At 34.8% G+C, this 72,089-nt stretch overlaps 4 protein-coding genes across 4 annotated transcripts; 3 read left to right on the top strand and 1 right to left on the bottom strand.

The window, feature by feature from the left end:
- The first annotated feature begins 21,188 nt into the window (after positions 1–21,188).
- Positions 21,189–22,685, top strand: LOC111902094 (STOREKEEPER protein). The gene has a single exon (XM_023897967.3). It carries the CDS (start codon positions 21,266–21,268, stop codon positions 22,469–22,471), a length of 1,206 nt encoding a protein of 401 aa, XP_023753735.1. The 5' UTR covers positions 21,189–21,265; the 3' UTR covers positions 22,472–22,685.
- Positions 22,686–31,382: 8,697 nt separating this feature from the next.
- On the bottom strand, positions 31,383–33,009 carry LOC111902103 (transcription factor bHLH117). Its single transcript, XM_023897978.3, has 2 exons — positions 31,708–33,009; positions 31,383–31,599 (listed from the first exon to the last, which is right to left on the bottom strand). Exon 1 carries the CDS (start codon positions 32,660–32,662, stop codon positions 31,724–31,726), a length of 939 nt encoding a protein of 312 aa, XP_023753746.1. The 5' UTR covers positions 32,663–33,009; the 3' UTR covers positions 31,383–31,599; positions 31,708–31,723.
- Positions 33,010–46,674: 13,665 nt separating this feature from the next.
- On the top strand, positions 46,675–48,588 carry LOC111902095 (uncharacterized). The gene is made up of 5 exons (XM_023897968.3): positions 46,675–46,828; positions 47,372–47,674; positions 47,819–47,931; positions 48,041–48,125; positions 48,358–48,588. The coding sequence occupies exons 2-5, from the start codon at positions 47,399–47,401 to the stop codon at positions 48,445–48,447; spliced, it is 564 nt and encodes a 187-aa protein (XP_023753736.1). The 5' UTR covers positions 46,675–46,828; positions 47,372–47,398; the 3' UTR covers positions 48,448–48,588.
- Positions 48,589–57,436: 8,848 nt separating this feature from the next.
- On the top strand, positions 57,437–58,819 carry LOC128132767 (uncharacterized). The gene is made up of 2 exons (XM_052769710.1): positions 57,437–58,508; positions 58,599–58,819. Exons 1-2 carry the CDS (start codon positions 57,437–57,439, stop codon positions 58,817–58,819), a joined length of 1,293 nt encoding a protein of 430 aa, XP_052625670.1.
- Positions 58,820–72,089: the final 13,270 nt, after the last annotated feature.

Here is a 72,089-nt window from a genome sequence, read left to right as displayed (position 1 = left end):
GTAGATCACCGTTATGTTGGGTTGATGTGGGTGACACCCAACTAGCAAAAGCACATACATCGGACAAGGCGCTAACAGGACCGGAGATCATTCGTGAAACCACGGAAAAGATCGTTCAAATCAGAGCTCGATTACAAGCATCGCGCGACCGACAAAAGAGCTACGTCGATAAACGGCGAAATCCCTTAGAATTTCAGGTCGGGGATCGAGTACTGTTAAAAGTCTCACCCTGGAAAGGAGTCATTCGTTTCGGAAAACGGGGAAAACTAAACCCACGATACATTGGACCTTTCGAGATCGTCGCCCGAATAGGTCCAGTGGCGTATAAACTGCAACTACCCGTGGAGCTAAACAGTGTGCACCCTGTGTTCCATGTCTCTAATCTAAAGAAGTGCCTATCGGACGAAACCCTCGTCATTCCCCTTGACGAGATTGAAATCAACGAGAATCTCTTGTTCGTTGAAGAACCGGTTGAAATCATGGATAAGGAGGTGAAGCGTACTAAGCAAAGTCGCATCCCGATCGTGAAAGTACGGTGGAACGCAAAGCGTGGGCCAGAATTCACGAGGGAACGCGAAGATCAAATGAAGAAAAAGTACCCTCACCTATTCTAGCATTCTCAAATCTAGCTTTCAAACATAATTTTGGGACGAAATTCCCTCTAACGGGGGGATGATGTCACAACTAGAAATTTTGTGCCTTGTAACTACAACACATAAGTAAAATTTTGAATCAAAAGCTTAAGAGCATGTATGATGCTTACTTTATGACATCAAGATTTGCAATCAAATACACCATACAAGCATTACAAATAGTCAACAAGCAATTGGAAAACCCTAGAAGTTCTTGTTTATGTCCATTTTGGACTAGGACTTCCTTATTGGGCCCAATGGACCAATAAGCTTCCAATTTGACTATCTTGGGCTTAGAATCCTTAAATGGGCTCTAATTGGACTCACTTTCATTTATGCCAACATTTTGGGCCATATTGGGCCTAGAATGAAATAAATTAAATATTATGAACCATTATGGACCATAATTAACCTAAACTAGCCTAACAAAGTATAAAAATCACACTCATATTTTATAGGGCCAACAATCATTCAACCTAACTCTAATATGGGCTTAGGGGCAATAAAGCCCAAAAATCTCCTTTTTCCCCACCAAATCTCGGCCCAAGCCCAATCCATGGGGAAGAGTTGACTTAGGCCTTGCCATCTCATTTTTACATGGGGGTTATCCATGCAAATAACCCAAGTATCCATGCACTATCTCATCAATCTTCTCTCTCCCTCTCCCTCTTTTTCCTTCGGCCGAGAGCAAGAGATGAACACACACACCTCACAAAACTCTCTCTAAATTACTCAAGAATCATCCACTCTTCTTCATCCAAAATCCCGAAAATTTGGCTTGAAGTCTAAGGATCTTCATAAAGTGATTCATCATCTAAGGTAAGTTAATGGCTAACTTATGATCTAACTCCCTTAATTTCATCAAAATCTCTTCTAAATTCATTCAATCTTGTGATCTTGCACCTTAGAAGCTCCTTAAACTCGAGATCTTCCAAGGAAAGGTTGCTAGGGCCGAAATAGCAACAAACTCTCCTCTTTTCTTCTTCAAATCGAAACCACAAGAAAATGTGAGATTCATACCCCCCCTATTTTTCAGCTTTTATAAGTTTTGTGGGGGGGTGGGAATACAAGAAAATGTGTAGATCTATGAGTATATGTATGCTTTGTGTGATTTCTATGCTTATATTTATGTTCTTATGTGATTGTGGTGTTGGATCTAGTCAAAAAGTCCTAAAAACCGAGATTTACATTAGGTTATATGAAAAAAGTATAAATTATATTACTACATACAAATCATTTCTATAAAAATAACCAAGTTGGTTAATATGAATTCCTTTGGGCTAAAATCCCATTTTTGGACTTAAAATGTTAAAAATATAAAGTTAAAGGGCCCAAAATGAAAAAATACAAATTCTGATGGTTGAGATGAGTCAAAACAGTTTCAACAATGTATTTTCTGGAAATATACTCTTTTGAAGGATTAAAATGTGAAATTTTAAGCATAATGGGCCAAAACTGAACTTTTCGGCCCAATAGAGCCCAAATTGCGAGATTTTCAAATTAGAGGGGCTGAAACTGTACTTTTCTGTAAAACAGGGGACTACTAGTGTTCCAAGTCCATTTCAAGGGTTAAAAATACCTTTCATATTTAAAAGGGACTAAAGATGCAAAAAAATTCTATTTTGGGCCAAAAGTGTAAAAATTGCGAAAATAGAGGTTTCAGCCGAGAAAACTCCATTTTGAGGGACTAAAACTGTTTTCCAAATAAATTTGAGCTGAAAAATACCTTTTCAACTAGTTTTGATACTAAAGTGTCAAGAAAAATGGTTTAAGGACTAAAATGGAAATTCTTTTATACAAAGGGTCAAAAGTGTAAATTTATCCATAAGAAAGGGGCTGCAAAAAGTAAAATTCTAATGTGTTAAACAACAAATCCGTTATGCTAAAATACTAGTACCTCGACTACCGACGAAACATAATACACCTTCAACACCAAAAATCGTTACGTAACGAATTGATTCGGTCTCGAATCAATAATGAATCTGAAATCTATACACGACGATACTACAATACACACGCGGAAATTTCGGGAAGTCAATACACACGTGGGAATACACCAGACGTCGATACACCATCTTTGGGCCCGAAAGTTTCAAATCGTGCTTGTTGGGCCTAGCTAGCCCAATGACATGATCTTTAGGCCCGAAGGAAACTCGTTTACATGTAGTTGGGTCTTATATGACCTAATTCCGTGTAAAAGGACTTTCAGTGGCTTTTGTGCTGTTCGGCCCCAAGGGTCCTTTGGTACTGCTAGTGAAGTCGAGAATTCACCAATGCGAGTCGGGCCAAGGGCCCTTCGCATTCACGATAGCCTTGAACGACTTATGGAAATAGTGGGGGCTTCGCACCCTCTTTTCTCCTCGGTTGTGGGGTTATGAGAAGTCCGGGTGGTTGGATTAAGTGAATAGTACGAACGACGCCTAAGGGATCGTTTGTATAGTTGTAGACTAGTCGTTTTCATTAATGCGTGTTTATAACAATTCACAATCCATAATTAATCTAATGTCACCTGGAATTATCGAATACACACGTCGCAACGGTATAACAAAATATAAAATGCGTAATTCAAAGTATTTGGAAAACATCGAGTTTTCCTAGGGTTTTCAATTCATACACCTACGAGATGCATACCAAGTTTAACAATTTTTTTTATTTATAGAAACAAACAAGCATACTTACGGATCTTCACACCTTTTATACTATACTATTTTCAGAAAATATCGGATTTTCTGGTGGTTTTCAAAACAATACAAAACATTATATTTCAAACATTACTTATGAACTCACCAATATTTCATATGTTGACGTTTTTCAAAATACTTGTATTCTCAGGTAACAGGTAAAGTGAAGGGAAAAATGTACTCAGTGATGTCTTGTTGTTTGTTTAACTAGTATCGAACAATCTATTTTTGGGAATGTAATGTTATGAAACAATGTACTAAATGTAAACGCTACCAGCTGTACTATTTCAATGCATGGTGATGATTGATGTTATGTTTCATGTATATTCACTGTGATGGTATTCAATTGAGTCCCAACAGCCCTCGGACGTTTCCGCCGTCTGGTTCGGGGGTGTGACAAATTAAATATATGGGTTGATTGTGTAAATCATCCATACTTGTATAGTGGGCTTATGCTCCATGGATTATCAGGTTGGGCTAAAACCCATAGGATGCTCCATGGTGGTTATATAACCCATGGGTCATGGAAATGAAAAGTCATGACAATTAGGGTTTACATGGTGTAACCCTAATTGTAACACATTATATAAGGATCCATATGTTCACCAAAATCGGACTTGTAAGCAAAAGAAGATGGCTAACCGATTTGAGTAGTGTGACATTTGTCTCAAACTCTATTCCAAGTGTATTTGGTGTTGTGTGAAACATTTGAGGCATCACACTTGGGGTGCTAGGCTCTCAAGGTTTTCAAGGAATCCAAACTACAACAAGGTATGTTTTCTAGCTTACTTTTATGTTTAAAAGTTCCCCGTGTATGCTAGATAGGATTATGAACCTTGGAAATCAATTTTGCATGTATCTTAGTCAAACATAGATCCAAGGTTTCTAGGGTTGCATGAACACCTTAGGAGTGTTAGAATGCTCAAAACCCTTAATAATAATAGAGTACAATCCCAGAAATCTCAAATGTGGAATCATGTGTGTGCGATGCGCTGCTACCCTTCCGACTCCTTGCCCTTAGACGAAGAGGTACCTGAAACCAAAACTGAAAACCATAAGCACAAAGCTTAGTGAGTTCCCCCATCATACCACACACCATACAATCACACATACTACTGGGCAATTCTGGGGTGCCCGATCTACCCATGTCAAGCCATTCTGGGGTGCTGACCTACCCATATCAAGCCATTCTCGGGTGCTGACATACCCGTGTCAGGACGATCTGGGGTGCCTGCCTACCCTCCGGTCTATATCAACTAGCCACGGGGACTATTTCACCCTTACCACTATCACATAATAACATATCATAATCATGCTGTCAGACATATCTGGGGTGTCCGACCTACCCTTCGGTCCTAACGATCGAATTGGGGGACTATTCCCCTCCTACTACTACTATCGCATATAAGATATCATACTGGTGTTGGATATAATGTCTAAGTCCATAACTTTATTTGGTATGTACTTGACCCGACCTGCCATGGTCCATTTGGGTTGCATGGCATTGCGATATTTGGATAAACTAAATGAGAGAAAGGACACTTGTGATTATTAATATATTATAAGTTCTAATATATTAATAATAGTATTATTTAATTAGTGTTGATCAATTATTAATTTAGAATTAATTTGGTGATCAAAATGAGACTAATTAAATATATAGGGTTGATTATGACAATCATCTAATCTTTTATGGTGGAATTATGATCCATGGTTTATAGAGTTGGGTTATAACCATTTGGAGCTCCATGGATAGTTCATGGGAGTTACAAACCCATGGATCATTAGAAATGAAGAGTCATGACAATTAAGAGAATTCATGTGTAAACCCTAATTGTGACAACACTATAAAAGGAGCCCTATAGCTAGCAAAATCGGACTACTAGTGAGTTCTAAGAGGGCATAAACGATTTTGAGTGCAAGTGTATTCTTTCAAGTTATTCCAAGTCTTGTAGTGTTGTGTGAAGCATTTGAGGCACAACATTTGGGGTGCTAGGCTCACAAAGTCTTCAAGGAATCCAAGCAACAACAAAGGTATGTACTTCTACTAGTTTTATATTACATGTTCCCCATGTCATGCTAATTAGGAAGTAAACCTTGGAAAAATCAAATTTGCATGTGTATTAGAGAAAACATAGATCCAAGGTTTCTAGGGTTGCATGTACACCATAGGTGTGTTAGAATGCTCAAAACCCATCAACTGGCACATAGAACACAGCAGGTGGTAACAAACCTAGACAATTATCACGAAGAGAATCATCCAAAGACATTCCCTGCTGGTGGGTCGGCATTGTGGCCGTAGACCCACCTCTACTGGAAGGTAACTCACCTCGATGTCATGTAGTGTCTGCACTGTCCTCGGTATGGAAATCAACCCTTCTCGACTCCTAAATCCCTACACAACATCCTTTCTACATTACCATTTCATACCCATAACCCCTACAAGGGTCAACCCAAGTCCAAGGCAAAGTCAAGGTCAAAACCTTGGTCAAAGTCAACATCTGGTTGACTAGACTGGCCGAGTTGGTCCACCAACTCGTCAAGTCCCCACGTCCACAAAATGCTACAACCTCGTCCCTACTTGTCGAGTCTAGCAAGAGCTCGATGAGTTCTCCTTCCACAAAACATCGGGACCTTCTTCAACTGACTCGCCTAGTTCATCCTTGAACTCGTCGAGTTCATCTTCATCCGTATGAAGGTGCTTAGTCTATGACTCGCCGAGTTCTCCTTGAACTCGTCGAGTCCGTCTTCATGTGGTTGGGACATTGACTTGAACTCATCGAGTTCCTCCTTGAACTCGTCGAGTCCTTCAATCTTCAATTCCATAACAAACCCCAATAAGCTGAGTTTTCCTTCAACTCAACCAAAGACAATTTTCAGAAGACGTTTGGAGGAAACTGCGACCCGAATCGCCGAGTCCCTCTTTGTCCAAAACTATACAGTTGATTTTAATCGGTCTTAATGCAACCAAACCATATATTTGACCTCCTAGGGTCCATATTATACGTAATGTTCCAAACTTGACGTCCATGCATGAGATATTTGGCCCAAATAGCTCTAGAATGAAGTCTACAAGATGCATGGGGTGCTTATGGCAATAAAGTTGGCACCTTTATGCCATAAGAACCCCCAATGGTTCCAGATCTGAAGCTATACCTTCAATGAACCACAAAATTCTGAGTTTGGCACCTCTAAGGCTTAGAAAATGTAGAAATGAACCCTAACTAGAGATATAAGAGATAGATGGTCAAGGTTTCAGCTTTATACCTCAAGTAAGCTGGAAATAGGGCACAACCTCTGGATCTACTAGCTTCCACTCGAACTTCCAAGCTCCTTCTTCCTTCTCCAGCTTCATAATCACCACTAACACACAAAAATGGCTCAAGAACACTCAAACAAGGTTAGGGTTTCGATCTAGGGTTTCTCTGAGTTGGGAGGGAAGATGGACGTTGGATTGAGGCAAGATAAGTTCTCAAAATAGGGTACAAACCCTAAATATTAGGGTTTCATCCAGACAACCCTACTCTTCGAGTCGGTATCCCGACTCGTCGAGTAGGTCACTAAACCTCCTGGTAAAATTCGAGTCTACTCGATGAGTTGGGCCTCCAACTTGCCGAGTCCTAGAGCAAAACATGAAATTACTTGAATTTAAATACGTATCAGGAACCGAGTGTTACAGTTTGTTTATGTGCATGTAGATTAATCATTAGTTCTTGAAGATACTCCATCTTTAGGTTATATTGACCAATCGTCCTTTTCCCAGAATATGAGAAAGTTACAAGTAGCATCAGTGGAATCTCAACTACTAATCCAACTCATAAAGTATGGTCGGTTGCTAAAGATATTGGATTAAGAGAATGCAGAGCACTTTAAAGTCACCCCCACCTCATATATTTTTATGAATCTCCATACAATTAGATTAAGAACTTTGAGTTACGTAATACAAGTATACATCAATATGATTTTCTTGAATTTGATGAGGAATTTGGCTTAAATTGATTTATGTTTAATTTGGATTTTGTATGCCATTTTTTGAATATATTTTTATAAAAATTTAGTAACTTTATTCGGATATTTTATCAACTAAAACATTTTATTCAGCACAAAACAAAATAAAAGGGTAAACTAATCATATTTAACATTTAGCACCCTTAGTCATATGCTAAATCAAAAAACATGTTTTCGGTCAGAGCTTCAGACCTAGTAAGGCTTCTAACTCACTCAGCAACTATCAAGAAACCCCGAAGTTTGATGGCCAAATAGAAAAGATGATGAGTAGAGAGGTTTGTCATACTATTTGGTTAAAGTTTGAATTATTAGTGTAACACCCTGTTTCAAGATGTTTATTAGTTTGGGGTCATGATCTGAAGATCGATTATCATAAGATTTTGGGCTTTGAGGGAAGAAAGGTTTAGACCCAATTGGATGTGGATATTGTAGGTTAAGTGATCCAAGCTCTCAGTTCGTGTTATGGAATCAAATGGGTAAAATGGGAAAAGTGATTTTTCAGACTCCTTTCTTGAATTAAGGATCTTAGTTTGGTGTGTTTTAAGTCAAGGTGATTAGATAGGATTGTGGGGCTCTTCAATATCTTTCCAAGCATATAAAGATCATTGAAAACGAAGTAGAAACAAAAAAGTTATGGTCATTGGATGTAACAACCCAAAAACCATGATAAAATTTTTCATTTTAAAACAAGAGTTACAATCATTCAAACTGTTCCAAAACCATCACATAGTAAAATATCAAATAATCAGAGTAATAATATCAAAAAGTGTGGAAACAATGAGGGGAGAATGTTGTGCCATCACGTCTGGCCTTTCTAATGGGTTTTAAGCATATATACATTCTAATGTGATCTTGCAACCCTAATTGCTTTGGATCTACGTTTTTCACTAATTGAACATGCAAATAGAACACCAAAGCAATAACCCTAGATCTAACATACAAGACTCGGAATTCATGTACAAAACTAGGGTTAAAATATTACCTCACTTGTTATATAGTAATAACAAGAACAACCCTAAAAGATCCTTGACTCTTGAAAGCTTAGTGCCCCAAGTGTTGCACCTCTAATGGAGTCACAAACACCAATAGCAAAGGATGAAGAAGGAGAATGGTGGTGAAGCACTACAATTTTCGGCTAGGGTTCTCCAAGAAAGTGCTAGGCTGAAAATCTCATGCTAAGGGGTTCCTTATATAGTAGACGCTGCTAGGGTTTCCAGGTGGAAAACCTAATTTCCTTGCTTATGCCTTAAGCAGTCCATGGACCTCCACAATAGAAGCCTTGGACGAATTCCATAGGGCTTCCTATAGATTTCGTCCAGTCCTCCTAAGGGAGTCCATCAGCCTAACTTTGCAACTATCAGTGATTTTCAAAACCAGTCCGCTCTCATTTAATCAGTTCCTTTAATCCCAAAATTAATTCCTAATTAATTTTTGATTAAATACTAATTAAATAATATGATTTCCAAATAATACATTAATCTTGTAATATATTAATAAAATCATTTTGTGTACCAATTTATTATTTCAAATAATAAATCCAACTCTCTCTCCACTTGTCATCCTGTCAAGTTGCTATGGTGAAGGCAACCCAAAAAGGACCATGCTACAATCAAATCAAGTACATACCGATTATAGTTATGGGCTTAGACACCTAATCCAACAGTCTCCCACATGGATAAGTCTAATAACTATTATTACAAGTATGACTTCAGAATTTGACAAGCAATCTTAGCTTTCAAAAGCCGATGTCGAACTCTAATCTTATCAGCAACGCGTCTTTTAGATAAGTGATCAAATATTCCTCCGTTCTACAAGATATCATAGGAACACAAGACATGGATTAAAATCAATCTCTCCGTCCAAGGTTTATTTCCCGATTTCCGATTTATGACTACTGACTAATTGAACAAATCAAATCAATCCAGGCTTGCCCAAGTGCTTAGGGTGTCATCACTAAATCATCGTGGGGCCCACAAATATCGCTTTTATCCCATTTAGGGTAAAAGGAACGGATAAACTTCGACTCATACGCTTGCACAATTTACTCATCAAATCACACACAACAATAAGTTTTATATCAGCAAGTTACTGATGTGTTTACATATTATCTATAACATCCATAAAAATCATGCCAAATTTAAAATTTTTAAAACATTTCAAAACCAATGATTATTACAAAACTTGTTTTCAAAACAGTATAGTGTCAGAGTATCCCAAAATCAAATCATGAAACATGAGGAGGTGTACGATCACGCCTTCTCCTTCCCGCGGTCATTAGAAGTACCTGAAACAAAATCAACAACTGTAATCCCAAAGCTTAGTGAGATCCCCCAAAATACCAACGCCATACATATATAACCATATCATATAAACAAACACAACATGCATAATGATCCATCAGTCTGACTAGACACCTCGCAGGGCCATCAGTCTATCTGGACCACTCTCTGAGCCATCGGCACGTCTGGACTACATCTCAGGGCCTTCAGTCTATCCAGACCACTTGTCGAGCCTTCGGCATGACTAGTATGCCCTAACCGGGTCTGCAGACTACCCGGTCTGCCCTGGGTATCCTGGCCTATAGCACAAAGCAGGACCTGCCTCAACCCAATCCCCAATCAAACAATCATGTGCACATAAATATCATACGCTAGCTAGCATGTACATATAGTCATACGGATATAACAGATCACTAACGTGGCAACCATAACTAGGATACCGATCTAACCGATCACTAACATAGCAACCATCCTATGACCAGGATACCAATCTAACATGTCACTAGCATAGTAACCATCCTATAACCAGGATATCAATCTAGCAGATCACTAACATAGCAACCATCCTATAACCCGGATCCAAATCATACAGGGTCAGCCTTGGTGTCGTAGACCTTGTTGATATAGTGAGAAGAACTCACCTCACGATGTCGAACTGTAGTAATAAGATCAAACTCTCGAATCACAACCACGAACTCAACCACCTATAACCACTATAGATCAAGTCCATCAGAATCCCAAATTACCAAAATACCCTCAAAAGTCCAACCGGTCAACCCTTGGTCAAAATCAATGTCAACAGTCCATGTTGACCCAACTCGTCGAGTGTAGTTAGCAACTCATCAAGTTCCTTAAGAACTCAGGAAATCATAAAACCCTAATTGACTCGCCGAGTTTCCAAACAACTCGCCGAGTCCATACAGGATTCAAATGTCGGGATACTGACTCACCGAGTTTATGTAGAACCAATAAAGACAATCTTCATCCGACTCGTCGATTTGGCAATGCGGCTCGTCGAGTCCCTTCAGTCCATTTCTCATCCAAACGTTTTTAAGCCATCCCAAAGCTCCATATTACAGATCTAACCTCCTAGGGCATGGTTTCCACGTAAAGTTGCGAACTTTACGTACATGTATGGTCCTAAATGCTAAAACCAAGCTAAGGGAAAGGTTTAATCCAAAGAGAAGGGCCCCTTCTTGCTAAATCTGATAGCTTTATAACTATAGGGACCAAGAGGAGTCCATATATGAAGTTACAACTGATGGGTTTTGAGCATTCTAAAACTCCTATGGTATACATGCAACCTTATGTGCTTTGGATCTATGTTTTCTCTATTATACATGCATACATTCAAAATTCCAAAGCATCATCCTTACTAGCATACAATAGAGTATCTATACTACAAAAGTCTAGTTAGATGACATACCTTTTGATGGAGCTTGAAGTCTTGAACCTTTAAGAGCTTAGTGCCCCGAGTGTTGCACCTCAAATGAAATCACACGATACCACCAACAATTGGAATAACTTGAGAAGAGGTTACTTGGTTCATTCTATGAAATCGACTTTGCCCTCTTTGTGTCTCTACTAGTCACATTTCATGAACCATGGGTTCCTTTATATAGTGTGGCTCATTTAGGGTTACACCATGTAAACCCTAATGTGCATGACTTTCCATTTCCTTCATGATCCATGGGTTTTAACCTCTATGTAGTATCCATGGGTTACCACATGGACAAAGCCCAACATGAAGGAAAACGGATCACAAGCCCACATTTATAAGAATGAATGATTTACATAATCAATGCCCATATATTTAATTAGTCTCTTTTGATCACAAAATTAATTCCAAATTATTTCTTGATCAATACTAATTAAATAATATGATTTCATATGAATATATTAGAACTTATAATATATTAATATAAATCATAAATAACCTTTTCTCATTTGTCTATCCAATTGTTCTGATGCCATGCAACCCGAATGGTCCATGATACTATCGGTTCGAGTACATACCAATAATAATTATGGGCTTAGACATCTAATCCAACAGTCTCCCACTTGGATAAGTCTAAAAATATTATTCAAGTATGACTCCAAGATCCTGACTAGCAATCGTAGCTCTTAAAGCCGTTGTCGAACTCTGACCAAGTCAAATGACATGTCCATTAGATAAGGGATCATATATTCCTCCATTCTAGATATCATATGGACTGAGACGTGGATTATAATCATTCTCTCTGTCCATTTGTTGTTTTCCGATTTCTGATTTATGACGACTGACTAATTGAACAAATCAAATCAGTCCAGGCTTGGCCAAGCACTTATGGGTGTCATCACTAAATCATCGAGGGGCCCATAAATATCGCTTTTATCCCTCTAAGGGTCAAAGCAATGGATAAACTTTGACCCAAATGTTCGCTTGTACTTACTCATCAAATTACACACAATGATATGTTTTATAACAACCAAGTTACTGGTTGTGTTTACATATGTAAATATGCAACTGGTGTGCAACTACAACTCACACTTCTCCATTTGAAGAATATAAGATATTATCGTCTCATGGTCACTCGTGATAAAATCCATGAAGTGATTCAAATGAGCGTGGGTTTAATCCAATACTCGAATCTCATTCCAGGAGCACTCATGAATGTTGCAGCAAATTTTGCTATCTCTAAACACTATAGACATCTACAAGCCCAAATCATAACAGTCTTAATTCATACCTACTTCCAAAGTATGATTAACTGTAGAGGGTTTGAATAACCTAGTTATTCGGGAAGTCAAAACATGATAAGTGAAACACAAGAATAATCGAATCCAATATGGTCTCAGAAATTATGAATATAAATAAAACACCTTTTATTTATCACCATATTGATTACACATTATTCATTGCATAATGTTTAGATTTATCAACTTAACCCTTGAATTAAAACAATAGTTGTCTCATGCTCCAAGCATGCACACTATCTTTTCTAAACAATAATTATGCCATACTCCAAGTATGCACACTATGTTTGTCTACGATTCTTACTTTGTGAAATAGATAAATTAAACATGATTCCAATGATGCTCATTTCACAATCGCAAATTCTCATCGTAAATATAAGAATTCCAAACTCCTGCCATTTCCCGAAATCAGTTAGATTCTAAACTTATATGCATTGATCCTCTTATAATGACTATGCACAAAGTCACAAAGACTTGTCAACAGACATTATAGAGTATTCCAATGGAGATCAATTTCATGGAAACTAAGTCTCAAATTCAAAGTACATTCCTTTGAACATTCTTCTTGCATTAAGTTTTTTAATCTTACACAAATTTAATGAATAACTTCCACTTATGAAACATTTCCATATTCCCATTCTGACCATCACTTCTGAATAAGAGTTGCCTCCTTTCAGAATATGTCAATATGGTCCTTTCCACAAATTTACATCATACATCCAACTTTCCATGAGCAACTAATCTTTGGTAAACCTCAGTTTTTCCTCGACAATTGCTTAATCATTTTAGTCATATCCAATTCTAGACCTTTTCCCCTCTTAATGCCCTAGGCATTTGGAAAATTTAGAAAGGATAATTATCATAGCTCATGTAATCGATCCTATACATGAAGCATATCGGACACGATTCATGATGTCTCACATAAAGACATGATCCTAGACCAATCTTTAGCTACAATATTTTGTATTTTCCATGTTTTCATAATTCGACTATGAAGAGGATGCTGTAATCATAATCGAATTTTGAAAACGCAATATATATAGAATTTCCTTATGTTGAACCATTACAACATAAAACTCATATATATATATATATATATATATATATATATATATATATATATATATATATATATATATATATCCTTGACTAGAGATGATTAAAATCTCAATCTAAGCTTCTAGAATTGAAATGAAGTATAATTTCCTCTCCCTTAATTATAGCAAAACAACTTTTCAAACTCTGCAGAGTCACAAATTGAGACTTTTGTTTTTCTATAATTAAGATTTAACATAATAATCATTCTCCCACTAACATTATAATTATTAGCATAACACTTATGCTCCCACTAGCTTTGACATGTATCCAAAAATCAATTGGACTTCTAGAAATCAATACTTTATTGACTTTCTTACCAAGGTTCAGATTTCTTATACGAGATGCTTTGATAAGACTTTATCAAAATCATACACCTTTCCTTAGACAACTCACATGTGTGTCTAAACAATTTTAGAACTATGAAAAGGGATGTCGTAATCATAGTCTCAATTGTTTAGACCCTTGCCATTTCTCACAAGTCCATGTTAGTGTGTCGGTTAACCACACACGCTTCACTAACGATTTTGAGAATGCAAATATCACAATTGATATCTACTTAAAATCTACTTAGTGAAAGCGTTTCCTCACCATCATTTTCATGAATCAGAGAGAAACCTTATGACATTTATATTTTATGGTGTATGTGCTCCTATCCATGTGAATTTGTCAAAACCATAATCATAAGACAAAGTTAGTGACAAATCTAGACACATATGGACTGAACTTGTGCAATATTAACTTCCTACCACTTGGCAGCACATGTGACAACCCAAATTTTTTTTGCTTTTAAGGCCAGTCAATCAACTCAACTGAGTGTCAGACTCATTGGAAATGATTTCTAGCCCGATTAAAGGTCATTCTAAGGAGTTTTGAGCCTAATACATTTAAGGAATAAGTGTTAGAAAGTACCTGCTAGAACCACGGTGTAGCAAATCGAACCTTAACCTCATCTAAATGAGTTCACGGCCACAAGACCATGAGGTTACGGCCATAAACTCATGTGGCCGTAAACTCAAGAGCATTTATAAGGCATTTAGTCATTTATAGTCATTTCTCTCATTCCTTGGCCGATTTTCTTCATTCTGTCTCAACTATCATCCAAATTTCTTCCTAGATCTTCAAAAGATGTAAGTATTCTTCCTGGATTTGTTGATACATCTCTTAATCTATCTACATACATTGATTTCATCCATGAAAATCATGTTTGTTTTGATCTTCAAGTTTCACCAAGAACACCAAGAACACACACTAGTGTTCTTGGCCAAAACCAACCATTTCAAGCTTCTAGATCGTAAGTACTCTTCCCTATACTTCATATCCAGTTAGGACTTACGCTTAGAGACTTGAAACACACATTTTCCTAAGAACATAATGAGTTTACAGCCCAAGATCTTCCTTGGCCGTAAACTCAATGTTAGAGCATGTTTGAGCCCTAAAACCCTATAAGATGCAAAGCTAGTGACCCAGAACCTTTCCTCGATGATTGTAAGACCTTAAACTACCCTTGAGTTCACAATGACCATGAGTTTACGGCTGTAAATTCCTTTGGGTTGTAAACTCACCAAAAGCCTCAATGAAGGTGGTCTTTCTCATCCTAGTGTAGAACAGAAGTCCCTAAAGTTTCCCTAGCTTTCAAACCAACACATATGCATGTTTGACCATTAGTGTACGGACGTAAAATCCCATGGGCCGTAAACCCATGGTAGTAAACTCATGTTGGTGTCATTCTACTCTCCTTTGATGAATCACATGTGATTCCAACACTTGGTCAAAGTGTTTCCTAGTCCCGGAAGGTGTTTCCTTTCATATAGTTGCTTATAAACACTATATTCATGCCAATATGTGTCATTATATGACATTTAGGACTTTTTGTCTCGAGACTTCATTCGTGGAACTTCTCATCCTTACACGCATACCCATTTGAATCACCCACGTCAGGTGAGTTCATACCCCGTAATGAATCTTTTAACTGTTTTAAATACTTTTTAGGGGGGAATACAAGTTGAACACAATGATAATTGTGTCATTATATGTTATAAACATCTTTCAAAATGTTGCTTATGTCTTCTATAAGTGGTCAAAACATTTCAAAAACTATTTTACAGTTATGTTGCTTTTTAGTTTAACAAAACTCTATTTTTAAAGTACAAGCATAGCTTGGTAGTAAAATGAGTCCTTACAATAACAGTTCAATTAGAATACTAGTAAACTATAATGGGTATAGTTTAGGGGTTCAGTGCATACTAGATACAATACACGATAACAGAGAGAACATACCATACACTAGTACATACTATTCATATATACTACATACTATACAACAGAACATACTAAGATACTATAACAAGAGAAGATACTAAAGTACTATAACAGAATGAACATACTAAGATGCTATAGCATGGAACACTTACAGGATCTAACTATACCAATGAATCACAAACGCATTGTTCTAAACAAAAGGTGATAGTTATATTGGGTATACATGATCATATAATTTTAATGTGGATGTTCACGACTTACAATTGATTGCAGAGGTTGCGTTTGGTTCCCAAAATCTTTTGAGAGGGAGAGTGTTTAGTATGGGATCTAGCCATCACATTATACCTTATTAATCAATTTAAGGCAATCAGTACAACAGTAGTTACTATATACAATACTATAGTACTTACATTTTACAAACGACAAACAGAACACTCGGGTCTAGTACATTCAGTAGAAAGGGACCATAATGATAACCTTATGATTCCTCAATGTATACATCAAAGGATATATATTAATAGGATCCGATAGGTAATAGGATGTGCGCTTTCCGCTTCATTTCGTGTTCCTTGTTTGGTTGTGGGCTTAGAGAAGATTCACCCAGCCTATTATCCATTCGATCTTAGTCATATATTCATATATATATATATATATATATATATATATATATATATATATATATATATATGTTCCGTATACATTAAGTCATCATAAGGGGTACCGGGTATGGGTCAAGTCATAGAACACTAATTTAATGCACAGTTTTCTAGTACAAAACATACCTTTCAAATAGAACTTTTGGTAAACAAAACTACAAACTTACCAGTAAAGGGTTTAATCCATTTTATTAAACCAGTGTAAACTTAAAGGACTTTAGGTGATTGACTCTATAATACCTTAGTTTATATATCATGGTTATATATCATTAACACCCAACAGGAAGTTGGATGCGTGCTTTCCGCCTTATTTCCTGTTCCTTGTTTGGTTGTGGGCTTAGGGCAGATTCATCCAATCAATTATCTATTCGATATTAGATTATATATAGCCAGTATAAACTGAGTGATTATAGAAGTAATAACTGTGGTCACTATTTTATTATAAGAAATAAGGGTTTTCTTAAGGGATCTTTTCATTAAATACAAAGGAACTATTACAATTAACTCCATGAGTAACAAATGAATACACCAAGGCTATATACAACGAGGACCTAACAAACAATAGGATGTGTGCTGTCCGCCTTACCTCCTGTTCCTTGTTTGGTTGTGGACTTAGGGCAGATGCGCACAATCAATTGTTTGTTTACTCTGAGTTTTATATAACTTGTATCCATTTAGTACTCATAGAAAGGATTGTGGAATCATTTTTATGTATCTTTCATCAAATTAGGAAATATAAGATTTTCTAGAGGAACAGGCGCACTTTTCTAAAAACAGAATGTATAACTTACTACATTTCAACTACATTTCTCAACAACTTTCTACAATTTACTTACATCACTAAAATCTTATGAACTCACCATGTAACATCCCAAAAATACAGGCCAAAAATTTCATTTTTAAATACATCATTATAAAACCAACAGTGTAATAAAACATCTGTAATATTATGTCATATCAAAACCAAAGTATAAATAATCAAACATGTTATCATAAAACAATATCAGAGTGTAATCCCAAAGATTTAATGTGCGGAAAACCATAGTGTGATGCGCTGCGATCAAGCCGACTCCTTTCCTTTAAACACGAAGTACCTGAAACAAAAACTGAAAATCGTAAGCACGAAGCTTAGTGAGTTCCCCCGTCATACCACATACCATACAAGCACATAACATATATACTTCCGGGCAATTCTGGGGTGCCCGACCTACCCGGTACAGCTGTTCTGGGGTGCCGACCTACCCGTACGGCCATTCTGGGGTGCCGACCTACCCGTGTCAAGCCATTCAGGGGTGCTGACCTACCCGTCGGTCCTAACAACCGACCCTCGGGGACTATTCTACCCCTACTGCTACTATCACATATATCATAACTTAAACATACTATCAGACATATCTGGGGTGTCTTAACTACCCTTCGGTCCTAACAACCGAACTTGGGGACTATTCCTCTCCTACTACCACTATCACATATAACACACCATGCCAGCATATAAACACATCATCTCATACTGTCAGACATATCTGGGGTGTCTGGCCTACCCTTCGGTCCTAACAACCGAACTCTACTACTATCACATATAACATATCAGGTAGTAGCAAACATAGATGATATCACAAAGACAATCATCTAACATACAACTCCTACTGGTGGGCCAACATTGTGGCCATAGACCCACCGCTACTGGAAGGTAACTCACATCACATTGCTGAAGTCCCGTAGATACAATCCCACACTTGCTGAAGTCCCGCATACTCAACCCCAGCTGTTGGATGACAGATTCCCGAACTGTCAACACCAAAACAACACCCAATTAATAATTGGGTCCCAACACATAACCATAATACATACTTGGATAATTACTTCATTACCCCAGGCTTGGCTTATATAAGCCCAAGGCCCAATCCATAGGCCCAAAGCGAACTAGGAATCAAAGCCCAGCATATGGCCCAATTTTCCAAATTGGGCCCAGGCCTATATGTGGTCTTATTCTAAGGCCCAACATTATACAATCATTAAGACCCAACTATGGTCCATCTATGGCCCAATTTTCCAAATTGGGCCCAACCCCTTACATGGGACTTACCTTAGGCCCATTACATTATTTTAGTCCATATAATTTTTCTTGGATGACCCATTAATAATCCAATCATCAAGGCCCAATAGAAAGGTCCAATAATAAACCCAAGTGAAATTAGGGTTTCACATAAAATGATTATTAGGGTTAAGTTTTCTACTTAACCCATTAAGGATTTAATCCATTAAGGACTTAATCCATTAATTTCATTATTGCTTAGATTAATTTCCGCCAATGATTATCATTTAATATTCCAAGTTATTAATAAGTCCAGTGTCTCGATTAATTCCCCAAAATTAGGGTTTCATGGCATTAAGGTTTTCCAACTCAAATACTAGCCCATTATTAATTTGTTGGCCTTTTATGACAATTAGGGCTTTATTGGGCCTAATAAGCCCACTAAAATCTTATTAAGCCCATATGGGTTTTATTGGTTCCATTAGAGTCCATTAAGCTTCATTGGGCCCATTAGAGTTGTAACATCCCGAGTTCAGGGGTGCAAGTTCAGGGTTCAAAGTGTAAATGTGAAAGGGCAACTCGGCGAGTCCATGGGTAGACTCGGCGAGTAAGGTCGCGATTCTGGTCGCGTGTTAAGTGGCCAACTCGGCGAGTCGGCGGTTGGACTCGGCGAGTTGGTGCTGTGTGGAGAAAACCCTAATTCCGGAGGATGAGCCCTATATAAAGGACATTATACCCTCTCCCCAACCTCTTTACCCTCTCTTGAAGTCCAGAAAACCCTAAGGCGCGCTTGTGAGTGATTTGAGGGCATTTGAACCTTGGAGAAGAGATTTTGGAAGAGATCTTGGAGAGTTAAGAGGCTTGGAGCAAGGGGCTTTGCAAGGATTCGGATTTCTTTTCTGTTGGAGCTTTTTTGAGGTATTATTTCGTTGCTTGGGCTGTTATTCATCTAGATTCATCATTTTGGAGTATTTGGAAAGAATAGCTTGTGATGTTTTGAGTTTGGAGGTTAGATATGAAGTTGCTACCTCAGATCTGGAATGGAGAAGGTCTAGAGTGCATTAAAGCCCCTGTTCTTGAGTGATTGGTGAAGTCATCTTGTCCCAAACCCTAACCCTAGAGTGTTATATGCCTAGATCTCTTTGGATTCACATAAAGTTTGCCACTTTATGTGATGGATGGGTTGTAAAAGGGTAGATCTATGGTTTGGATCATCTACATGGCCTGGAAAGCTTCTGTATGGGTTAAGATCTAGAGGTACTCGGTGAGTCACAAAGGTGTACTCGACGAGTTTCTTGAAGATGGGCAGGAACTCGACGAGTTGGAAGAACAACTCGGCGATTGGTTGAAGATAGCCTTGGACTCGGCGAGTCTGGTCGTGAGGTCCTAACCTTCTTCTGGTTGAGCCGTGAATCGGTGAGTCAAGGGAGGACTCGGTGAGTTGAGTGCGAGGGGACTCAGGGTTGTTGGACTCGGCGAGTCTCGGGGTGACTTGGCAAGTTGAGTTGCGGATTGGGGAAGTTCTGAGCATGGGGACTCGACGAGTCATTGGGTTGACTCGGCGAGTAGAGTTAGTCAGGAGGTTGACTTTGACTTTGACTTTGACCAAGGGTTGACTACTTGACTTCCAGGGGCATTTTGGTAATTGTTGACAATTGTTTTGAGTTCAATGTTGGTGTTGGCTAGTGGTGGAGATCGTGTCACTGGTCGGAGCATCTCGGTCTTATCTTTTCAGTCGATAGTTGCGAGGTGAGTTATCCTCACTATATCGATAGGGTCTACGACACCAAGGCCAACCCTTTATCGGATTGTGATCCGGGTATCGTTGTTATGTTATTGCTTTGCTATGTTTGCATCCTGATAGTTAGGATGGTATATGTTAGAGACCTGGTTAAGGTCGGTATCCTGGTTAGGATGATGTTATGCTATGTGATCCGCTAGATCGGTTTGATTGGATGTGAATTGTTGTATGATTGAATGTTTATGTGCACATGGTTGTTGGACTGGGATTGGGTTGAGGCGGGTCCTGCTTTGTGCTGTAGGCCAACATATCCAGTGCGGATCGGTTATCCCAAAGGCCCAACGAGCGGTCCGGATAGACTGTAGACCCCAAGAGGGCGGACCAGACGTGTCGAGGCTCGGAGAGTGGACCAGGCCGACTGAAGGCCCAGTGCGGGCGAACCAATCATACTGTAGACTTAGAGAGTGGACCAGGTGGATTGAAGGCCTCTTCAAACCTTCGTATCTTCTTCATCCTATACTTTGTTTTCTATGATCTTTTGTAGTGTAAATTAGATTACTTATTTATTTATCATTTTACTTTAAAAAAAATACTTAATGTTTACACTTTGATTTTATTTATTTAAATAAACTCATGTAATAAATGAGTTTTCATATTTAGCTTTTTAATAAAATAAGAGAAATTAAATTGTTTCCTATCTTTTATGCCTACAAATATTCCTAACCACTAGTATTAATACAAGTGTCACAATTCTATATTTTTTTAACAATCTCATTAAGAGTATATTAGGAATATATCAAATCAAATTAAATTGATTGATGATATATATCATAATATTAATAGGTACGAATATTTATAAGCATAAAATATAGCAGACAATTTAATTTCTCATAAAATAATGTTATTAAATATTATATTATGAAATAGCGTGAGAAACCTAAATGATAATTTGGTTATATTTTATAATTAATAGTTACTTTATTGTAACTCCAAATTCAAAAGAAATATTAAATTAATGATATTTGTCCAGGAGCCCATGAGCCCATATTTGAACCCTAACCCCTTCATTTACATGTTCCGACTCACGAAATCAAATCTCTGCTTGAGTTCTGACACCCCCACTTCAGACCCGATTAACAAATGGCTACCAAGCGTTCCATTCCTCTAGATGATCCTCCAGCTGCTTCCTCCGATGACGAAGAAACTGAGGATGAACAAGAACAGCATGTTATCACCCATAAAGCAAACGCAGAATCATTATCATCTGAAGAAGAAGAGGAAGAAGAATCGGACGAAGAAACCATTGGCGCTGTGAAAAATCCCTATGGAAAACCCACAATCCAAAACCCTAACTCAAAAACAGGGGAATCGTCATCTGAAGAAGAATCAGAATCCGATTCGGAGGAAGAAACGCCTACCCCCTTGAAAACTTCGATCGTAAAACGACAAACCCTACCCACTAAATCATCTTCTACCTTAGACTCCAATTCCGAATTGAGAACGCCTACCGCTTCAGATTTCGCAATCATACCTTCCAAAAAGATAAATGCTTTACCAGCCCCTGAGAAGATACCCATTTCAAAACGCCCTTCTTCTGAATCTGATGTGAAGGACAAAAAGAAAGTCAAACTCTCAAATGGGGATGCTGATGATGAAAAGAAGTCAGTAAATAAAAGGGTTTGGAGCGATGACGATGAAATTTTGTTACTGCAAGGATTTATTGATTATCAATCCATAAAAGGTTGTTCTCCCTTATCCGATATGGATGGATTTTATCAATTCACCATGGACTCGCTACCTGGAAATGCTACAAAGAGCCAATTGTATGAGAAAATTCGGAGATTGAAGAAGAAGTTCCGAGTCAACTCTGAAAAAGCGAGCAGTAATGGCGAAGATCCTGTATTTCCTAAGCCCCATGAACGCAAGCTGTTTGAGGTCTCAAAGAAGATATGGGGAATTAATGGATGCGAGAGTGTGAGTGCGAGTGCTGCTGCTGGTGGATCCAACCCAAAACCTAAAACCAAACCTGTGAAAGTTATTCCCAAAATCGAAGTGAAAGAGGAAGATGAAGATGATAAAACAACGATCGCTAAAGTTGAAGATTTTGAGACATTGTATCCATATTGGAACGTTGCATTAAACTCAGAATGTTCATCATCTTTCAGATTTCCTACAGGTGTTGTGGCTTTAATCAAGGAAAATTTGAGTTTGATTGGGGAAGCAAAAGCAAAAGAAATGAATGAGAAATGGGAGGCAGTTTTTGAGAATGAAGCTGTGTTAAGAAGAAGGAGAATCGCATTGCTAAGTAGCGTAAATGATGTGGAAACAACATCTTTAGGTAAATGAGTTACCTTTTTATGAAACTTGTGCTCTATTGGTGTAATTTTGTGGGGTTAAATATGTTTAATTTTTGTTATCATCTGTGGCTTTGTTGAGCACTATGAATTGGCTATTAATATTAAGGCAAATTATAAAGAATACCAATGTCTTTTGCTCTTGCAATCAATATGCAAATTGTACTTTGTTTTTTATTCATAATAGAAATGTAATTTGCTCTTCATTTTTTATCCATAACAACTTGATTATATATTTCACAGATAATAGAAACGAAACTACATTGCTATTGCTACAATGGGTAAAAGATTATAAGTATATTGTCATAATGTATTATGTAACTACATAGCTATTGTGAGTTAAAATATAAGATGAAATTATAACATTTTTACATGTTTTGAATGCAAAATGTTCTCGAAGGTGAGATGAAGAAAATCAAGAAGATAAGGGTAAATTGGTCATTTCTGATCCACCGTGTGATTTTCATGACACCGAAATCAAGTTCGACAAATTTGATTATGCTTCTTTGTAATATTTTTTATTTTGTCCAAGATTTGTAGGGAGGTTGGGTTTAAGAATAATTGATGCAAATGCTAATGATTAGGAGAGGAAAATTGGTTTTAACAATGGTTATTTGAAACATGTTGGACCTAATGTCCTTCTAAGCTAGTTAAGAATCATGGATATGTTGACAATTTGATCTGGAGCCATTTAAATGGAGGCTGTCGTTAAAAAAAAAACCAGATTAGTTTAAAAAAAAGCTACGATGATAAAAATAATCTCCAATGGAAAGGACCCAGATCAGAAAAAAGCTATAAATCTCCAGTAATCATCAATTTCAAAAACATAATTTGATAACATCTTCAAGGTAAGTGCATCCGGCGCCCATAGATTCCCATTTCCCCGACTCTTCAAGGTTTAACCAATCTTCAATAACCCAGAAAAAAGGTAAAAGATTTGCAAAGTGAAATCCAAATGTAAACGAAAAGGCACTAGTGCAAGGGGTATGCAAAAAAACCGAAAAACCGAACCAATCTGAAACCTAAAAAACTGGATATTAGTTATCATGTTTTCTTGTATTTTGATTATATAACTATAAATGTTATTTGAACTTCATTATGTTTTTTTAAACTCTTGGACTTACCAGTTTTCAAAGAGAAATAGCTCGAACGGAGTTTGTAGTTTTGATTGAATTTAGTTTTTTATATTTAGCGGGTACCCATGAACCGAACCGTGGTTGTCCGTCTTCATACGGTTTGGTTCAGTTCGGTTTTTTTGTGAATTCGGTTCGGCTTAGATTGCATTTAGATTAGTGCAGATGAGGTACCTACCTTGTGCTCACGGTTTACAATTTTTTTAGTATCCAAATCGGACTGCCCTATCAACACCTCTAGGAGTGGTGGATCTATAAGGGCGTCAGTTAGTGTATTCGAATGCAGATTGAATCATGCTTCTCCTACTTCCTCCTAAACCTTGCATAAGCAAAAGTTTTGTTCAAATGCTTGAATCAATGGAGTAGATTTATGGTTGATTAAGGTTAAATGGCATGCAAACCGTGTTGAAAGGAAATGGCTTAACATCTACAATGATTAACGACATCTTGGAGATATCTTAAATGGAGGCATTTCTTGATCCGACGTCACTGGTGACATCCAAAGAGACAAATGTCTCTGCAAGAAAAGAGGTGGAAGGGTGTGCATCATCATTTTCGGAGAGGGTGTTAGTGAAAGGAAGAAGGAATGAGGAGTGTGTTGGTGAAAGGAAGAAGGAATGATGAGGGTTGTTGGTGAGGTCGAGAGAAAGAGGTGTGAATATTCTTAAGAGTTTTATAAAAAACAATAAAACTTGATAAGTTTGACAATATAAATAAAGAAGGGTAAGTTACTATTTTTTTTAATAGAGTTAGTCAAAAGAACTAACAATGCAAGATTCTCAAACTACAAGGACACGTTTTTCTATAGTCATCCTTAAAAGGATACTATTTTTTAACCACAAAGACCATACTTTTTGTAAACCATTGTAAACCATAGGGACAAATCTTGAAATTTTCTCTTAAATAAAATAAAAACATTATATGCATAAATTTTAAAAATATCAAGCAACTAAAATTAAAAAATACTGAACATTAAAAAAATAATCATAAAATTACATAAAAAAGTTTCATAAAAAAACATTATTTAAAGATATAACTAGTTTTCTTTTTATGTTCTTTTGGTATCAATGCTCAGCTAAGTCTTCTCGAAGATATTGACATGTTTCGGTATTTTGAATTTCAGCTACCCTTGTTAAAATTTCAACTGCACCGGAATGAATTGTTGATCCGGGTTAATTATGTCGTTTTCATCGTACGTGCAAATCGTTTTACCTTCATATTTAATAATCATATTATACATTATAATACATACATACATTATTGTTTGTAATCTTTCGTTATTCCAGAGCCGTACAATGTGTTTCACTATATGTCATTTCTACTTGAGGACTTGAAATGTCCACTCTATTTACTTTTTATTTTATATTATTTTATTTGTGAACATCTTTGCTTTTTCAGTTTGAGGTACCGCATATGACTTCATAAAGATGGAGTAATATAGTTATATCTCATCACAAATGTAGTAACCATGTTTGTAGTCATGTCCATTCACAATGAAGGACATATCAGGTGCTTTCATAGTCCATATATTGTTGAAAATAGGGAACTGACTAAAAATATTACAGTCATTGTTAGACCATGTAACCCCCAAAGAAAGCACGTCACATTCATAACTATTGTGATGCATCAACTTCCAATATCATAGTTGGCTCACCTATATCATCTCGAATATATTTAGTGTGCCATGCATTTAGACATTTTTTTTTCATGCCAATTGCATACAATCAAGACTATCGATCATTCTTAGTAATCAATGTCTCTCTTCATATGCCAAATACAATTGATGAATATCATGTGCGGTAGGTTTACGAAAATATTGTTTGTGAAAAAACTCATAAACACATGCACAACCACACATTTATGTATAACACTAAAGCTTATTATGCCTCTAGCATCTGGTTTTTGCATAAAATATTCATATCGTGCCTCTAAATCATTAATAATACGTAAAAATAATGCCCTATTAAGACAAAAACGACTTCCAAATGTTGCCTCATTATTAAGACAATTATCGATAAAATAATCACGTACCAAAAGTTCATATGCGGCTTGTCGATCTCTATCGACAACTACTCTTATATTAGTAACAACTGTATGATCTTTATCGGCTATATTTCGCACAACATTAAAGAATGTTACAATAAAATAGTCATAATCATCTGAATCACAATTTGTAAAAAATTCCATCTTTATGGTGTTAAAGAGTCACACCACAACTAACCACAACCATAATGGTTTACGGACCATCGGGATGGTGTTCACCATTGTGGTCGTTGTCACATGGAGAACCACAGAGGCTCTATGAAAAGTATTTCACAAAGCCTTAAAAGTTTATTTCACTTAAAAATATATAAAAAGGCCCACTTTCTTTAACTTTACATATTTTTCACCTTAGTTTATCGTAAATCCATAACAAAAAAAAAAGTTTTGCTATTTAAAAAAATTAGATAGATAATTTATTTTGTTAAAACGTCAAACGATATATTGTTAAATATTATTAATATATGTAGTATTTTTGTTTTAATAAAAGAAAATAAGAATGTTATGTTATTATGATTTAATATATACGACATAACTATTTAAGTTATTTAGAAGACAAAACGTTCATTATATTATCTTTCTAATTAATTTTGTTTTTATTTTCATAATTATATCTTTTTATACTATTATGATTTAATATATATGACATAACTATTTAAGTTATTTAGAAGACAAAACGTTCATTATATTATCTTTCTAATTAATTTTGTTTTTATTTTCATAATTATATCTTTTTATACATAATAATATGTAAGTTAACTATTAAATAAATTAGATTTTTTTTGGAAACGGCAAACGATTTATCGGAAGCCTCACCACAATATTTTAATGGCGACCCCGAACTACTTTACATGACAAACTCAATCTCAAGGGATTTTCAAAGAAAACTTTTCACACATAAGACATAATTGCAAGAGGTAATTTAACATGTTCAATGATTTGAACTCATCACTTCAAACCCAAGTGTGTATCAAACACATGGCATCAATCAAGCTAGGTTAGAAGCCAATTGCATTAAATAAATTAGATAATGGTAAGTATAGTAGTATATATGATATATCTTGTAAAAAGTTTATGGAAATTAAAGTAATGATTAAAGGATTTTTTTTTGGGATATTCATATTTGCTAATCTTCCATAATAAATGAAAGTTTTTTTTTTTGCTACATGTCAATTTCTCATGAGTTTTGACACTTGTCATTTTGTGGTATTTTGAAATAAATATTATCCACTTGTCAATTTTTAGTTTGTTTCAATTTTTAAAATTAAAGTCATATAATTATATACGTAAAGTATTAAATATCATATGTATGATATTAAATTGCAATAAATACGTTTTTTCTTTTCTTATTTTAAAGTTCTACTTTAAAAAATATTTTTTGTTTACACTTTAATGTTTAATCTTTTTTCAAATCAACCGTGTAATAAATGGGTTTCACACCTAATAGCATATCATATAATGAGATATTTTGATTTTTTTAAACCTTCTATAGATGCATATTAAATCTCTGGTGTTTTTACATAACCATTTTACTCTTTATTTCTAAAAGTTTATGAATATAAGTTTGATAATTAAAGGATAATTTTTTCATTATCATCATCTCCGTGCCAAAAATATATATAAAAAATATTATATATACGTTCATCATGAAACATTTTAAAAATAAAAAGATCATTTGATTTGTAGCCATGATACACCGATATTCAACCGGATTATGAATGAGAAAATTAATGCCCAATAGCACATACAAATATGTGGGAAATACGTAAGTGAAAATTGTATAACGATTTTCATTCAGGTTTAGTGGAACTTATTTATATTAGCTATTGATGATGATGATTGATGATGATGAATACTAGATATTTTTATTTTTATTTTTATTTTATTGTTTATGTTGTTTTCGTCCAGGGTGCTTATATTTTTTATGAAGGAGTTTTTTTATTTATAACGAGAATTTTTAATTATTAATCTTGTATTTGTATTTGTTTCTATTTAGTAAGTTAAATTTTTAAAATTTAATGATTATTATTTGTATTATAATTAAAAATTGGTAACAATTAATGGTTCAAGCATATTTGAGGCCAAGTTTAAGGGGAAAAAAAGGTGTGGGACTTGGGTTATTGGTTAGGCTAGGTGGAGTCGTCTCAGCCGATGTGAGGTAGAATCGGCAAACACTGAACCGTATACTCATATCGAGTTTGGTGGTGGAATTCAACAATAGGCTAACGATGAGAGATAGAGACGTTGGTGTTTTTCTTTTCTTTTTTTTACCACTTTAAACAAATAATATATTTTCAAAAAATAACCCATTTTTCCAAAAAAAAAAAAAAAAAAAAAAGAAACTTTATTTTTCAAAATGTAACCGTATTTTTTTTCAATATTTTAAATTTTAAACCTTTCATCGACTACTATAAATACCAACACCCTTCTCTATTTTTCACCAGATTCAAACCATCTTTATTCAACACCCATAACCTTTTTTATGTTCCCTCACCTTCAAAGCTTCATTTCTATAAAGAATGGCTCAACTTTGGACCACGAATGGATAGATCATATTGGCATGTGAATGGGTCGATGTAAATGCAGAATCAATCAACTTCATCGTCGTAGATGCGTTGCACCTACTTCCTGGAGGAGAGCCACCCAAAGATACAACAGCAAAGCCGATCGACTTCTAAGTAAATATCAACTCTTCTCCAAATGGAGATATGCAAACATAGTTGCAGTGCAATTTCACATTGTGTTTCTTAGGATGAGGATGAGGCGTGTATTTCTTAGGATGAGGCGTGTAAGAGTAAACAGTGAAAATAAAGAAATTTTTATCGGTCAACGCTCTTGAGGCTTGCTGCAAAGAAACTAACAAACATTTCTGATTTCTTAAGTTTCGGCAAATTGTGAAGCGGTGTGGCAAATGACATCAACATGTTGAATGAAGTTGTGTCATGTTTTATTTTAATTTGAAGTTTGTTTTAATGTTTCATATGTTTAATTTCAAGTATATTTGTTCTTGGTATTTTAATGAAAATTTCAGTTATATATATATATATATATATATATATATATATATATATATATATATATATATATATATATATATATATATATATATATATATAGAGGGAGTGGTTCAAATGAGAACCAAAAAAAATTAAGAACCGTAAGAACCTCTAACTTTAGATGTTTATAAAAGGTTTAGGGTTACCCTAAACCCTAAACCCTAACCCCTAAACCCTTTATAAACACCCTAAACCCTAAACCTTAAACCCTTTATAAACATCTAAAATTAGATGTTCTTACGGTTGTTAACTTTTTTTGGTTCTCATTTGAACCTTTACCTATATATATATATATATATATATATATATATATATATATATATATATATATATATATATATATATATATATATATATATATTCTTTTTTTAAAAAATGTGTTGCATGGAAAAAAAATGGCAAACCGTGCCCTCTAAGAGGTGTGATAAATCCCTAGGTGGCGTTTATATGACTGAAAAAAATATGACAAAAATGATACCACTCGATCTAACCTTACAAAAAAAAATTACATTGTTATTATATATTTGGGCTAAATGTTAGAAAAAACACAACCTATTATAAAAACTTTATTAAAATAAATACCTTTATTTTTTTATTTTTGAAAAATCTCCCACTATTTTATGTTTAAACATGCTCTTTTTAGCTCGTAAACAAACTTAAAGGTTTTAAAACCGTTTTAATTGAAAAATAACATAACAAACTTGAGTTTACAATCGTATATAGTATCCGCACTAAATCCCAACACATTTGCATTTTTATTTAAGTGTTTTAGCATATCGTCCTGCGGCCTCCCCATAAACATATGACGGTTGCCCGACTTCCCCCATCCCCATAGGTTGGGCCTATTTGTAGTCCATAATTTCGTTATTGCAAACCACATGTTACATTATATGTTAAAGACATGGAGTTGTCTCGAGAAATTTTGAATGTGCATTGAATAAGAAAAAGAATTATTAAAGAGACAAAAACAAGATGGAAAATCAAGATTTTTTTACTAAGTTCGAAATTTTGAGCTACATTTTCTAGAAAAAAGTGTCCAAAAATCATAACTGAGTTCGAAAAATAAAGAAAAAGAAATTTCCGAATCATTTTCTTTTAGAAATTAGAATAAAAAATCTGACTTCAGTTCAAAGATTCTAAACAAAAATTCGAAAACACTTTTTATGTCAAAAAACTAATTTGCAAAAGAATTAGTTATGTTTGACAAACTTTATTTTAGAATAAATTTAACAAAAATTAGACCTTACCAAAAATCCTGAATTTTTTTTTGGCGTTGATTGTTGAGACCAATAAATGATAAATGAGAATTATCTTGACATTTTATACAATTAAGTTATAGTTAATTAATTAATATCTTGTGTATGTTAGAAATATGTTCACGAAACAACATGTCGGTAACACAGATTGGTTACTAACGAGTTACATATTTAACCAAATATGAAAGCAAAAAACAAATAAAGAAAGTGGGAACTAATTTTGATTCTCTTGTGATTTGGATTGTATGTTTGGACATTAATTCATACAATCAAAATCATGAAGTGTGGTTATATGTTTATGTTTTTAAGGAAATTGTATTGACATTGTAACATTTTGTATATTATTTTTTACAATCCTTAGCAAAATAATGTTATTTTTTGTATCGGTCTGATAACTCATTGCCTCATATTAAGACCTACGTTTGCTATGTTTTGGGTGGTATGGACTTTTTAAAAGTCCGCACCGGATAGGATTTTGGAAATTCCAGAAAAACAGAATGGTTTTGTATGCACCTCTAATGTGGTGAAGTATATTCTTTTTTCTACACGCATTTACATTAAACGTATGAGCTCAATAATAGTCAATGCCACATATATGTGTACCTTGTTTAAGTAGATCATTAAGTTGCATAAGAGTTCAAAAAAAATTCCAACATCTACAGAAGAATTGTATATCCCCACTAATACTCACCGGAAAAAATGATGTATGACTTTTATTGTAGAATTTGAAGGATACAAGTCTTCATGCAATAAGCTTTAAAAATGGCTCTAAAATGAGAATGAAAAATAATAAATAAATAAATAAACTTTTGAATTTGAGTGGTTATACTTATATGCGTAGAAAAATGTTTTTAAATATTTTAATGAAAGTTTGAGGTGGCGATTGCAATTAAACAATATTGGTCTTGAAAATTTAGTAAGAATTGAGGTATTGAAATTTGAAAATCAGTTAGCTTACGCCTTACGTCAAAGTCTCTTAAATTTGAATATCTTACTTTTAACGAGTTACACTTGTGACTTTAATATGTACCCACTTAACCTCTTTTTTATTTTATAAAGTAAATTTGTAAACCATTAAAACCTTTAACTGCACATGATAATATTGAAGCGTGTTTTATATTTAAATATTCCGCTATTCTATTACATTAATAATTTAACAAAACTTAATTTCCCAAATGTAGATAAAAAGCAACAACGCAAAAATATAATTTGCTCTCTAAGAAACATTAACAATCTTATTTAGACCAATTTTTTTTTTTTGTTCCTCCTTTGACTAGTGATTGTCTCAAACTTTGATTACATTTAAATATTACTCCAAGCACCAAAACGACGTTGTTTTTGGGTTGACCATACAATATCAATATCAACATCAGTAGTACGACTTCATGAAATGAAATAATAAAATGGAAATCTTGATCTGATTTTCAATCCGGGGTCCATTTCAAGAAATTACACAAAAAGTCTAAAAGGTAATGATTACCAAAACTGTTAAACTGAGACTTCATGCATACTTTTTTTACAGCTAAAACTCCCAATCTGATCATAAGAAACAACCAAACTACTCCTAAATCTGACCTTCACCCTGCTGCCGGAGCCGGATAATTGCAAAATACGACCAAAACGGATGATTGGATTCTGTAATAGAAATGGAAAACCAGAGGTTTAGTTTGATTCCAAAGTAAAAATAATGAAGAATTTTAACGAGATTAAACAGAGAGAATCAATTAATTATCGGAAAATTACCTTGAATATGAGAGATTCAAGAGAAAACAGAAGAGCCGGAGAGGAAGAAATTCTTCTCGGAGATGTCCTTGAACAAAATCAACTGTTCCAGCGAGTAAATGCAGCAACCTTTGGAATACAATGCCGTCTGTGCCGAGGGAGAGTTAACTAGAACCTCCAACAGTTGTTGTCTGTTCAATTTCCCCAATCCACCGTATTGATTCATCATCTGCCTAGGGTTTTCAGATCCGAGAGGCGAGGAGGAAGTAGAAGCAACAGGCATTGATTCAAGAGCAGAGATCTGAGCTTGGAGAAACTTAATGTACTTGTAGGTTTCTTCGTAGGTCGTAGCCGTGTCCATCTTCTTGTCCCATGGAAGCACCTTCTGTAAGGTCCGCGTCTTGTCGCTGAGCGTATTACGTCGCCTACGCGCCTGCTCTCGATTAGAAAACTTCGCCAGAGGAGGGATAGGAGGTTTTATCTGTCGCAGCGGCACCGGAGTGATGTAGTTCGGAGTCAATTGAAACGGCGACAATGTCGGTTCGAGCATGTGCGGATTTGTAGTAGTTGCTATTGGCGAATACGACTGTTTGAAACGCCTCTCCGCCGTTTGCCTCATTTGTTCCACTGATTGGAGCTCCGGTAACTGACCGAACATAATCGCCGGACTAAAGTTGAATTGCTCCATTGAAGGTTCGTTTTTCACCCTTTTAGGTTTCTCCTCCCTCTCGACGCACCTCCATTTGCTCTTTTCCTTCGAACATTCACCGATTTTGCTACTCTGAAGATTAGCGTCCGGTGTTGATGAACCGTACGGATATTGCATCAACGAAAGCATTGATTTGTCGAAATTGAAAGACTGAAAACTCAGGTCTCTGTTGAAGTATGCATCGTCGGAATTTGCAAGAGCTGAAAAATTATCATCACCGACTCCATATTTTCCGGCGAGTAGCAGGGATTGAAAACCTCCCTCCATAGCCTACCGGAGAGAGAGAGAGAGAGAGAGAGAGAGAGAGAGAGAGAGAGAGAGAGATTATGAAACGATATGCATGCTTGCAGCTGCGTGTGAGGGGGCATATTTATATAAACAGAAATTTATGGAATTAGTCCCAAAAGATATTAATATGTTCAATTTAGTCAATTCTTTATATTCCGTGACAACTCTAATCTCATAGTAAAAAATGAATATTCACAAACTTTCACTCTTTTCGATTTTCGTTAGAATCATCAATCATGAATGTAACTATCTCTAGTCTACTTTAAATTACTATAATGAACTTTACCAAACTATAAAACTTTGATTTTTTTTTCTTTTAATATCTATTTAACACTAAAATAAAAAAATAAAAAATAAAAATAAAAAACTCAACACTTCTAGAAGTGAAGTATCAACTAACATTTCAAAATCTTCAAATGATATAGGAAACATGAAATTGGAAATATCATGTGGTCTACAAATAAATTACACATTTATTCACTTTAAAACATAAGATTTTGTTTTCCTATAAATTACATTGTTACTCTATCATAATTGAAGTATTGAGTTTCATCAATACTTGTCAACGTTTGATTTTGACATTCTTATAATATTTATTCCTTTCTTTCTTTTATAGTTTGGTTGTATTTGTTCATCCTCCATATTTTCCCTTTTAAGATTAAATTAAATAAATACTTATTATTAACTTATATATTTAAACAATTAAAAATTGACTAGATAATAGAATTACATTATTGTCAATATTTAAACCCATATTAAAAATTACTGATAATTACCATATATATTATAATTGTAACATAAATATTAACGTAGATTAAAGTATTGTTTTAAAAAAAGTGCATGTAGGCTGTAGCTAATTGACATCACACAATAAAAGATTATCTATACCTACAATAATAAGCATGTCTTAACTCTTAATACATCATTGAATAGATCGTTTCAAAAATTCTCTTTATACTTTCTCTCCCTAACTATCTTAGAATATATATATATATATATATATATATATATATATATATATATATATCGTAGTATATGTTATTAGAAAACCAATTTTCAGCCAAAATGGGTTATTTTGACAAAAATATTTTTTGTGTAATTTTACAAAACACATTTGAAATGGCTAAAAAAAATCTTCAATTTGAAATTTTTTAAAATAAATGTTTCCTTAACAAAGTAAAATATCCAATCCTAATCGATATACATAAGATGTCGACATTCGACTATAGCCAATATATGTTAGAGAAGGAAGCTAAAGAATTTGGACAAAACGACATTAGTTATAGTTTTCGGTTTATTTTGGAAAACATTGAAAGGGGTCAGTTTTGCATATAATAATAAATAGTTAACAAGAGTATAAAATTTGTTACAACGGGGAATGTGTACGTGGCAAAACCGGATAGATTATAAGGGTATCTTCCTTGATTCATGTTATGCGGCGACCGGTGATTGGTTGTAATGCGGATTCTGTTTACCGACAACTGGCTGTTGCCACTGCAGTCCTCTTTGTCTACTGTTTGTCTTATTTTTTGTTCAGGTGAACGGAAACAAAAAACAAAACTAGATAATACTTGCCAACTTTTTATTAGAGCCGTTGGATTAAAATCGGACAGCTGGAGATCACTTGTGTGTTAGCACATGCGGCGGGAGTTTGTCGGCTTGGCGCAACAGATAGCTGCGCTAACGTTTTATGGCAGCTAACAAACGTACAAGCAGTTTGTTCATTTACAGTTTTGCCCCATTTGGATAAGTAATGTTCTTATGATGAATTTGTGATATTCGATTCAAAATATTATTTAAATACTGGGGGTTGTAAAATAAATTATATTAAATTACTTCAAACGGTGGAAATAAATGTGTATTTTTTTAAAGGCTGAAAGTAAAATTACTAAAATGATTAAAAAGGGTAGTGTAGTGGAGGGTATATATGACATTTCTGGAAACAGGGTGCAAGTAAACACTGATGACGGAGCAGGGGATTGGCACGGGTATTATGGTACTTCCGTACGGATACGATACACGTTTTCTTGTTCTGCCGCTACAATTTTCATTTACATCCCTCGGTATTTTATATTTACCATATAACCCCTAACTTTAAGCGTCATGGAGATTCACTATTCAATTCAAGATTCAACTCTACAAAGTCTTTGTTAATAGAAATTATTAAGGATTTTTTTTTTTAATATTTCAATTGACGGATGTAACTATGGTTTTTTCTTTACTTTGTATAAACATTTTCTTTGTTTTTAAATGGGTAATGAAATAGGTTTTTATAATTTGTGTTTTAAAGACTAAGCATGTAAATCAATACATGAATTTTTCCGAGGGAGACAGTATCGATCATGTATATGAGATGATCGGATTGTGTCAAAATAATGGAGTTGGGTAAAGTCTAATCTTCCATTCCATTAAAAAAATAAAATAAAATAAAAAACCCTACAAAACCTTTACAAATAACAAGGAAAACGTTTAAAAAAATCACATTATCTACTGACTTCACATAATACAGATTGGAAAATGATGAAGTTTCCATTAATTCGAAAAGAAATGATACAATTGAGTCTTATACATCAACATCTCAAAGATCATCTAACCAACTAACTAACTAACTGACTAATTACATATTTACAATACAACTATTCTATTATTTTAATTTACAATATCGATCCTCTAATATTCCCCTCAAGTTGAAGATGGAGAATATATGTTCTTCAGCCCCAACTTGCCCATGAAAGGTTGAAGCTTAGAACCAGGTAATGGTTTTGTAAACATGTCAGCTAGTTGCATTGCAGATTTTATTGGAAGAAGTTTAATGGTCTTATCTTCTACTTTTTTCCTTACAAAATGACAATTCACTTCTATATGCTTAGTTCTTTCATGAAAAGTTGGATTATTAGCTATCTGAATTGTAGCATTATTGTCACAAAATAGTAATGTGGATTGTTCCAGTGGAATGTTGAAATCTGTGAGTAATTGTCTTAACCAAACAAATTCAGCCATGGTAGTAGCCATTGCCCTATACTCAGCTTCAACTGATGACCTTGAAACTGTATGTTGTTTCTTAGTTTTCCATGAAACTAAAGAAGATCCTAGAAATATACAAAAACCAGTAACAGATCTTCTAGTATCTTTGCAAGTAGCCCAATCAGAATCACAAAAGCCTTTTAATTGTAAGGGAGAATTTTTGGAAAAAAATAAGCCTTCACCTGGTGAACCCTTCAAGTATTTTAGAAGATGACAAGCTGATTCATAATGACTTGTACTTGGCTTTGACGTGAATTGGGATAATCGTTGAACAGCAAAAGAAATATTTGGTCTGGTTATGTTTAAGTATAATAATCTGCCCACAAGCCTTCTATATTTTCATGGGTCATCAAACAATTCTCCCATGTGTTCAACTAAGTCAAGTTTAGGATCCATGGGAGTAGATTTTGGCTTTGTAACCAAAAAACCTGCATCTTCAATTAATTGCAAAGTGTAATTTCTTTGAGTGACAAAAAGACCCTTTTGTGATTTTGCTATTTCAATACCCAAAAAATATCCCAATGAACCTAAATCTTTCAGTTGTACTCTAAGATTTTGCCTTGAGTGACACATATTTAGTAGGTTTATAACACTCATCAAATGTGGAGTAGAAATGTTTCTTACTCTTGCACATTTGAAATTGGTAAGTTATGATGTCTTGGATAAGACAAAGACCAATTATGTGAAGTGTTTGTCTTGGTAAGAATCCGCACTAACTCTTGAATATTTGTTTGTCAAGGAATGTTTCTTGACAAAAAGAATCTTATATGTCAAGACGTAAGTGGGAGTCTTAATGGTCTTGAATAGCTTCAAGAACTTATCAAGAGTAAACCTATTTTTTATCACTAGCACATGACTTGAGGTTTATAACCTATCGTGTTAAAACATTCTTGTTTCGTTGTTCATTCCAGTTGACTATGCATGTGAGTTCTATGAACTCTCATTTGGTCACTTGTGGGTAGTTGGAAGTATAGTAATGGATGGACCATTGTAACAGCCCGGAATTTCAGATATTGATATAATTATGTTTTTGGGGGTGATTTAAGAGGGGACTCGGCGAGTTGGAGCCTAGACTCGCCGAGTAGGATCGCAGACTTGGTCGCAGGTTCGCGACTGGACTCGACGAGTAGAGATATGGACTCGGCGAGTCGACGCTGTTCAGCAGAAACCCTAACCGTTCGGTTTTGGATCGTATATAACGCCCCTTAGGCCGTCATTGTCCGTCTTTTGGTCGATTGAGAAGAACCCTAATCGTTGTGGACGCCTAGAGCAAGGGAGAAAGCTTTGGAACTTGGAAGAATTGGTTAGGCAAGAAGAAGAGGGATTTGGCTAAAGGAATATCAAGGAGGATTGAGTCCTGAGATTTGGGGGACACAGAGGGTGCGTTTTCAGGTAATACTCGGACCAAATATGTTGTTTTGATGTATTTATGAAATTAGGGTTTATAGACCCATTTAGTGATTTGATGAAGAAATGCCTTATTACCCCACGATTATAGTCTTGTATTAGGACCTTTAGAGGTCCAGAGGGTCCCATGCATGTGTACTTCGGGACGAGACCTAACCCAGGAAGCAGTTACTCGTCTGCATGGCATGGACTCGCCGAGTTGTTCTTCAGACTCGGCGAGTAGCTTGAAGATTAACTGGGACTCGTCGAGTCGTTCTTCAGACTCGGCGAGTTGAGTCGGGGTGGCCCCACGATTCTTCCAGGAGGAACTCGTCGAGTAAAAAGGGGATACTCGACGTGTAGAAAGGGAATCTTAAGGAATCGGTGAGTCAAGGGCGAGTGGACTCAGAGTCGTTGAACTCGGCGAGTCTTGGGGCGACTCGGCGAGTTAGGTCGCGGGTTAAGCGAAGTTCTGAGTATGGGGACTCGGCGAGTCATAGGGTTGACTCGGCGAGTAGGGTCAGTCAGGGGTTGACTTCGACCTTGTCTTTGACCAAGGATTTGACCAGTTGTCTTCCAGGGGTATTTTGGTAATCATGGGAGTTTATTGGGTTATTGTTGATTTTCAGTGGAGGAGTTGTGTCAGAGTTCGGAGCAGCGGGATCTTATCTTTTCAGCCGTCAGTTCGAGGTGAGTTATCCTCACTATATCAACAGGGTCTAAGGCACCAAGGCCGGCCCTTTATTGTATTGAGATTCGGTTACGTTTATCATGTTAGTGCTGGTTGTGTCTGCATCCTGGTAGTTAGGATGGTACATGCTAGGGGACCTTGTAGAGGTCAGTTCTCGATATGCTGAGTAATGCTATGCTAGTGATCGAATAGGGCGGTAGCCCGGTTAGGGTAATGATATGCTATGTGATCTGTTTACTCGGTTTGTTGATTATGACTGTTATATGACTGTATGTTTTGTGCACATGGTTGTTTGGACTAGAGATGGGTTGAGGCGGGTCCTGCTTTGTGCTGTAGGCCAAGATACCCAGGGCGGACCGGTTGTTCCGAAGGCCCAGCGAGCGGTCCGGATAGGCTGTAGGCCCCACGAGGGCGGACCAGACGTGCCGAGGCTCGGAGAGTGGACCAGGATGACTGAAGGCCCGATGCGGGCGGACCAGTCACACTGTAGACTCGGAGAGTGGACCAGGTGGGTTGAAGGCCCAATGCGGGCGGACCAACCCCACTGTAGACTCGGAGGACATGACTAGACCCGGAGGATGGATCCGACGGACTGAAGGCCTGATAAGGCGGACCAGTCACGATAGACCCGATATGCATGACTGTTCTATGATCTGTTTTGTTATGTATGATTTATATGTTTTGGACCGGAAGGTCACGGCCTGGAAAGGCGTATGCGTGGTTGGTATTTTGGGGGTATCTCACTAAGCTTTCGGGCTTACAGTTGTGGTTTAATGTTTTTCAGGTTCTTCAGGAGACTGTGGCAAGGCGAAGGCGCGATCGTACCGTTCCTCATGATCTTGTAACAACGTGATTCTGGGAATACTTAAATGAATTATATTGAAAACCTTTTTGTGAACATTTTAATGAAAATCGGGTTGCTTTGAAAATTTTAAATTGGTTGTTTTTTTTCGGATGTTACTAATGGGAGATGGATATTAAGAATCTATGTAGATTAGAAACTTTTATGCAATAAGGATGTTTAGAGGAATGTACTTTGAATTTGAGACTTCGATTTCATGGAATTGTCTTGTAACAATCTCCAATGGAATGTTTTGTAATATCATTGACCAAGCCTTTGTGACTTTGGAGTCATGTCATTACAAAAGGATCATTGCATAAAATGTTAGAATCTAACATATTCTAATAGTGGCAAGAATTAGGTATTCTTACACTAGTAATAAGGATTAGGGATTGGGAAATGAACATTAATTGGAAATGTGTTCAATTAATCTATTTCACAAAGTAAGGACCATAGGTAAACATAGTGTGTATGCTTGGAGCATGAGATGACTATTGTTTCAATTCAAGTATTAAGTTGATTATCCGAAACATTATACAATGAATAATGTGCAACCGACATGGTGATTAAATTAAAGGTGTTTTTATATATACTCAAAAGTTTGAGACCATATTGGATTCAATTATTTCTGTGTTTCACTTCGCATGTTTTAACTTCCAGAATAACTAGATTATTCAAACATCCAAAGTCAATCATACTTTGGAAGTAGGTAATGAGGGTAAGATTGTCATGAATCCGACTGTAGATTGTCTAAAGCGTTTAGACATAGCAAAAGTCTGCTGCAGTGTTTATGAGTGCTCCTGAAATAAGATTTGAGTATTGGATTAAACCCACGCTCAATTGAATCACTTCATGGATTTTATCACGAGTGATTAGTGAGACGATAATATCTTATATTCTTGAAAACGAGAGATATGAGTTGTTGTTTGCGAGTTGGTTGCACATTGATAATACGTAAATGCATCAGTAACTTGATGTTATAAAACGTATTGTTGTGTGTGATTTGATGAGTAAATAGTACAAGCATATGAGTCAAAGTTTATCCATTCCTTTTACACTAAGAAGGATAAATTCAATATTTGTGGGCCCCTCGATGATTTAGTGATGACACCCTAAGCACTTGGCCAAGCCTGGACTAAGTTGATGTGTTCAATTGTAGTCTATTGTCAGTCGTCTTAAATTGGAAATCGGGAAACAACACATGAACATAAAGAATGATTATAATCCATGTCTTAGTTCATATGATATCTAGAATGAATGAATATATGATCCATTATCTAAAGAACTCGTTGCTGATAATATTAGAGTTCGACAACGAATTTTGAAAGCTACGATTGATAATCAGGTTCTGAAGTTGTACTTGAAAAATAGTTATTAGACTTATCCAAGTAAGAGACTGTTAGATTAGGTGTCTAAGCCCATAACTATATTGGTATGTACTTGACTCGATTATGAGCATGGTCCTTTTGGGTTGCCTTCACCTTAGCAACTAATAGGATGAATTATGGAGAAAGAGGATTTATTATGATTTATTAATGTATTATAAGAATAATATATTAATTGAGAAATCATATTATTTAATTAGTATTGATCAGAAATTAAATTGGAATTAATTTAGTGATCAAAAGAGACTGATTAAATTAATAGGGACTGATTATGTAAATCAGTAGTATTTATAGTTTGGGCTCATGGACCTTATTGGTATAGGGTGGACGAAATGTCTACAAGAGTCCATAAAGATTTCGTCCAAGGCTTGTCCATTAAGGAGTCCATATGTTGCTTAGGGCCTAAGCAAGGGAATTAGGGTTTCCAAGTTGATAACCCTAGAAGCCTCAACTATAAAATGAACCCCAAAGGCTCCCAAAAACGTCCTAATGATTTCTTGGAAAGTCCTAGACGTTTTGAAGGCTATTCCTCTCTATCATATTCTTCTTTGTTGCTAGTGGTGTTTGTGACTCCATTAGAGGTGCAACACTTGGGGCACTAAACTTTCAAGAGTCAAGGACTTTGTGGATTGTTCTTGTTACTGCTACATAACAAGTAAGGTAAGATTCCAAACCCTTATTTACATATGAATTTCGTTATTAGACATGTTAGATTAGGGTTTATGCTTTGGAAGATTGTTTGCATGTGTAACTTGAGAAAAACCTAGATCCAAAGCATTAGGGTTACATGTACACCATAGGAATGATGTTATGCTCAAAACCCATCAAATATCCCTTTCCAACACACACCCTACCCCTGCTGAGAAAAAACTTACCAGACTCAAATACATGTTTGAATCCCTTGTTACTAATAATAGGACCATAAATCATATTCTTAGTAATTTTAGGAACATGCAAGACATCACTTAGAACAAGTTCTTTGTCAGAAGTTAGTTTCAACTCCACTTTTCCATTTTCTTCAATTTTTACAATAGTAGCGTTCCTTATAAACATTGGTTCAAAATTAGAGAATTTATGGTATGTAGAGAACATGGCTCGAGAGTTGCAAATGTGTTGTGTAGCTCCAATATCAATGCACCAATCCACACAATTGCTAACCATGTTGGTTTGAATCACCACAACAAACTGATTTGGTGATGTTTGACCAGAACTTTCTCCACCATAATTTCCACAATTGTTTCCATTGTTTCCTCCACCGTTGCCTCTTTGACCCTTCCTGAATCTGCAATCCTTGACCTTGTGTCTAGTTCTCCCACAAACATAGCAAGGATCCGAATTTTTCTTGAAAAATTTCTTGTTTGGGTCATGGTTTTTGACATCTTTGGAAGAGTTTTTGGAGCCATTCTTCCCTTTCTTGTTGTTATGCTTTGTCTTGGAAGTACTTGCTTATCCAACAAAGTTTACACTTGGTTCCAAGGAATTTGCATAAGCCTTCTCAACCGATCTGTTATATTCTTCAACACAAATTCTCAACACAAGTTGCTCAAAACTTATGTCATCAGTTAAGTGTTTAGGATATAAATTGAAATTCTTCCAAGAAGGAGGAAATTGTTCAATGACTGGACCAACAATAAAGTTAGAGTTTATTCCCTGCCTTACACTTCAAGATTATAAGCGATTACTTGAAGTTTCTTCAATTGTTTGAGGATAGATTTGGTATCCACCATCTTGAAATTCATGAACTTTCCAATCACGAAATTCTTGGAACATGCCACTTCTATTTTGTATTTATTTTCCAATGATTCTCATATATCTTTTGCAATAACAATTGTAGAGTAGATATCATAAAGGGAACCATCCAAGGCATTTAGAATATAATTTCTACAATTATACTGTAGGATCCTATTTTGATGATTGGCTTGTGCGAAATAATAAGATCTTGAGTATTTAATGATAAAAAAACTATGAATAACATAAAGAGACGAGTAATTCGATAATTTACTAGAAAGAGAGAAAATATTACAATGAAGAACTTTCATGGATGGGGAGAGACCCCATCCCAGTAGGAGGGGATGGAGAATTATCAATGAGAATATTGAAAACATTGAGAGTTGATGATGGAATTTTGATCCATGTGATTTGATGATGGAATTTTGATATATTCTTCACTTTTTTGCTTTTTGTCTTATATTGTTATGACATAAGTATACAATCAACAAAGTAACATATATATATATATATATATATATATATATATATATATATATATATATATATATAGCAAATGAAATTCTAATCAAATGTAAATACAAGAATTAATTCACAAGAAAAACATACTTGAATGTGTTATACATAACAAAATACAAGCTCGAAATTGTAGATTGATGCATGTAAATTGCAGTGTCCTAAAACATAAATTGCCCAACAATGGGTCTGTCTTGAGTAGGGATGAGCATATGGACCGGGGAACCGGCCGGAACCTGACCCCGTTGGAACCGGTCGGGGAGGGACCGGGTCGTTATTTTTGTGGATTTTTGGAACCGGAACCGGTAAAACCGGCAAAAACCGGAACCGCATGATGCTATTTTTCGAGGTCCGGTTCCAACATTTGAAGACACGACAAGAACCGGTAAAACCGCTGGGCCGTTTCGGTTCTTGATTTTGGCCGAAGCCGGTTCCCGGGTCGGGTCCAGTTCGGGCCGGTTCCGACCGGTTCGGTCATTTTGCTCATCCCTAGTCGTGAGGATACAACAATCGCTTCAAAAACAAATATTGAATATGTCGAAAATCACTATGTTCCCTCATCTTCATAAAACCAATTTGCAAGAGTTTTGTGGTGTAACTTGTTTTCTGATCAATAAAAATGACCGAAAAATTAGTATTTATAGGCTCCCATTATGACACTTGGAAACTATAAAAATCCAAAAATAATTGTCAAATACTTGTCAATTTAGTTATTACAAATTTAATAAATATCAAGAGCCCTAAGGCCTAATGTCAACTTTTTGACCATTAAATATTTTTTTAATATAAACCTAATTCATGTCTAATAATTAGGCTAATATTTTATCCATATTGATAAACTAATAATGTCAAGGCTTATAAAAATAAGTTTTTTTTTTCTTACTTCTTATGTTGGGAAAAGTCCCACAAGGCTATTTTATTAAACAAAGTTCCAACATAAAATACCTTATCCGTCGTTGATGTTGGATGTTGCTTGTCGGCACACCATGCTTTGTCATCCCACACAAAGTCTCAAACACACTGCATTTCCTCATACGAGAAGAAAATTATTGACGCGTTAATCTCATACGAGGTGCAAATTAGAAGAAAATTAATTGAAAATATTTTTTAATTTATCGTTTGGATTTTGTTTTGTAACTTCTTGTGACAAAATTTCATTTACAAGATACCATGAAGAATAAATAAATGAAAATATTTTTATAAAGATTTAAAAAGTCTTGCTAACAAAATATCGATAAAGGGCAAATTTATAATTTGTGGTTATTTTGTTGCGGATAGTGGAATTGAATTTCATATTACTTTTTTGATCAACCAATTTAAAATGAAAATATAGTATAACTAATTTTATGTCTAATAGTTCATGTTTGAAGCTATAAAACTCAAGCTTAAATGAAAAAACAATAATTTTTTTTGTTGTCAGATAACAAATCAACCTAATCCGAGTTGAAAAGGGAAAGTTATGAGTCATTATTTATTTATTTTTGCATAAAATTGGAATGCAAATTTTTTTCAAGTCTGGAAAATTAAAGTGTTTAAGTACCAATGTTTAGGTTTGCATAACTAAAGCTATATTTATCCAAATCAGTTGATTCTTAAACATAACATTTATTCGGAACAGAGAAAGAAGTTTTGAGAAATGAATAATTTTGAGTTCATACATGAGAGTTAGGAGGGTTTAAAGTTTTGCTTCAGACCAACTCGTAATGCTCTTAGAAGTTGACTTTCATTTACTTTATGACAAATTTTTTATTTTCGTATATATTGAATAAAATTAACTTAGAATGAGTTGATAAAACATGAACAATGAGTTATAAACGATAAATGTTAAAGTTTATAAAAATGCTTAAAATTCATAAAACGACAATTAAGATGGTGTTGTGTAGGGGTGCAAACGAGCCGAGCCGAGTCCGAGCCTGACCAGGCTCGACTCGGGTTCGTTTAAGTTATATGAGGCTCGAGCTCGAGCTCGGTTCGATTCGAACTTTCTTTTACTGAGCTCGGCTCGAGCTTGTAAAGAGTTATACAAGCTCGGCTCGGGCTCGGGCTCGACTCGTTTTTATTGGGTGTGCCTAAATAAGCTTAAGCTCGGCTCGAGCTCGTTAAAATGCTCGTTTACTAATACCCGAAATTCATAATTCCCCTAATATGTTTTTATTTTAATATATATATATATATATATATATATATATATATATATATATATATATATATATAATAAATAATATTATATAAATGCTCGTTTAGGCTCGCGAACCTAATCGAGCTTTGTGACATAGGCTTGAGCTCGAGCTCGTTTAATAAACAAGCTTAATATTAAGCTCGAACTCGGCTCGGGCTCGTTTAAAATCGGTTTCGAGTCGAACTCTTAACGATCCGATCTTAAAACAATAAAGAAAATAGTTATTTGCACCCCTAGTGTTGTGAAAGTGAAAATAGTTATTTTCAAAATGATCCAAAACTTAACTGTTATGATTCTTTATCTTAGAACAATAAAGAAAGAAAAAAGAAGTTTGGGGTCAAGAGAAAAAGTGAAATTTCGGTTAAACATAAAAGTGATAAGAAAAACAATCAAACTAGAAAATTATTGTTTTAGCACATATGTGTGCACAAGAGTGATGAATGAAATTGTAATGATGTAACATTGTGGAAAATGTAGGATGTATAATAGTTTGTATTTTCATAAACCTAAAGGGGTCAAATGCTAAAAGTTGCATAAAAGAGCCCAATAGGAAATGCTTTGATATCTGTGGTTTTAAAATGACATCCTAAAACTCAAAAAAAATCAAAATTAAGCAAAACAGAATGTCTCAATTAGAAAAATATCAAATAGTGCCAAAGGAAATTTGTTTAAAAAGTCCTAGTAACCCTTATACATATTTAAAACACTTTTAGTGTGAGTTTGGAGTAAAGTAACATGATGTTAGAAATTGGGGTATAGTAAGGCTTGGAATTCTGAAAATTGTGTAAAACACTTTCAGATTAAAACATTTGGGTGGTACTCCCAATATTCTTTAATCGGATAAAACTCAGAGAGACAAGAATTTAGAATGCTTTGATGATAGTTTCGTCTGTACCAGAAAAATGAGACCAAAACCGAATTTATGATCTTTGTCTGAAAAATGAGACCAAAACCCGCTTCCAGGGGCGCTGCCCCCGGACCCCCGTTCGTTTAGGGGCTTTGCCCTTAAATGACAGTGTACTTTGAAAACTTGATCAAACTTAAACAAGTGTGTACTCCACACCTTCTTTACTTGTTTATTTATCAAAATCACCTTTGGTCAACAAATTAATCCCATTACAATTAAATAATATTGATGATAACAAATCACCAACACATGAAGCTAAACATCATTATGATTAAAAATGACTAATTTGTCAAAAATGGGGCAAAAAGGTAAAAATATCAAAAATGGTTTTATGTTTTGAAGCATCCTTAACTATCGGAAGAAAAAATATTCATAACCTTTTTGGTAGGTTCGATGTTAGAACTTGGAAGCGGTGTTGTTGTCTTGTCTAGTTACTTGTCTCTTTATTCACTATATATTCATACATTTGTCAACATGGACAAAAACAACACAACAAAAAGAAAAATCCGATAAAAATATGGTAAGGGAAGATAAGATGTAGGCAATCATACCTCTATTCTAGAATACAGGTGTTTCTTTCATGGATAAATTCCAAAATATGAAACAAGAGCCCACAATGATGAATAAAATAAAATAAAAAGAAACATAAAACCGAGAACAGATACCAATAATAAAACTAAAAGTAAAAAAACAAAGATACCAATGATGAATAAGCCCACAATGATGAATAAAAGTAGAGAACACATACCAATAATAAAACTAAAAGTATAAAAAAAGTACTACAAAAGAATTACAATTTTACTATACTGGTTATATGTTTTGTATAACAACACTTACATATTTTACTAAAAAAGCATTAGTTGAAGGCATAACATTTCTATTTTAACAATTTCTTGTCAATACTAATACTTGTTTAACACTATATATTTATTATTCGTTGCTAATAAGATTTATGATCATGGGTAATTATAAACCGTCATTGGCTATTGATCGTATTCTATGACCTTTAAAATGTCACAAGGAGTCTATAAACTTGTGTATCTTTTTATAAGTGTTTTTTTTTTTTGAAAACTATAAAGTAATATTAAAATATTAATATCAAATACACACTTATACTAAAAGGGTGTACATGAAATGTTTAAATGTGTTTTGTTGTTTGACATATAAGATAATCAAAATTTTATGTTTTTGACAAATTATGATATTTTAAAAAGTTAATAGATAATTAAAAAAAAAAAAAAACCTCTATTCTTTTATCAAAGTAATCGTATTGTAAAAATTTAAAATGAATGTGAAATGGTTGGGCTTTTTTTAGCCTCTGAAATGGTGAGCTAACGGGCTGTGAATCGGATCAGACAGATCTCTTGAGAAAATGGACTCGCTTGCCCTCGAAGTCGAACCTAATCGTCTCTTTCTCTCTAATCGCTTCCATCGGCGATCCCTCGATCGAGATTCGAGACCCCCAGCAACAGCAACAGCAAGAAATCGGTACGTTAGCATCGCTCTCATACTCTCTATCTCTGTAATTAATCGCTGCAGTCCTTTTCTATTCTCGAATGTGCTTTGAACTTGAAAACCTGATGTCTGATTGATCGAATCGTGTTCTATTGCTCCATTTCATCTGTTTCCAATTCTAATTTTTTGAATTTCATCTACTTTCCTTTTTGATTTTGTAGTGTTTAGTCGGTTTGTAACTGGATGTAGCTCATACCACCCACTATTCTAGTTTGGAACAAGAGACTTCATTCAGTCCTAATAGTTTATCTGTATTACAATGAGTTCATGTTCTGTTATGATGCTTCTGAAACACTGAGTTGGTTTGATATGTTAATATGTTATGTTACTTTTTAGTAATGCACATGTTATGCTTTTCAAATCTTCGAAGTGGAGTATTGTATTTGTAGTAGCATAGATGCATAAAAATTATAACAAACATACTTAATTTCATGTAAAAAGTTTCCAAATTTCATAAAGATTGATAGATTTATTACAATGATAATAACTAAAGGGGTCGTTTGGATCAATCTCTAGGGCGTAAAGTGAACTACCCAGAAAAGAATGCAGAGATGGTGCTCCAAGCTCCGATTGCTCGGAGGATTATCTTCTTCAACGTTTCCTAAACCTCAACCTCAACAGCTTCTTTCTTCCCCCCATCACCACCACCACCACCACCTCCACCACAGTCTCTTCCATTCTGCCGCCTCAAATCTCAGCAACAAATCCCTAATTACTCATTCTATGATTTCTCCTCCCAATTTTGGTTCCCTACTACTATCTTCAACATTACAACAACTTACAGAAAGCTCCAATCGGTCTTCTTCACTTCCTCTCTCTGTAAGTTTGCTCACTCAATATTTTTAAATTTGGTATGCAATTGAAATTTACCAAGGAATCACTGTGGTTATTTTTTGTTTTCAAACATTGAAGTGCTAAATTGGTAGTAGTGATAATAAATAACATTTTAGCTTTGTGATACAGGTGATGCAAGTGAGGCATCTTACTCTGAAGCAAAGGAAGAGGAAGTTGAAGAGTAGGCAGCCACTTACCCCTGTAGTCTCCAAGCTCAAGAAAATCAAAATGAAATCCTATTCGTATGTACATATACCTTTCTTTATTCAATTTAAAAAATAAAAAAAAACTTTGTGAATCAGCATCATATGCATATGAGAATGAGAATGAGAGAGAAGTTATGTTTATCAGGTCTTTTAAGGGACGATTTAGGACTATGAAAGATGGGCAGATTAGGAGGTGGAAGGAAGGCAAACGACATAATGCTCATCTAAAGGCATGTTTTTAACATCCTCTTTTTTTTTATCCACCATTTTAGAATAATTGAGTATTATAATTTTTAAATAAAACGCATGCCATACATTAACTGTAAAAAAGTAAAAAGCCAGAAAAATTCATGCTATTCTGAATGTCAAGGATCAAATGCTGTTAATTCTTGCTATATGCATATATTATGCCAATGCCATACATGATGTATGATGTATGATGTATGATGTTGGTTGATGCAGTCCAAAATTGCAAAACGAAGAGGTAGACTACCAGCCCTAGTCCCAGCAGCATATGCCAAAGTCATGAAGAAGCTCAACTTCTGTGGTTAGCTTTTTTTTTTTTAGTGTTATTTTATCATTATAAAATCTGGAAATCTTGTCTTTGACATTTTGAATATGAGGTATTAACCCTTATTTGTGTCCTCTCATTTAACATGTAATTGGTATCCATATTTGCCTCTTCTCTAATAAGTAGTCATAGTCTTGATTCTTGATTTAGTCAAAAGTTAAAGCTCCTCTTGCGTGAGGGTGTCTGGGGATGAAATTGATTCTGTTTGATTAATCTACATTAAATATTAAATATTTGATTAAGGGAAAGAAGAAGAGGAGGCACTTATAAAAGTGTATTTCATCTTTGCATTGTAGGTTTTGTTTATACGTAGTAATCCATCATGCATGATGAGTATTAATGTGTGCATTCGTTTGTGTACCTCAATTATTAGCGATTAACAATCATCAAAGGATTGGATGACAATTTTCAAATTAGAGTTTAAACTTGAAGTTATGTAAAAAAAAAAAAAAAAGCTAGCGCAAAAACAAAACTTTAGCTAAGGTAAATAGTACTCCAGTAATTTAGCACCAGTAAACCATTATGCCTTCAAATTCAACCTATTTCATTTTCATAAATTTCTATTAAAATGTTGTTTTTTGGAAAAAAAAATTAATGAATGTTTTCGTAGTATAAATCGAACATTCCATTTTCAGCAACAAGATTATATCAAAAAATGAAAAAAAATGTTCAAACGAATCATACTTTTGGGTAAAAAGTGACTGAAGTGGAGACGGAGTTTTACAAAGATAATAATTGGGCCCTCTAACATAAGAATGACCCAATATGCAATAACAGTATCTACTTATCTAATATCTCTCCATGACATATAAACTTTCATTATTCCATTATTATTATTTTTTTCCTTTTCTATCAACTCCAAGAACAATTCAACCGCTCCAGAAAAAAAAAAAAAAACCTGCGACAGCAGCACATCTAATTTTTAATTGATCTGAACCAATCAGTATTTTAATTATTTCAGATAAAATTGACCGTCATATAATTTTTAGCACCATGTGATGTGTGATGTTTTTTTGATCTTTAATAATAATTGTAATTGTAATTTGTAAACTCTTTCAAACCATGATCATGTCTAAATTCTCGATTAGATCTTATATGGAATGATAACCCGATTGCAAGTTTAATACTCCATTCTGTAGCAGTTTTTCGATTTTTTTTATTAGGTATTAAATTCTTGTTTTTGAACTGACGTGCCACCTTTTTTCAGTTAATGTCTCGAAGTAATTTTATAAACCGAATATGCAATCATGTTTATACACGGAAATTGACTAATTTGGCGATATCTTTTTCATAATAGCTACAATTCACCGCGTCTATTCCTACTTCAATACGCAACAACGACAAAACAATAGATATTTTGTAGAGTTAGAGTTTTTATGTTTGGTTACATATGATTAAAAGGAGGTAATCCGTAAATAACAATTTTTCTTTTCATACGTATGGGTGGGGGTTGGGGTTGGGAACGGGCAGTTGAACAGGACCCAATATATATATATATATATATATATATATATATATATATATATATATATATATATATATATATATATATATATAGGGTTAGGTTATTTTGTTTTCACTATCTATTGTGTGCATGTATGACTGATTCTGGACCAATCATTTTAGTTATTTTAAAAAAGTAATTAATGCATATTACATGTTGAAGATATAATAGGTATTAATTACATCTTCAGCATTTAAAATAACTAAAATGATTGGTCCAGAATCAATCATACAGACACACAATAGATAATGAAAACATTTGAACCTATATATATATAATTTTTTTTATATAAAATATCGCAAGTTATGTGTGTATATATATATATATATATATATATATATATATATATATATATATATATATATATATATATATATATATATATATATATATATATATATATATATATATATATAATAAATGCCATTTTTTCTGGCTCGACTTGAGCCTTTAACTTAAAGATATTTAATTCTTAAGAACCGGCCTTATTCATACATAACAATTTGTGGTTTAAAATGTTGTATCATACAACTTTATAAAACCTAAATTGTTGTGTATTTAGAAAAACTGTTATGTATTAATCACTTTTCATGGTTAAGAGGGTGTTTGGAATTACTTTTGAACATTTGTAGAATTTTTTGTAAAAGAACCTTTTGCAAAAAGAGTACCTTAAAATGTGTTTGGATTAACAAAAAGTGAGTAATAAGACTTTTTGTTTAACTTTTAAATATAAAACAATAAAATGTCACAAAAAGTCAGGTTTCAGTGATTTTTAGAAACCTATTATTTTCTTCTATTCAAAAAGTCATTTTCAAAAGAATTTTCCTATTGCCCAAACACATTTTTGGTTTTTTTAAAGAAAAACAAAGTAAAAAGTCATTATAAAAGAAATCCCAAACAACCCTAAATGGGTTACGTTTGTCCACTGTGGCTCTCTGAATCCCAAACACCCCTAAATGGGTTACCGTTCATCCACTGTGGCTCCCTGAATCCCAAACACCCCTAAATGAGTTATCATTCGTCCACTGTGGCTCCCTGCTTTTTTCAAAGATAGGGGAAAGAGCTCGATATTTGGACAACATAAGATACATAAGTAGGATGTATACTTTACAACATCTCTTGAATAACTCCTAGTTGAATTCTTAAAATTTGATTACTAAACCTCTCACATGAGAAGGGAGTGTCTTACCCTGTAGACTAATAAGTAGTAAGTTAGTGATTACATATGAGACAATTTTAATGAAAAAAAGATGACTTGATACTACTTTTTTTCTCAAATTTGATTTTTTTTTTAATATGACTCTTGTTGGTTCCTCTAATTGTATGTGTCATGATGGTTGATATGGCCTTATCCAAGATTGTTCGAGCACATGATCTAGTTTTCTAGGGTATCGGTTTATTACAGACTTATAGTTGGTCGTGAACTTTCTTGTATGATCAAACCGATTTGTCACACAAAGGAATGGACTTACGAGTTACGACTAACAACGATTTAATTAATGGCTCAAGTGTATCAAATCCTGGTTAACCGACAATAAAATATTCAATAACCATCCTAAATAAACCCAAAACTGTAAAAAGTGTGTTCCAAAACCAACTTTTTGGCTAAGAAAGAAGTATTTAAGGATATCAACATGACCAAGTTGGCCCAAAGAAAGTTAAAGGTGTCACGGTTATACGATACATTTACTGTTTGTGAAAGAGTCGATGATCAAGAAGACTTCATTCAATATGTTTTATATTTCATTTTCCCATTTAAGTTTGTTTTTTTGTTTTTTTTTGTCATTATTTAAATAGATATATAGTGGTACCCATTAAAATAAATATATAGTGGTACCCATTAACTGAATAACGTGGAGCATGGTATGGTTTGATATTGAAAGAATGAGTAGGTCATGTAATTAATTATGTTGGGTGATGAAAAATATATTATTCTTATACATGTAACTTTGTGTGGTTAGTATGCTTTTTTATTTCCCTCCCGAGTGTGGCACCCATAGGAAACACAAGTATATATACATATAACTGAATCAAGATTATGATGTTACATTGTCTAAGACAGTGACACTTCTAAGTTAACATCATAGACCGACTATAACAGATTGCTTGCAAATATTATATGGTTCAGATCAATAGAAAACTCAAAACTTGGAGTGAACCGAGAGAACTTATTTTGTTCTCATTTTAGAAAAATCGACATGTATATAAATGTCGACATGCATTGTTTGATCAAAATAATGTTGAATATCATGTCCGATAGTCACGTAAGTAAATCGAAAAATAATATTGAGAATTATATGTTGATTATTTGCGAATAATAAATCAAATTATTATTAATATGATTACCAAGTTTTGTCTATAAGCCTATCGATCATTTGCGACTGATTATAAGAAAGGGATAGATGCTGACCGTCTTGTTATTGCGCGAAATTCATGAATCAGGATGGTCCAACCTTACTGATCCCGAACCTCACTAGAAAGAAAAGTTCCCCAGCTCCCAGCAACAACCGATGTGTCATGCCCAATGCACATATGTGAGCTTGGCTCATCCCTTGATTAAATAAAACATGCATTTGAAAGCCTATCAAGATAAACCCACTAAAATTTCTTCCTTCCACCAATATTGAAATAGAAAGAATTACGGACTTGCAATTATCTTTCATAAGTTCCTACAAATAATCAATCATTTGATCATCATCAACCGTATATTTTGTAAATATACCATATTTTGTTTATATCTATATGTTCTCTTCATATCTCCATATGCATGTCGTTACAATTGTAGCCTAATAGTTATGTGCCAGCATTCCATAAAAGAAGTACATGGTTTAAAACATGGTACACATAATATATTTATTGTGCTCTACGATTGATGTGTCACATAGTAGGCATTGGGGTGGGTCCCACATAGGTCGTCCAAATAATACGGTTTATCATTTTTTATCTTCATATCTATATCATATGTATATTTGTATATCACAATAAATTTAAGTTTCGGTTGCAGACTTAATTCAAAAAATATGGGAACTAACTAAAAAATATACGAATTTAGACGTGACAAATGTATTGTGTCGTGCTGAAATATTAAACGGGTTGAAGGAGTATGAACCTAATCTGACCCGCTTGTGTCATATCGTATTGAAACATTTAACAATTATAACATTGTCATATATCAAAATGAAATTGGTCTTGAAAATCAAAATTTTGGTTATTTTGAACATCAAATAATCAAACTATTTTAAACAAACGGCTTATACACCAATCTTTATCTACATAACAATCTCATTAAATGACAAAAATGCATAGTTCTATCCAAAACCATCGTAGTTTCATTTATTTATATATATATATATATATATATATATATATATATATATATATATATATATATATATATATATATATATATATATATATATATATATATATATATATATATATATATTGATTCAAACATGTGTAGTTTTTTTTTTCTTCTGGTTTGACCACCGGATTATTTTTCGGATACTTTGTTTAAGTATTTTCAAAAAATTTATTCATTCTAAACTTGGAGTTTGTATACTAGATTATCATCCACGAAGTAGCATCATTTAATATCTAAACATTATATAGTTTTGGATGGTCATATAACCATATATCTTTTATGACTGGTAAGTTAAATGAGTTTTTCTTCTCTTTGTTTAATATTTTAGTTTTTCCTATTAGAGTAATATTAAGGTTCAACTTGCCACTTGCGTTGCAAATCTCATTTATATAATTGTAAAAGTAACATTACACTAAATCACTAATTGTTAATATATTTTAAGACCATGTTTATGAATATATAATATTACGCTAACCATAAAACTTTTTTAGAACTATACTTTAGCCATATTAAAAGGCCAAGTAATCGTCTTCTTAATTATCAATTTACTATTTAAAAAATTTGAAATATCCAAAATTGGATGATGAAATTATCAAATATTAGTTCATTCACTTACACGTATTAGCATGATACTTAAAAGTACATTTGTAAACAAAGTTATGATTAGACTTGTGTGGCATGTGTGTTTATTTTGGGTTTCTAGTAACATATTTTATTCTCGCCACCAATATTTTCAGAATCCGAAAAATGAAAAACCCGAAAAAATTATTTTAAACCGAAAAACCAATAAGTTGTGTCTGGAAAACCAAAATAGCTCAAACTAACAAAACCGCACTTTGTGGTTTGGTTTTTGTGGTAAAATCCAAAAAATAAAGTTTTATTGTTAAATGGGAAATAGAAAAGTTTTGTTCTAAAAAAGTTATGCTTAAATCTAACACAAATCATCGGATGGTTAAATCAAATATTAAAAGAATTATTTTAACTTAGGAAACCTCTTATAGCATGTTAAGTTGGAAAAAAAATCACTAAACTGGTTTTTATAGAATTTTGTCTGTATATAATCATACAAACAGTAAAGTGATAGTTTATTTTATTTTCTTATTTTTATTAGTTTATTTTAGATTTTTTTAGATCTTTTTATCATTATTGCATTGTATATTCTTTATTTTCTTTATTATGGATCATACCGGGTGCTTGTTATGTTGCATGGGATATTTTGTAGGTTTTTCGGTGCTTGTTGTGGTGGCGGTTTGATTGGAGGCGGGCTTAGTGGGCTCCCGAGGCATTCTTGGGCTTGGCGGAATCAAAGAAAAAGAATTGGGCTTTGAAAGCTATTAGCTTGTATTATTTGGGCTTGTGAAGATGGATCATAAAATTCTAATTTTGGGCTTGGAGCATCCATTTGGTGGCTAAATGATGATTGGTGCATTTCAAATTACATGGACAATGAGGGGGACCAAAGGAATCTTTGGTAGTGGAAGGGTGGAGTGGCTTGGTGGACCAATAGCATTACAACAACATTTGCGCAGGTGGAATTTTCGTCGCGCGGGTACTTGCGCAACTGCCCAGTTTGGGCATTTTGGTCATTTGGCACACCATAACCCTTGGGGATCAGATCTAGAGGCTCATTCATGTTTTTCCACCATTGGAGACCTGCAAGAGGCGATTTTGGGAGCTAGAAATCATTTTCCTTTCATCTTTCCAAATCTTAGGTAGTTTCTTTATGCAATTAGATTATTGTTCTTGTTACTTTGTTGCCATGAGTGGCTAATACTCTTATTTGGTTAACTTTGGTTGAAAACCAATGAATGTTTGTGGGTTTTGAAGGATTTATGTTGATTATCAATTTATTCCTTGTTTATGATTCTAGTTTGCAATTCTTATGCTTATTTGATGCTTTGATCATGAGCTTAATATTTGATTGAGCAATGGTTGATTTTTCATTGAGCAATAGTTGATTTATTTCATTGATTTTGCATTAGATCATTGACTTTATCTAGAACAAAGGCTTTATGATGGTAGAAATCATCTCTAGCTTATGAATCATATCTCCTTTATGGATGTGTAAGCATTTGACATCCTCTAGGAATTGGGGATTCCTTCATTCTTAAAGCTAATTGATTTCTTGGGATTAACTGCTTCAATTGACCCTTGATCTTAATTAAGAAGGTGTGTTGTGGGCTTCCCCAACCTCCATACTACCTATGAGGAATCTTGGCATATCATGCTTCATGATTGCTATAACCAATTTGGGATGAAGGATAAGCTTTGTATTAGATCCTAATGATAAACACACAAATGTTCATTATGTTGAATTGCCTTAGTTAACCAATTATTTCCAACCTTTGAGCATCTCATCAACTTGCTTAATTGCAAGGTTTTTAGTTATTCAAGTATTTTAGTTTTCAAGCAATCAAAAAACCCCCCTTTTAGTTTAATTGTAGTTAATTAGTTTAATTTCACTAGTTCTATTGAATTGCATTGGTGATTGAATACAACCATTTCCCCGAGGATCGATACCCCTTTTTACCATTATATTACGTTTATTTAGCAATCAAAGGGTGTAATTTGCTTGGTGGGCTTGACATCCCATCAAGTTTTGGCGCCGTTGCCGGGGAAATTGGTTATTGTTATTTGATTGTTTATGCCTAGGTCTACAAGAACCGGTGAACTACTCTACAATCCGGAAATTGAAAAAGAAGCAAAAAGGTTGAAAAAGTTAGTCAAACAAGCAAAGCAACAACAACTAGTTCAAGCTTCTTACTCTTCTCCACTAATCAACATAGAAGATCAAGTTCATACTTCAAGTGATACCAACACCGAACCGAGTTCTCCAATTGTTGGTCATTCCTTTGAAGACATTCCGTTTGAAAACCACATAGCCATGAATCACACTCCACCTCACAATCCCAACCCAAACCCAATCAATCAAGATACCATTATCCCACCCCATCAACCAAGACAACAACCACAAGAACCTCTCATTGATATGCCACCTCGGAATCAAGCCCCTCCTCAAAACCAACCCAATTATCAACCACCACCACAACTACAAAACCAACACTTTCACCAAAACAACCAACCTCAAAACAATGCTTTTCAAGTTCAACCAGTACATTACCCAAATCAACCCAATTACCAACACCCTCCAATGTACCAAAACCCAATGTACCCACAACAACAACCTCCTTACAACCAAAACACTAACTACCAACCTTATCCACCACCAATCTATAATATCCAACAATACCCATATCCACCTTACCAACAACATCCCAATTACTTGCAACAAAATCCCAACAACCCCTTTCCACCCAATCATCCTCAAGAGTTGACACTTAGACAAATGATTGAAATGGATGTTACTCATACACCTCTTGCTATTTTTTATCCCGCAAATCGCCGAGGGATTGAATTGAAGTCAAGTTTCATCCATCAACTTACCAAGTTCCATGGTTTGGATAGAGAAGACCCTCAAAAGCATTTGAAGTCCTTTCATATGATATGTGTTAGCATGTTGCCCGAAAATGTGACATTGGTTGATTTCAAGCTAATCGCCTTCCCGCTCACCTTGGAAGATAAAGCTAGAGAGTGGTTATTCAACTTACCACCGGGATCTATTCACACATGGGAAGAGTTACTCAAGGCCTTCAATAGCAAATTCTATCCCACCTCCCGCATTTCAAGTCAAAGAAGTGACATTTTGGGGATTCGTCAAGGGGAAAATGAAACATCTCATGATTTTTGGGAGCGCTTCAACAATTTGTGTACAAGTTGTCCTCAACACAATATACCCGAACAACTAATTCTTCAACAATTTTATGAGGTTATGAATGAAAAAGATCGGAGGATGATTGATGCTTCAAGTGGTGGTGACATCTTCAACAAAACCCCTCACGAGATCCGATTACTTTTTGGTACCATTTCTCAAAATCAAAGGAATTTTGGGACTCGAAATGACATGAAGAGAAATTCTACACAAGTGGTTGGTGAAGTTAGCAACACTCAACACTTGGAATCAAAGCTCTTGGATTTGACTAATGTGTTAAGTCAAATGGTGGTGGGAAGTGGTCAACAACTGATGGTATGTGGTATTTGTGCAATGACAGGCCATTATACGGATAAGTGTCCCACACTTGGAAGTGAACCGGAAGATGTGAATGCAATGGGCGGATATCAAAGTCAATCAAGACCCACGGGATTTCAAAAAAATTTCAACCCAAATTGGAGGAATAACCAAAACATCCCTTATCCACCAAAGCAAATTCCACCAAACATTTTGATGAGACCTCAACATCCACAATACCAATCCCAAAAACCTCCATATCCACAAAATTCTTATAACCCTCCAAATTACCAACACCCTCCACAACAAGGCCAATCAAGTGGTAACCATCAAATAAGCCTTCAAGAACTTGTCACTTCTCTTGCTCAAAGCCAAACCCAATTTCAACAAGAAACCAAGAATACTTTCTCCAATATTCAAGCACAAATTGGAGACTTGGCAACCGCTCTCAACAAGATAGAACAAAGGGGTAAACTTCCATCAAAAACCGAGAAGAACCCCAATGTGAGTGTCATCACCTTGCGAAGTGGGAAAACACTTGGAGAAAGTCACCCTAAAAGAGTTTCAAGAGAAGACGAAGATGAAGTGATCATTGTGGAATCTCCAAAAGTTGTAGTTCCTCCAAAGGAACCGGTTGTGTCAAATGTTGATCAACCCAATCCTTCCAACAAACCCATCAAATTATTAGTCATACCACCGCCTTTTCCATCCCGGTTGGCTTCCTCAAAGAAACAAGAAGAAGAGAAAGAGTTTCTTGAGACTTTTCGCAAGGTCCAAATCAACATTCCACTATTGAATGCTATTAAGCAAATTCCAAGTTATGCAAAATTCCTCAAGGATTTATGCACCAAGAAGAGAAAACTCAAGGCAAATGAAAAGATTCAAGTCAATGCAAATGTGTCTGCAGTTATCCAAAAGAAGTTACCTCCCAAATGCAAGGATCCGGGAATATTTTCTATCCCTTGTACCATTGGTGATTTGCATGTTGAAAGTGTTATGTTAGATCTTGGAGCCTCGATCAATGTGATGCCATATTCGGTTTTTCAATCTCTCAATGTTGGACCTTTGGAAGAAACTGGAGTAATCATTCAATTAGCAGACAAGTCAAGTGTGTCTCAAAGAGGAGTGTTGGAGGATGTGTTAGTACAAGTTAATCAACTTGTTTTTCCGGCGGATTTTTATGTCATTGATCTTGAAGAGAAGACTCCTTCCAAATCATCTATGATCCTCCTTGGAAGACCTTTCATGCATACCGCTCACACAATCATTGATGTCCATAAAGGAAAGATAACTATGGAGTTTGATGGAGAAACCATTCACTTCAACGTCTTTGAAGGAATGAGGTACCCTAGTAACATTTCTCCATTGTATCGGGTTGATGTGATTGAGCCAATAAACAGGATAAGCCCTAATGTATAAACAGAGAAGATAATAATGGAAGATGATTGTAATCCTAAGAGGGAACCTCAAAGAAGATTGGATCCTCCAATGATGGAAGTGGTCAAGAAGAAGATAATTAAAAGGTTCAAAAGGTGCAAATAGAAGAAAAAGGCATTTCATGACAAGCACATAACCCAAAAACACTTTATTCCGGGTCAAAAAGTTCTTCTTTATCATTCATGCTTAAAGCTATTCCCGGGAAAATTGCGATCTCGATGGCATGGACCTTTTATTGTTATAAAAGTGTTTGATCCTAGTGTGGTTGAAATCAAGAGTTTGGAAACAAACCAAATCTTCAAAGTGAATGGGCACCATTTGAAACTATTTTATGAAGGCTTTGACACGGGAGAATTCGACAACGTAACAATGGAAACACCGATTTACGAAGGTTGACGGAAGCGGGGCTATGTCTTGGCAAAGACGTTAAATAAATGCATTGTGAATAAATAATCTCCGCTTGAAGTTTTGGGTGTTTCTAAACTTGAAGTTGGCCTAAAAATAAGCATATAGAAGTCTTCTAGTGATTTTGGTGAAGTTTGAAAAATTCCAAAAATTTGACTTTTGCGCGGGTGCCCGCGCAAACTTTGTGCGACCGACCCCAGCCGCGTAGGTCTCGAGTTCCAAATTACACCAACGTGGGGTGCTCTCTGATTGTTGCGCGCGGGTGCCCGCGCAGCCGTTGCGCGACCGACCCCCAGCCGCGCAGATTCCGAGTTCCAAATTACCCCAACATGGGATGTATTCTGACATATGCGCGCGGCTGCCCCCCACCCGCGCAAAGTTTGCGAGGGTACCCGCACAAATATGTCATTTCATAAGAAAATGTCGAGCCATTTCATATGTGTCCTTTGCGCGACCAAGCTTTCATCCATGTGTAATTAGGCGGCCAAGAACTCCATCCAAGCATCATTATGCGACCCATGTGTTGCTTCCATACCGTCCTCGCGGGCCTCCTCCACCTTGATCCCGGTATGATCCTTCTTTACTCTCATCCTAATCATTGAGGACAATGCTTAATTTTAAGCTTGGGGTGAGGTAATCTAATCTTTTATTTTTATTGCATTTAGGTTGTATATTGTTGCATTTAGAGTAAGTCATTTAGGTCATTCAAAAAAATTGCATAAAAATTTCAAAAATATTGCATATTTTATTTCTTTCTTTTCTAATTTTCATACTTTTTAGATGCATTCTAGGTTAAGTTCATGCATTTTTGTTCTCTCTTGTTTTCTCATCCCTATAGATACCATAGCGCCGAGTCATAAGTATTGAATCATAGATTGGTCTCGGGTCTTGATATGGAATTCCTTGTATTTGATGAATGGGACACGTTTTGAGCCTCACAGACCACTTTGAGACCGCTTGTGTGGGGGTCAGATGCAGGTAGCTTGATTGGGTCTAGGTGCGGAGGGATGTGGTTGGTCATGCCAATGTGTGCGAGCAAAGACTAGCCCGGTAAGGTATTTTGAAGACATTGAAGATATTGAAGACTCACATCTTGGTTTTGGAGGGAGTACCCCTTAGTACTCCCGAGTCTTGTCCGAGCCTTGCTTAGTTAGATTCTCACCGCCTTTTTAGGATAGGTTACCATTTTTCTAGGGGTCTAGAGTAGATAGTTATATAGATTTTGTTTATCACACCTTGCATTGAGGTACTTGATGAACTTTGAAGTGGGACCCCCGATTCACATCTTTTGGGACCAAGTCTTTTCGGTAACACCAATTTTTGAGTCATTCCCCACCCTTTTTAGTTGATCTTGGCACATTGTCAATGATCATTAGGTGTTCATGTTAGCCTCTATCTATCACTCAATTTTCACTATTGGATTCATATGTTACTTGGTGAAATTCCTTAGACCTTCCAAGAAGCAACACAAAGAATGAAGAAATTTGAAAAAGTGAAGACAATAAGAGCCTATTAAAGATGATTCAAGAAAAGCAACAAAAGAAAAGAAGAAAATGAAGAAAAAGAGCAACAAAAAAAAAAGAACAAGGTTCCAAGTTCAAGACTTATGTTATATATCTAGTTTGCAAAAAAAAAAAAAAGAAAAAAAAAAGAAAAAAAAATCTGAATGTCAAGCAGCGAATGTGATTGAAGACCCAATAACAGAAGTTCAAGATTGAAGATTTAGGTTGTTAGGTTTAGATTTAGGTTAAGTAGAGTTTTTATTATTTTATTTTATTTTTCATTTTTGGTGAGAAAAGGCCCCGACGATGAGACGGTAGACTGTAAAGGACAGTACAAGGGAGAAGCCTCTGAAACCGGATGTTTGCCTGGAGGCCGTGTTGCAAAACCCTATTTCGTTATTATACACTTTGGCCTGACAAATGTAGGAATCATAGTGTGTGAAGAGGCGCCTTTCCTTCGTGCACTATGGTCTACATTGGTGATTTAAAGTGCCCCCACTTGGCGCATCTCTGTTTCCTTTGTCTTGCACACCGCGACCGCATCCAGCCGTGATCTATTCGTCCATCAAGTGGTTGAGAATGTGGTTTATGGCTCTAAAGCGGGGAACATTTTGAAGATGCGTAAGGTCCATGAAGGACTAATTCTGACCATGTTGACTGATGTTGACCAAGTTCTATGGTATCTTTCTTTTTTCCTTTTTAGATAGTTCATCCCGAGCTCATTTTTAGTCTTGTTCTAACTTGAGGACAAGTTAGGTTTAAGCTTGGGGTGATTTGATAGCTTATTTTATTTCCTTATTTTTATTAGTTTATTTTAGATTTTTTTAGATTTTTTTATCATTATTGCATTGTATATTCTTTATTTTCTTTATTATGGATCATACCGGGTGCTTGTTATGTTGCATGAGATATTTTATAGGTTTTTCGGTGCTTGTTGTGGTGGCGGGTTGATTGGAGACGGGCTTAGTGGGCTCCTGATGCATTCTTGGGCTTGGCGGAATCAAAGAAGAAGAATTGGGCTTTGAAAGTTATTAGCTTGGATTATTTGGGCTTGTGAAGATGGATCATAAAATTCTAATTTTGGGCTTGGAGCATCCATTTGGTGGCTAAATGATGATTGGTGCATTTCAAATTACATGGACAATGAGGGGGACCAAAGGAATCTTTGGTAGTGGAAGGGTGGAGTGGCTTGGTGGACCAATAGCATTACAACAACATTTGCGCGGGTGGAATTTTCGTCGCGCGGGTACCCGTGCAACTGCCCAGTTTGGGCATTTTGGTCATTTGGCACACCATAACCCTTGGGGATCAGATCTAGAGGCTCGTTCACGTTTTTCCACCATTGGAGACCTGCAAGAGGCGATTTTGGGAGCTAGAAATCATTTTCCTTTCATCTTTCCAAATCTTAGGTAGTTTCTTTATGCAATTAGATTATTGTTCTTGTTACTTTGTTGCCATGAGTGGCTAATACTCTTATTTGGTTAACTTTGGCTGAAAACCAATGAATGTTTATGGGTTTTGAAGGATTTATGTTGATTATCAATTTATTCCATGTTTATGATTCTAGTTTGCAATTCTTATGCTTATTTGATGCTTTGATCATGAGCTTAATATTTGATTGAGCAATGGTTGATTTTTCATTGAGCAATAGTTGATTTATTTCATTGATTTTGCATTAGATCATTGAATTTATCTAGAACAAAGGCTTTATGATGGTAGAAATCATCCCTAGCTTATGAATCATATCTCTTTTATGGATGTGTAAGCATTTGACATCCTCTAGGAATTGGGGATTCCTTCATTCTTAAGGCTAATTGATTTCTTGGGATTAATTGCTTCAATTGGCCCTTGATCTTAATTAAGAAGGTGTGTTGTGGGCTTCCCCAACCTCCATACTACCTATGAGGAATCTTGGCATATCATGCTTCATGATTGCTATAACCAATTTGGGATGAAGGATAAGCTTTGTATTAGATCCTAATGATAAACATACAAATGTTCATTGTGTTGAATTGCCTTAGTTAACCAATTATTTCCAACCCTTGAGCATCTCATCAACTTGCTTAATTGCAAGGTTTTTAGTTATTCAAGTATTTTAGTTTTCAAGTAATCAAAAAACCCCCCTTTTAGTTTAATTGTAGTTAATTAGTTTAATTTCACTAGTTCTATTGAATTGCATTGGTGATTGAATACAACCATTTCCCCGATGATCGATACCCTTTTTTACCATTATATTACGTTTATTTAGCAATCAAATGGTGTAATTTGCTTGGTGGGCTTGACATCCCATCAAAAATTAAAAGAGTAAAAATTGAGCTTCGAAAATTGTTTAGATTTTACAACTTAAGATTTGACAAGAATATCAAATGTGTCACCGTTAATTTTTGTTTGTATGTTCAATATCATAAATATTAACAATCAAGTTTTTGTGTTCTCATATGTTTATTTACAACTTAAGTATGTTCAATATCATAAATATTAACAATCAAGTTTTAGTTTGTATTCCCTGTTTATTTATGTTTATATATGTATTTTTGTGTTTGTTTATTTTTATTCGTTTATTTTTGGTTACACAAACATATACGATCAATGATGGACAATATAATCTTGTAAATCATGAAAATAAATTGTTCGTATTCGTTTATTCGATTAACTTAAACAAACGAACAATAACAAATTTTTGTTCGTTTTTATTCGGTTTGTTTACAACACTAATCATTTTTTAATTGTCAAACTCAATATAATTAGAATGCCTTTTAAATCAAGCCATTGCATTTCCTCGGCTCCTCCCCTTGGTAATCGACTAGAATTGTTAACCTAAACATAATCCCCAACTCGATCAACCATTGTATTGTATATATGTATAGGTATATTGTATCTTTGTAATTTAATTCATAATACCAAAAACATTTACTCTTCATTTTTTTGTTATTTTTGTTTTATCTTTAATATTTATACGCTTCAATAGTAACCACGGGATTAGATTTCTGATCTTGAAGATGATGACAATGCAGAAAAAGTCAGAACTTAACAATCATTAACTAACATAATTAGTCTGAATGACCCAATACAAATCTTTATTGTAGACCAACGTTTTAAAAAGAAAAAGAATTATATAAAAGACTAAACCTACGAGTAGAAATATAATGAAAGTGACAAAATTTGTCATTTACTCTACTAACCACATGTGACTCTTTCATTAGAATTATATAATAGTATAATATAATCCGGTGCGTGCTTTATGGATCGGTTTTCGGGTCATGTCGACGGCATCGTGACCAGGTCATGCAAACATCACATCGATACATACATGTATACATAAAATACATATATTGATGAGCAGCCACTAACCACATTGGTTGTGCTAATTAAATATTAATAATTAGTCCATTCTCCCTTCTTTTATGAATTAATGTCATTTGTCAAAGGTGACAGGGTGATTGCTTAATCCATAATAATTAGCTGTTATGGTCATCCCAAGACTATCATTTACTTTTGTAGTTTTCTTCTTTTTAGTCAATTGCTTCGATTAGCTTTTTTTAGTGCAATATGTAAGCAAATCAATATATAGTTTTAGTGAAATTAATTTTACATATTCTAAATGATTAAATGAATGTTTTTTGGTTGATATGAATCTTCATCTTTGGAGAGAGAAATGCTACCCTGTTAGAAGCATACTCTTGAATCTTGATACATGGCATACTATAAGAGTTCTAGATTTCCCTTAAAGTTGTCGATTGTATATTGAAAGAGATTGCAGCTAACTAGCCATACAAATAGTGATTTAAAACTTAAATCAAATCTAATCTAATTCTATTGAATTATCTCTAATACATACATTTATGCATCGTATTGTAAAATGGATTATTATGTAACACTTTCACCAAAGGTGGTTGTTGGAATAGATTTGCACGACGTTTTAGTGTCATGTTTCCACCATTTGTAATAGAACTCCACATATATCTTACAACAAAAGTATTAATCTACTAGTCCTTCTCATGGATGACGTGATGAATCCAAAAATAACTTCTCCTCATAATCTTGTGTCAAATAACATTGAGAATGTTGGAATGTGAAGGATCCTTCTACAGTAAATGAATAACAATTTGTGGTGTATGAGTGAAAAACACTACAAGAAAAAGACCCTTTTACGACGCGCAAAACACGACGCTCTTTGATTTATGTTACGCATTAGAGAGCGACATTAAAAAAGTGTCATCTCTTCAAAAATTTTAAGGATTTAGGTCGCGCATTACTGAGTGCCCTTAAATTAGTGTCTCATGTAAAAATATTAAAAACACGGAGGGCACCTATAATAAAAAGGGCGTCCTCTACAAATGTCGCTTTATAATTTTAATAAACGCGCGTTTCTGGGACTCCTTGATAGGTAAGGGGGGAAACTAAATCCCCCAAAATTTTGAACACCCGCTTCCTCTTCCTCTCTACTCTCTACACCCGCCAAATCGACTTCATTCTCTCCCTTCTTTCTCTCTGCAAACCCCTTCCTCTCCGATCGACTTTCACTTCCTTCTATGTGCAAACCCTAATCAAACATAACACATTTGAAATAGTAATATCTTCTTTCACAAAATAAAAGATTGATCGAAGAATGATTTTCTTTTGATGAATCGGACATCACCAACAACAATAGCTTCCATCACAATTTGTGTTTGCTTTCAGAATCCACCATTACAACATCGCACCACAACACCAACCCTGAGCCATCACCACACTGCCTTCGCAACAGCCCATAACCACCACTACACCACTACAGGTCTTTCAACAAACCCTAAAAAGTCGCAATCAGTTGTCGCTCTACAGATTTAAGAGTTTTGGTTATCATGGATATTGTCGATGTTCCTCTTCTACTATCAACTCTCTCAGTTGTCGCTGTTGGTATTGGAGGTATGACGGCGTGGGTTGCCAGTGGCGGTGACTGGAGACGTTGTGGTCTTCAGGTCTCGCAAATCGATTGCAGGGTAGGCAAGACCTCGTTGATGGATCAGTATCCTGTATAACTTAGATTTGTTAGGGTTTATTCGTTTTTACCATTCACCTCTATTCTCCCTTTAGTCTTCAGGTGTAACAATCAAATAGGATCCACAATGACATCTTTCATGTCTCTAAAAATCCAACAAGTTGAAATTTTAGAATACATCGAGCTCGTGTGATATATGCCATTGTTGGGGATGATTATTACTGTTTGCCCTTAATGTTTAACTTTAGATATGTGAACAAGAAGTTTAGCAATCAATACAAGGCAACAGTAGGACTCGATTTCTTGACAAAAGAAGTGGAATTTGAGGATAGGCTCTTCACTCTACAGGTTATTTGTTACTGATTCTCATTTACTGAAGGGCACTAAGAATGTCCTTAAAGTACAAGTTGGAGGACCAAATCTGTAATTTCGTATTTAGTGATTCTCATTTGTTCAGAGCCTTGGAGTTGCTTTTTTTTTTTCGTGGTGCAGATTGTTGTCTTCTTGTGTATGATGTCCAACTTGGTGTTTGCCTCAAATGTTCAACAGTATGGATCGTCTTCTGCTGATCCCTTTACTTCTAAGAGAAAAAGGATAACTATTGAAGATTTGAGGGCGTTGTTGGATTCCTTTGTCAACAAGTACGCGTCTTTTATACATTTCTTGTTTATACGCAATCCTGTTGAATAAAGTTCAATTTTTACTCTTATTTAGTTTATTTGGTTAATGTGATTTAATGATACTATACAGTGCAAAAATGAGGAAGAAGTTGTTGTTGTGATTGCTCATGAACTTGGTCACTGGAAACTGAATCACACAATGTACTTCTTCATTGTTGTTCAGGTGTGCTGACATTTCTTTATTTCTTATAATTTTAACAATACAAATTTCTAATATATATATATATATATATATATATATATATATATTTACATAGTGGCTTAGAATACGGTTAAGAGGGAATAGAATACAACTTAAATACGTTGTATTCCATTTATAGCATAGAGTACAGTTAACGAGAGGTTAGAGTACATCGTATTAGATTAAAGAGTAGCACGCCTATTAAAAATTAAAAAATTAATTACATCGTTTTATTCTTTAAATAAATAGATCAAGTACTTTAAAATTTTAATGCCATACATCGTTTGTCAACTTACCTAAAGGGTATTTTCTGTAATTTAACAATAAGGGTAAAGGGTATTTTCTGTAATTTAACAATAAGGGCAGTATGGTCATTATGTACATAAGTTAGTCAGTTATATTTTTTTTTGTACACAGGTATGTATGGTCATTGTAAACGGTTCTTTATTCAAGTTAACCTTTTAACTTTCTGTTGTTGGGACTTTCATTTGTGTATTGATCTTCTCCATTGCAACTTTTCAGAATTATACAAGTAATAGGGATATGTTGGGCTAGTGTGAACAGATTGGTATGCCAATCATGGATTATATTTTATATTTTTATGTATATATTAATACCTTTGAAAGCTCTTAATTTTAAAAGTAATCTTGCAGTTCTTCTTGGAGCTCATTTGACTTCCCTGTTCACCTTGAGGCATTGTATTGCTACTGCATTGTCAAATAATGCTTTTCTAAAAAAAGTACATAATATAATACAATTAGTTTTGGATTTGATACTCAACCAGTTCTCATTGGACTCGTATTATTCCAGGTAGACTGATATTTTGATTTAACTATAAATCTTAATATTATTCTCAAAGTATTGGTTGTTGGGGTAAATTTGTTATGAAATGCCCAAAATGCCCCTAACTATCTAACATAACAAACTAGTAATATTAAATGCCCAAAATGCCCCTAACTCCTCTGCACTAATAAGATGCTCCTAGAATTTCTCTATATTGTTTAGATCATCAATTCAAATGATTCAAATGAATCATAACTTAGGATTTCTAGATCCTAACATAATTGGTCATATCTAATCACATGCATATATATGAGTAGCATGATGTGGGATCTTTAGATAAGTCAAAACAGATAGCAGCTCAAGATCTTTTGTGTTTCCAGTGTAAGCTCTTAATATGCTTTATTTAAGTGCTAAAGTTCATATTTCAGAAAGAAACAGCTCTTAATATGCTTGAGTTAAAGCATGATAAATTTGATTAAGTTTTCAGAAAGAAAGAGTTCTTTTAAATATTTTTTAGTTTTTTTTTGTCATTTTGTGGCTTGATAAATTTGATTAAGTGGCTAACCTATTTTTCATTAGGTTCATGTATTGGGTGCTGGTGATTTTTAGTTGGGCAAGATTGAAGTTCTCAGGGATCATAGAGCTGATGATATCAGATTCAATATTTTTGGCATTCCCACTTATTGTGCTAACCAGCATGAGGTTGATACTCATGTATCAAATCATTAATGCAATCATGAGTGGGAGAGATGTTCTTGTGATCATGGTTGCTGGTGGAGGCAAAAGTCTATGCTATCAACTTCCATCTGGTTTACATCATGGAATTGCTCTTGTTGTTAGTCCTTTACTTTCTCTTATTTAGGATCAGGTGCTTATTTTTGTTTTTGTTAATATTCTATATCCTTTACTATTGATTACCTGATTATAAACTCTAATTAAGATTTTTTTTGCTTTAGGTCATGGGGTTAACTGCATTAAGGATCCTAGCATCTATGCTTACCTCACCAACTAGTGAAGTTTATATACAAAGCTCTTGAAAAGGGAGAAGGGGATCTCAAAGTATTGTATGTTACACCAGAAAAAGTCTCCAAAAGCAAAAATTTGTGTCAAAACTTGAAAAATGCCACCATGTTGGACGTCTTTCCTTGATCTCAATTGATGTACACTCACTCTTTTTTTTGAGTTTTTATAAAGAAATATAATTTTGAAAATTTAAATTTCATATCTTTTTGAATTTTCAGGAAGCACATTGTTGTAGTCATTGGGGACATGACTTTCGTCCAGATATATATATATATATATATATATATATATATATATATATATATATATATATATATGAATAATGGTAAATGAATATTTGATTAGTTTGTATACTTTTAACTTTTAATATCTGCCAGCTGATTTACTTGATATTGCTATATGAAATGTTACAGGTCATCAAAACTTTACTCTCATATCCTATGAAGAAGGAGCCTTTACTTGTTAAAAATATACCAATCTACAAACATGCTACCAATCTCCTCTGCTATGGCTGAAACTTGTGCCTTAATTTTCAGAAAATCTACAAACAGTATATAATAAGTTAGTTTCAACAAGTAACTGTTACATACTACTTTGTTCTATTCTTATTTATAATAATTCACTCTTGTATTTTTCTGTCTAGTACTTTATCTAATCTATTAACTTTACTTGCTTTCTTTTTTTTAGAGTTTATACAGGGTCATTCATGACTTCTCTTGATTTGCAGGTTTGTTAAGTTCATTTTGTTTTCTAATGCAAAAAAAGTGGCTAATATCTTTGTGTTAGTTGTGTTGTGGTTTAGTTGATATTGATTATTGATTAGTTGATATTGTACAACTGATATGATTATTGATTAGTTGATATTGATTTAAATATGGTTGATTCCACTCTCATACATACCATGTGTATTATTAATTAGTTGATATTGATATTGTACAACTGACATGATTATTGTGTAGGATTTCCGTGTTGTTCTTGATAAAGAGTTGGGATTGATATTGAAGCTAAGAGACATGATGAAGGGTTTTAGAGCTTCTTCAGACACCTTAATGACAAGTTACTGAAACAAGAAGGTGCCCCTTTATAGCAATGTAGTATTAGGTTATATTGTTAGGGAAAACCTCTTAATAACAATGTAAATTTAATTTATATATTGTAAGAAATAGAATTGTATGACATTAAATTTTATGCAATGTATTGTATTTGTTGTATATGGTATTTTATTTTTATTATGAGACATTAAATGAAAATTTAATTTAAAAACTAATAAATATATAAATATTTTTTTTAAACATTTAAATTTACGATACGTAAAAATGTGTGTCATCTTCATTTATGACATGGCCTTTCTTGACAGGGGCTTTCTTGATACGCATTGCGTGTCATTAACACGCGCGTCGTAAGGTCATGACACGTGAATGTGTGTCGTCTTTATTTATGACAGGGCTTTCCTTGATACACATTGCGTGTCGTAAACGCGCGTCGTAAACGCGCGTCATAAATGAGCGTCGTAAATGTGTGTCGTCTATAGACGACGCGCAAAAGCGCGTCGTCTCTCTTTATGACAAGGCCTTCCTTGACGCGCATTTGCGCGTCGTCTGAGCCTTTTACGACGCGCAATGAGCGTCGTAAAAGGCTGTTTTTCTAGTAGTGAAACTTTGATATTTAAGTGAGTATATGCGACATGGGTTGATAGGTATGTGAATGTCTAGATAATGTACAAGAAGCTTGTCTTTGTTACAAGACTCATATGAACAATTGGTATCATGTTAACCTAATAATGTCATTTTCACATACATATACACGTGTGTAGATATAGATGTAATCAACATGTATACCTAGTCTTACGCAAGTATTTAGGATTCAGTTGTAGTTCCTTCTTTATATATTTTCGTATGTAATTGTTACAAACACAGCGAAATACAAAGAGCTTTCTCAGCATTCATTTATCTTTATGGTATCAGGAGCAAACTAACCTTCTTTTTCTCCACTCGTTGCATCAATGGCCAACAATCAGCTAATTCTAGGTCTCGCCGCAAATTCTTCCTTCCAAATTCCCTCTCTCAACATCAATCTCGATCATGATTTGGATGTCTATGCTACCCGTTCCTCCGGCCCTATAATCAACATAAACTAGACTTTCGTTCCCTGGCATGTATATTTATTGGGTACAGTGCCTCACACAAAGGCTACTTTTTTTTATCACTAGCCATCGCGCATTTATATAGCCCGACATGTTGTCTTCAATGAAGACATCTTTCCTTCTATCCCCAACTCATTCATCTCTTCTTCTAACCCGTCAATTTCCTCTGCCACGTCTACTATTCTTCAACATGTGGTTGACTTACATCCGTCACCCCACCCTCACCACCTCACACTCCCACTAATCCTATTGTAACACCGTAAAATTTCAAACAAGTTTTCATTTTAAAATCACATAATTCTCATAACACATTTCACAAAAATCTCATTTATTTAATTTACAAATCAAAACTCTATAATTGTTTGATTAATAATCCAGGATCCTCAAAAACATAACTCTTTCTCTGGTGTGTACAATCAAGCCGGTGCCTTCCCGCGATCTTGAGAAAAACCTGAAACACATATCACATAACATGGTATGCACGAAGCTTAGTGAGTTCCCCAAAATATCACACACAGTTCATTAGCCACTCGAGGCTATAACACAGTAAGACCCTCCGGTCAATGTGTCTCAGTGTGTAACAACCTAAAATTTTGTTCCCTCGCCGTAACCGTTTCGTTAATAAAACTCGTCTTAAGCGAATTGTTCCGATTTCGTCTTTGAACTAGGTCAATTAAGTTAAAACTTTTATTTTGACCTTGTAAGTATCCAAACATGTTGGAAACATGTGAAAACGTCCCAAACTAATAATTAGAAAAATTATAGTTTCGACCATATCGGGTAACGACAACTTAATCGGGTGCGACCCAAAGCATCGGTTAACGTCGGTATCGAGTAGAATTCCACCGTGTATCAAATTCAAGCCATATTTAAAGTGAATTAAGACTCATTTGGAGCTTTTTCACTCTCTCTCTAACCTCTCTCCTCAAATCCAACTTGTTGATCCAAAATCATCCATTTCAAGCCTCAAAACACCAAGGTAATCATCCTAGCTCCTAATATAACATCCTTAGCCTTCATTTTCATGTTAAAATCATAGAATAGGACCATAAACATGTGTTTACGGCCCTGGAACAGCCTTAGGCTGTGAACACATGTAAATGGGGGTTTTGAGCCTTAAAACCCATCCAAATCACCATAGGAGCTTAGATATGGCTTAAGGACTTATTGGATTGGACTTAGAACACCTTAAACTCAACATTTGAGGAGTAAAAATGAGTTTACTGCCCAAGAACAAGCTTGGGCCGTAAACACCATTTCATGGGGAGTAAACTCCTTTTTGGGTGTTAAAATGCAACTTACACACCTCATAAGCCTTGGAATAAATCCTAGAACCAACCAAAAATTATTTGGGGGCCTTAAACATAATCAAAACCCTTCATTTGAGAGTTTACGGCCATAGCATATGCTCCAGGGCCGTAAACTCCTAAATATGTGTCATTTGATGCCCTAAACTCACCCCTTGGCTTGTAAAATTGAGTAGAATCATTTGTGATAAATCATTGGCCTTCAAAACACTTAAGAATGATGTTGGTGAGAGTTTACGGCCGTAAACAC

The sequence above is a fragment of the Lactuca sativa genome, chromosome 3 (genome assembly GCF_002870075.4).
Source record: "Lactuca sativa cultivar Salinas chromosome 3, Lsat_Salinas_v11, whole genome shotgun sequence".
Classification (NCBI taxonomy): Eukaryota; Viridiplantae; Streptophyta; class Magnoliopsida; order Asterales; family Asteraceae; genus Lactuca; species Lactuca sativa.
The sequence above is the reverse complement of the archived record's forward strand: the minus strand, read 5'-3'. Positions and strand labels throughout refer to the sequence as shown.

What these genes read in the sequence shown, in the direction of transcription:
- LOC111902094 (XM_023897967.3), top strand. Translation starts at nt 21,266, where the DNA reads ATGGCTACCAAGCGTTCCATTCCTCTAGATGATCCTCCAGCTGCTTCC.
- LOC111902103 (XM_023897978.3), bottom strand. Translation starts at nt 32,662, where the DNA reads ATGGAGGGAGGTTTTCAATCCCTGCTACTCGCCGGAAAATATGGAGTC.
- LOC111902095 (XM_023897968.3), top strand. Translation starts at nt 47,399, where the DNA reads ATGCAGAGATGGTGCTCCAAGCTCCGATTGCTCGGAGGATTATCTTCT. An exon ending in ATCAAAATGAAATCCTATTC is followed by an intron (nt 47,932 to 48,040) that starts GTATGTACATAT and finishes TATGTTTATCAG; the next exon opens with GTCTTTTAAGGGACGATTTA. An exon ending in GACATAATGCTCATCTAAAG is followed by an intron (nt 48,126 to 48,357) that starts GCATGTTTTTAA and finishes TGGTTGATGCAG; the next exon opens with TCCAAAATTGCAAAACGAAG.
- LOC128132767 (XM_052769710.1), top strand. Translation starts at nt 57,437, where the DNA reads ATGACAGGCCATTATACGGATAAGTGTCCCACACTTGGAAGTGAACCG. An exon ending in TCAATTAGCAGACAAGTCAA is followed by an intron (nt 58,509 to 58,598) that starts GTGTGTCTCAAA and finishes TTGATCTTGAAG; the next exon opens with AGAAGACTCCTTCCAAATCA.